The sequence below is a fragment of the Coffea arabica genome, chromosome 8e, assembly GCF_036785885.1.
Source record: "Coffea arabica cultivar ET-39 chromosome 8e, Coffea Arabica ET-39 HiFi, whole genome shotgun sequence".
NCBI classification, from domain to species: domain Eukaryota; kingdom Viridiplantae; phylum Streptophyta; class Magnoliopsida; order Gentianales; family Rubiaceae; genus Coffea; species Coffea arabica.
Window position 1 is genome coordinate 53,210,053 of NC_092324.1, and position 69,903 is coordinate 53,279,955.

Sequence of the window (69,903 nt, forward strand, 5' to 3'; positions counted from 1 at the left end):
GGTGAGCGGCACTTGCGTCCGTAGAGAGCTTCATACGGAGCCATTTGAATTGACGAATGGAAGCTATTGTTGTACGCAAATTCTACCAAGGTCATGTGCTGACCCCAATTGCCTCCAAAGTCCAGAATACAGGTTCGTAGCATGTCCTCAAGAGTCTGAATCGTCCGTTCTGACTGGCCATCCGTCCGAGGGTGATAGGTAGTGCTTAAATTGAGTTTCGTCCCTAAGGTTTCTTGGAACTTCTGCCAAAACCGAGATACGAACCGTGGATCCCGATCAGAGACAATGCTCACCGGCACGCCGTGTAACCTTACAATTTCATCCATGTACAGTCGGGTCAATTTGTCCATTGAATATTTCATGTTCACTGGCAAGAAATGGGCCGACTTGGTTAATCGATCAACGATCACCCAAACGGCATCGTGTCCTCTTTGCGTCCTTGGTAAACCTGAAACGAAGTCCATGGTGATGTTTTCCCACTTCCACTCGGGTATCTCCAAGGGTTGTAACAAACCCGATGGCTTTTGATGCTCCGCCTTCACTTGCTGGCAAATGAGACATTTCTGCACGTACTGCGCGATTTCCCTCTTCATATTGTCCCACCAATAGGTTCCTTTCAGGTCTTGATACATCTTGCTGCTACCCGGATGGATTGTATACTTGGACCTATGAGCTTCCTCCAAAATTTCTGCTTTCAACGATTCCTCCTTTGGTACCACTATTCGATCTCGATATTTCAACATACCCTCAGGACTCAAATTGAAGTCCGTTGTTTCTCCCTTTTCCACTTTCTCTCTCCACTTCCGTACCATCAAATCCTCGCCTTGCGCCTCTTTTATACGTTCCAGTAGAGTGGAGGTCACCCTTACATTGCTAAATATTACCTTATGACTCCCAAGACAGGGTTTCCACTCGCACACGGATTCTAGTAAATCCCACTCCTTAATCATTAGCCCTGCCACTTGCACTTTACGACTCAAGGCATCTGCTACCACATTTGCCTTTCCCGGATGGTAATTGATCGTACAGTCGTAATCTTCCAAGAATTCCATCCATCGCCGTTGTCTCATATTCAGTTCCTTCTGGGAGAAGAGGTACCTAAGACTCTTGTGATCCGAAAACACTTCGAAGGTCACCCCATATAGGTAATGCCTCCACTTTTTCAGTGCAAACACAACTGCAGCTAATTCTAGATCGTGAGTCGGGTAGTTCTGCTCGTGAAGCTTCAATTTCCTAGAGGCAAAAGCAATCACATTCCGGTTCTGCATCAAAACGCATCCCAATCCTTCTCGCGACGCGTCTGCATATACTGCAAACCCGTCCACTCCATTTGGCAAGACCAGTACCGGAGCCATGGTCAATCTTTTCTTTAATTCCTGAAAATTCGTTTCGCATCGGCTGTTCCAGATAAACTGGCCATGCTTATTTGTCAAGTCAGTTAGAGGTCCTGCCAGTTTGGAAAAATCCTTAATGAACCTTCGTTAGTACCCAACTAGCCCTAGAAAGCTACGAATTTCCGTGGTGGTTTCTGGTCTCTTCCAATTTATCACGGCCTCAACCTTCGCCGGGTCCACCGAAATACCTTCGTGGGAGATCAAGTGCCCTAGAAACGCTATTTTCTCCAACCAGAACTCGCATTTGCTAAACTTGGCGTACAGTTGATGTTCCCTCAATGTCTGCAACACCACTCTCAAATGCTCCTCATGCTCCTCGCGTGTCTTAGAGTAGACCAAAATGTCGTCAATGAACACAACGACAAATCGGTCTAGGTAGGGTTTGAAAACCCTATGCATTAGGTCCATGAAGGCGGCGGGAGCATTGGTCAGTCCAAAGGGCATAACGGCGAACTCGTAATGCCCGTATCTTGAATTGAAAGTAGTTTTCGGAATGTCCTCCTTTCTAATCAACAACTGGTAGTATCCCTGTCGGAGATCCAACTTCGAGAAGACCACTGCTCCTTGCAGTTGGTCAAACAACTCGTCAATGTGGGGCAGTGGATACTTATTCTTGATCGTAACGTTGTTCAGCCCCCTATAATCAATACACATCCTCAACGTTCCGTCCTTTTTCTTCACAAATAGGACCGGAGCTCCCCAAGGAGACTCACTCTCGTGAATGAATCCCCGCTCCAAAAGGTCTTGCAATTGCAACTTAAGCTCTTTAAGTTCTGCAGGCGCCATTCGGTAAGGGTTTTTCGAGATAGGTGCGGTTCCAGGTAAAAGATCTATTCGAAATTCTATCTCCCTTTCCGGAGGTAAGGCCACTAATTCATCAGGAAATACATCCGGAAATTCCCTCACTATGGCCACGTCTTCTACTTTTAACTTATCCGTAGGGGTGTTAGTTAAGAAGGCCAAAAATCCTTGCGCCCCTTTACTTATCAGTTTCCTAGCTCGAATGCCCGAAATGAGAGCAGATGAGGCTAACCTACCCCTTATATCTAACCTTAAGGTTGCCTCGCCAGGAATGCGAAATTCAACTATTTTCGTTTTACAGTCCAGTTGGGCGTTATATTTGGCTAACCAGTCCATGCCCAGAATCACGTCGTACCCCTTAATGGACAAGCTAATCAGGTCTCCTAGAAATCTCCTTTCACCTACCCATACATCGCAATCTCTATAAACCATACTAGTCACCAAACGTTGATTCCCCGTAGGTGTACTAATCTCTAAGTCATATGGTAAGCTAGCAGGTTTTATATCGATGCCACACATGAAATCAGGGTTAACAAACGAATGAGTGGCACCAGGATCAATTAAAACTTTGGCAAAGCGGTGGAAAATAGGGATCGTACCTTCCACCACCTCGGAAGACTCTGGGATCTGGTGGGGCTCTAAGGAATATACCCTAGCCGGAACTTTTGGTTTGGATCCGTCTCCCTTGGCCGATCCAGTATTGGTCCTCGACGGTAGTTGGCTCCCCTTTCCGTCTTGTTTCAGGACCGGACATGTAGCCAGCTGATGGTCCGCACTTCCACACCGCAGGCATTTCCCCTGTTTCCTCCAGCAGTTGTCTTCGGTGTGGTTCAGCTTTCCACAGTGCCCACAGGGTCCGCGAGGTGCCGAAGCCGAGCCACTTTGAGCGTTTCCCCTTTGTCCTCGCCCAGCTTGGCCACCCCTGAACGGAGTCCCTCTGCCTGACCCAGAATGACGACCACCTCCAGTTCCTCGTCCAAACTTGGAGGGAGTGCTCTTCTCACCCTGTCCAGAAGTACTCCCAGGAAAGCCATGCTTCTTGGCCTGGAAGTTTCGGACCTGTAACCGTGCACTTTCCACTCCTTGGGCTTTTTCCATTGCCTCGCTAAAAGTAGTGATTTGAGCCGCCGCGAGGTCTTTCTGAATCTCTACGTTCAAACCCTGAATAAAGCGCCTCACGCGTCATTGCTCGGTCATGATTAGTTCAGGCGCGAATTTGGACAGGCGGGTAAACTGACTCTCGTACTCCGCCACAGTCTGAGCCCCTTGCCGGAGTCGGATAAACTCGTCCTCCTTCCTCTCCTGGACTAGAGGAGGGAAAAACTTAGCATTAAATTCTCGGATGAAGTTCCCGCAAGTTCTCGGTGTCTGTTCCCGTTCCCATTTCTGCCTAATCACGTTCCACCAGGAACGGGCAGCTCCCTCGAGTTGAAACACGGCAAATGTCACATGCCGTTCCTCTGGGTAGTGTAAAGCTGCAAATATGTCTACCATCTTCTCCAGCCATTTCTCAGCAACGTCAGGGTCGGGTCCCCCAATAAACTTTGGCGGAGAAAACTTTTGGAAACGTTCTAGCGCCCTATCTTCGCTCTCGATATGATGGCCAGGGTTTCCGGGGTTAGGATTTGGGTTTTGGCCCTGTTGTTGCACTACTTGTGCGAGTAGGTTGGTCATTTGCTGCATAGCAGCAGCTATTTGAACGTTGGGGTCTATCTGGGGTTCAGGATTTGGTCCAGTAGAGGCTTCCCCCGTTTCCCTAACCGATGTGGGTTGCCTACCGCGACCTCGTCCCCGACCACTTCGTGTTCCTTCCATAAGTTCACTCGGTCTAGGCAAAAGTACCAAACCAAAGCAGTAATAAAGCAGGTAAGTAACACATAAACTTTCACATAACACCTATTGATACATTTCACACAGGGTCACAAGCACACATATATACAAGCCAAACATATATATACAAGCAGTCAGTCAAGTACGGCCAAGGCACGTACGTACACAAAAGATCCACCTGAGGATAGGCCTATCAAAAGAAATTTACACGTAGCTAACTCTACATCCAAAACGGTTAGCTAAGGCTCTATCCCTATCCCTATGTACATTCACAACCACCACTATCCAAAAGATAACCTAATAATCATGGCCTAGTCAGTCGCTGAAGTCTGGGACCCAGGCGACGGGGTAGACTCCTCTCCAGCCTCGGCCCCAGCATACGAGGCCTCATCACTAGACTCCTCGAGTCCGTCGTCGCATAGGTTAAGGATCGCCTCAGCACGACCCCTGACCTTGCGAGCTCGCTTAACCTCACGCTCGCGGGCATCTCTCAGTTGGTCGCAGAGATCATCAACTCTGCCCTCGACCTCGAGTACGTCATATTCTAGCTCTTTAATACGCGAGGCTTGCTTCTCATTGGTCGCCCTAACCTGGGCCACCTCGGCCTCCAACTTGGCAACCCCAGCTTCCAGCTTAGTATTCTCCTTAGCGAACTCCTCACGTTCCTTTGCCACCGACAAAACTAGTGCATTTGGGTAGGCATAGTTGCTACGGCACTCGCACTGTCGAACGCGGCTGGCCGGGCTCCAACGCACCACGGCCCCTTTCTGCCTAAGTTGATACTTAATTGGCGGCAGAGCGCTACGAGAACGATCTCCTGCCAGGCGGTCACTCGGGTCACCACTCGCATCCATCCTATAGCAAAGGAAGAAATAACATGAATAACCTTAATAGGTATAAACAAAAGCATCCTCAAGTCAAGCACTTCTATTACACCCAGGCTAATTCAAACCTAGGCTCTGATACCACCTGTGACAGCCCCACCTTCCCCTAAGGCGAACCAAAGGGGTTAGCGGACTGCCTGCCCAGCTCTCGCCAGGACTAACGGTACTGTTTACGTCGGTCTATTACGTTCCGGAACATAATAATGCGCGCAAACAAGTCAAAATCTCAAAATAAAAAAAAACGAAAATTCGAAACCAAAATGAACAGTAAAATACACGTCAGAATCCGGCCGGATTCTCGGCCGGATACAAGGCCGAGAGCAAACTCCAAAATTTCATTTTTTCCCCAGGCAATCCGGCCTGCAATCCGGCCAGTTTCTGGCCAGATTCCTGGCCGGATTCGGCACTGTTCATCTTCGCCAATTTTTTTCCTTTTCTGTTTGAAAGCCGTGGTGATCCGAAATCCGTCCAAACACCAACCAAACATATATATACATTGAAAACCAACATTTACAAGCCAAACGGCCTACCAAAGTATCCATTTAGTTCATACATATACAAGTAGCCATTTACACACCAAACATTGGTGGAAACAAAGCACTTAGGGTTTTCACCCTCAAGGAGCTTATACAAAATACATATACATGAGCTCAACTTGAATCCAACTATCATAACCTTTCCAAAAGTGTTCATTTTCCTGTAAGGAAAACAAATAACACGGAATGAGCTAAAGCCCAGTGGTATACCACTACATAAGCAACCAAAGTCACATAAACATGGCCAATCACTTAAAGTTCATGATAAGCAATGAAGTGCAACGGTAAAAGGATACAGTCGGCACTCAAGAGCCCATTTCCACGCTTGCAATCTTGATCCAACCTCATTGACCCTCCATCAATGTTAAAAGAACCAAACCGTAGACCACCCTTTACTTCCACTTCCTTCCACCCAACATACCCCAACCGGGCCCGCACTCCATTTCAGTAGTTTTGGTAATACTCGAGTTTACCGGAACCAAGGGTCTCATTACCACAAGGTTCCCCAGTACAGTCCCCGTGGCAATTCAATCTTCACGACCAAGCCCTCGCCGGCTCGATCCAATTGACTACCAAACGGGGTTGAGCTCAGTAATGCAGTAAGGCCGTTGAACATCGTCCAAACGACATCAATTCAGTTTCCATGAAATGGAATTTACCAACCAATATATCAAGTTCAGTAATGCAATAAAACGGTAGCCATTCAGTGACAATATCAAAAGAGGTGAGGGCGGTCAAGTACACCCTCACCTTAATCAATTTCAATATCCAAGTAAGCCATCAAGGCATCACATAACATTTAACAAAGCCACATAGTAACAATTTAGTGAGTGGTATACTCACCAAGTGAGAAAGTGGTGTTTCATACACCGTGGTCACCAAGACGTCGTGAGCTACCGTCACGCCCTAGAATCACGCAACAAATGCAATGAGACTCGATAACGAGTCATATAGCAATGCTAAACACAACCCCAATAGGGTTTCATATGCATAAATGTGCATAATAGCAAACCAGAAATTAGAAAATGGCCTTAGTCTTGGCCCCCAAATAGAAAACTGTTTTACACTTATTATGCGGTAATGGCGTCAAATTCTCTACGGTTATCGGATGGGGGTGTAAGACCCACCGTTTCGAAGCTATGAAACAGGGTTACAACAATGTAGAAGGTCACTCAATCCAGTTCCTAGCTTAACTAGGTCGAAAATGCCAAATACCCTACCAGAATTACCAAAACAGGTTTGCAAATCACACAAAACTGTAATTACTATAACTTAGTCTATACAAGTCCAAATACCGATATTCCAAAGGCATAAGTTAGCTAAGTCATCCAGCTACATTTCATCAGAAGACACCAACTCCAAAATCCAAACCAATTCCAGTCAAAATAGCCAATTACTATCGCAGTTTTCGCATTCTGTCCAAAGCAGAACAGCTACAGTAATTTCATCATAACTCATTCTACATTAATGCAAATGACCTGAAATTTTACAGGCACCTCAAACACATCAATACCTACAACTTTCATGTTTTGAGCAAAGTCTAATTCGGCCTCTAACCCAGTGATCTAAAACCGGACAGAATTGGGATTTTAAGAACCCTAGCTTTTCAAATTTCCAACCAAATCCAAAATTGATTGCATTTATCCACATTTCACATCCACTAGAGCCATTATAGTCCATTGCCAATCATCACAAACAACCACACCATCATAATCCAATTAAACCAGAAAAATCATCATAAAATGGAAAACTTCACCAAATCAATTCAAACCAAGATAAAAATCAGAAATTTCAGCACTCTTATCACTAATAAGCACAACATAAGCATCATTAGGTGTAGTAGGATGTTTCAAGCTTCACTTACCAAAAACCAAGAGAGAGGAAGATGTTGTGCACCTTAGTCCTTCAAACAAAGTTCACCAAACAACTTACTAGCACTAGAAGGAAGAATTTTATGGAGTGAAAACTAAGTTAAGCAAGTGGTTTAGTTGATTTGAGCTAGAAGTTTGCTAGAATGTTGAAGAGTTTTGTCTTTCTTCTTGCTTAGAGAGGGCCGGCCATAAGGAGGAGAAAAATGGTGAATTTTGTGCAATTTTTGGATATTTAACCTTTGGTCAAAAAAGTCAAAATTGTGAATAGTAATTCTTAAAAGGCATCCAATAAGAAGGTGACACTTGTCACCTTCATAAATGCATTCTTATCTTTCTTTCCTCTCTCACATCAATCATTTCACACACACTACTTATCTCTTAACACCCGATAAATTTTACACAGTATCCGAAACTTAACCTTATTGGCCGAATTTTTTCGAACTTTTCGCACTAGTGGGTCCCACATCCAATATATATTCTTAATTTTCTAAAAATTCACCAATGCTAGAAAAATCATCTTAAAACTATAATTGCTCATAAAATCCACTAAGAAAATATTTCTAAGCCAGAAAATGCAGAAAACATGCAATTAAGGGGAAATAAACCCTAGGAAAATAATTAGGGTTTTACGGGTTCTCACATGAGCAACCCCTTGAAGACGTCCGAGGCTACTGTGACAACTTCTACAGTAAACACCATACGCAAATCATGCTCGAAATCATAGACCAACAAACAGTTCTTCATTTCTTGTGTTAGCAAAAAGAATCAATTTTCATCAGAGGATACAGTAGCAATCATGTATTAGCCAATAGTTCAATTTCAGTTGTATCAATTGGTTAGGTTTCTTGTTATAGCAGTTAGTTAGATCCTACTAATGGAAGAGAGTATACTAGCCTATAAATAGCCATTGTATGAGGAAGTTGTAATCAGCAACGGAGTGAATGAATGCCCCAATCCTTTTGCATTGAATATTCTTCCATCTCTGTTTCTTTCTTTCATCTTCTTCTTCCTTTCTTCATTCCCTATTATTCTTGCTTCTTGCTTCTTGCTTCTATCTCTTCCTTTCATTCTTTCTACAGTCTATCTAATTATTCTCAATAATGCCCATAGAGATAACTAAAATCCAATTGAAATCTTGACAACTGTGTTCAATTGCATGTCAACCATCCTAAGTATTTAGAGTGCTTCACATGCCCTCAGCTAATGCATGTGCAGGCAACATTTATGCACAAGGTTAGCAGTCTTTATGAGACTAGAATGTCCAAGAACACTAGTTTATTCACGATTGCATCAACTAATTAAGATGTGGTGAACCAACTTAGGGTTATTTCATACTGATAGGAAAAGGAAAAAAAATAAAGTTTTAGTCCCTAGTGTTTCGTACTTTTGTGAATCTAGTCCTCTCCAATGTTTGGCACCAGTGTAATTTTGGTTCCTAACTTTCAGCAAAAATAAATATGGTTCCTAATATTTCCAATTGAAGCAAATTTAGTGTAATTGACGGATTTTCCCTAATTACTAACGAAATCATGTTATTTGCAGTCACATGTTCACTAGATTGAATTAAAAAAAGAGAATAAAAAAGCACCTGACTTTAGACAATAAGAATATTAACTTATGTGATGACACATGACTAATTAATTAACCGCAAAAATGGAAATAAAATAAAGAAATTTGTGAAATTATATACATACAAAAACCTGTAGGGAATCTTTTGCTTAAGGGGGAGTGGGGTTGGAAGAGAGAGTGAAAATGACAGGTGCTAAACATTTAGGACCAAAACTATTATATTTCTTCTGTGGGAAAAAACAACTCTTCCATTGGAAATTTTCTTATTTTCTCGACAGGTGATAGATGAAAAAGTCAATCAATTTTTCTCTTCGGATTTATTCATCTTCAAAACAAAAAAGTTGGTAGAAGTCCCTGAAAGAGACTGACTAGACTTATGGGAATACTTGGGATCGACAGAACAAGTCATCGTATGTTCCTAGAGTGCTCCACACGGCTGATCCCGATCAGCCAAGGAACATAAGTTCATTCACAATTGCAACAGCCAAGACGTGGTAAATCTTAAGGTTATTTTGTTCATCTACTATAATTGCAATTCTTCGTTCATTTGTTTGGTAGTGGTGGTAGTAGGGTACATGCTGGGAAACTAATGGGACAAAAAAAACCATGTTTTCTACTGGCGATTTTTCTATTATCTAGCGAGGTGATAGAGGGAAAAGTCAATCATCTGATCTCTTCTTGACTCCACAATTAAATAGCCATCACAGTCCAAAGTTTCCCGAGTGATGAAGCTTGTTCAAATGATACTTTTCGTGTTGACGGTGTCCTTAAAGCCAGCTATCACACCAGCAGCAACATACCCTCCTATAGCCAAGGATGGCTGCATTGATACCTCTGGAAAAGTAAAGATCCCATGCCCATTTGGCATGACAGAAGATTGTTATCTTGAGTCGAGATTTTCAGTCAATTGTAACAACTCTTTAATCCTTCCATTCTAAGCATATATTTTTTTTATTTTTAAAATTTTTTTCTAGTAGAAGAGGAATGAAATTTAAAAAGCGGGGGAAGAGAGGAGAGATTTGAACCCAAGCCCTCTAAATCTTGGAATCTCAATCTTAGGCCTCCGTTTGATAACTAGATTCAACATAACATATTCAAATGCATTTGATAACAAAAATTAGAACTTTTGAATTAATTGAGTGGAACCAAATATTCTAGACAAAATTTACTCTAAAAAATAATTAATAAACTAACCACATATCAGTTAATATGATATACACTCAAATGCATCAAATATGATATTTAACAATTTAATAATTTAATGAATTTCGCCTTCAGATTTTAAATTTAATATTTTAGTTTTCAAATTTCAATTTTATCAAATACACTCTAAGCAGACTAAAACCTCATCGGCCGATGCATATATCGTAATTACTTTCATGACATACATTACATCCAAAAACACATTTATGATTTTTTTTCTCATATCAAGTGGAAAAAATTTATCGGTTCCCTTATTGTTTTTCACGTAAATAAATGGAAAGAGTAGGGTGGACTTGAATGTCTTCCCTTACTGAGTCTTTATGTCGTTAGCATAAGCAACCCCGTGAAGACGTGGACCCCATCGTCGACAGAGACTAGTGTGAACAAATGCTCCTTTATATCTTGACTGCATTCATTTGAAGTTAACCGTCCTATTTGGGGTCTACAGAAGAAGTTTCAATGGTAAAATGCGTAGGCCTTTTGTGCGTTTACTGGCTAAGTCTTCCCTTTACTTGGAATGCCTATAAAACGTCCCTATTTGGGGTCTACAGAAGAAGCTTCAATCGTAAAATGCGTAGGCCTTCTGTGGGTTTACTAACTAAGTCTTCCCTATCGTAAGTTTAAAGTCCTTAGAAGTGCACAATTAACAATTGCAACTCTCTTCCGTATAAGGAAACTTGCTTCTTTGAAAAACAATTCCAATGGGCTTCAATCGTTTGATTTTACCGATGCTCTTGCATTTGGTAATTGCCTTGATGCTGTCTTCCGCTTCAACTTTGACATCCCCAACATTTTCTATAGCGATGCCCGGCTGCCAAGATCATTGTGGAAATGTAAGCATTCCATTTCCATTCGGTATTACAGAAGGTTGTTACCTTAACGAACAATTCTTTATCAACTGCACCAACTCTTCAACCTCTGTCCCTCAACCAGTTCTGCATAACAGTACAATCAATGTCACAGAAATATCTCTGGAAGGTCAGGTGCACCTTATGCAGGATATAGCATCTGATTGCTATAATAAAAACGGAAGTTTATTGAACAAGAAGTCACCATGGATAGAATTATCCGACCGTTTTACCTTCAGCAGTACAGCTAATAAATTTATTGCCGTTGGCTGTGATGCCGTGGCTATAGTTTATGGTTTTGGTCAAAACCGGAGCTACACAACTGGATGTGTCTCTTTCTGTGATTATAAGGAAGATGTAATTGATGGCTCTTGTTCCGGCATCGGTTGCTGCCAGACAGATATCCCACCAGGGGCATGGAATATTAATGTGAGCTTGGCCAGTGTTAATAACCACACCAAGGTGTGGGGTTTCAATCCTTGCAGCTACGCTTTTGTGGTCGAAGAGAAGGCTTTCAATTTTTCTGCAGATAGCCTCACCAACTTAAGCGATGATTTAAGTCTTCCCGTCGTGGCCGATTGGACCATTGAGGAGGTGTCATGTGACGTTGCCCAAAGAAACACGACCTCTTATGCATGCTCTGGTAAAAACAGTCACTGTTACGAACCTTTCAAGGGGTTGGGATACCGTTGTTCTTGCAATCAAGGATACGAAGGCAACCCATATCTTCCTGATGGTTGCCAAGGCATGTGCGAAAATTTTGTTAAACTCGTCTAATAAACCAGTATGTATATGTGTGTTTCAATTCACATTTCAAATTATGCTTCTGCTTTCTATTTTTTATTGAATTCTACAGATATTAATGAATGCCAAGATCCAACTCTTTACAATTGTACGAAGAATAGTGTTTGTCACAACACATTGGGCAACTACACATGTCCTTGTCTCAAAGGGTATCATGGTGATGGGAGAGGTGGAGATGGCTGCAGTCCTGACCATATAAATTGGTCTATGATTGTTTCAGGTTAGTCTACACTTTGAAATGATTGGAGAAGCAAAGGAGAATTTATCACTATGGATTGAACCATCTCTTAAGTGGTGTGATAAATATGTGCTGTATCATGAGAGTATTAAATTAAGATAAAATGAAGATTTCTTGAAACCCGTTCCATTTGGTTTAAGATGGCAACTAATCATAGTATAAGAGAGAAAGAAACCTAATTCTTTTCTTTACCAGGTAGTGAGAGAACATGAAAGTTGATAATCACTTGCAAAATTAGAGTCTTTAGCTGCAAAGTATCCGATAGATCTCATCATTTGCTAATTTTTCAGTCAAATTTGTCAACAGGTGTTGGCATAGGCACAGCAATTCTACTTTTCTGCTGCTTTTATTTGTGTTTGGAATTGAGGAAAAGAAGGGAAAACAGATTGAAGGAGGAGTTTTTCCGGAAAAATGGTGGATTAATGCTACAGCAACGACTGGCTCAAGAAGGAAGAAACACAAATGTTGCTAGAATTTTCACTCTTGAAGAACTACGAAAGGCAACCAATAATTTCGAGGAAACTCGAATTATTGGTCGTGGAGGATACGGCACAGTTTTCAAAGGAATCTTAGTAGACCATAATTCTTGTACTGTTGCCATTAAGAGGTCCAGAGAAGTTAACGAAAATCAACTTGATCAATTTATTAATGAGGTGATTATGCTTTCCCAAGTTAATAGTAGAAATGTCGTTAAACTTCTAGGATGTTGCTTAGAGACGGAAGTGCCATTACTTGTTTATGAGTTCATCGACAATGGTACTCTCTCCGAGCATTTAAGCAGCACAACAAAATCACATCATCTTTCTTGGAATATCCGATTAAGAATAGCATCAGAAATTGCCGGAGTTCTCTCATATTTGCACTCAGTAGCTTCACCACCGATTATCCATAGAGATATCAAATCGGCAAACATACTTCTAGATCAAAACTACACTGCAAAAGTCACAGACTTTGGAATATCAAAATTGGCTCCTTTAGATGAAAATCAAGTATCTACAATGGTGCAAGGAACATTTGGCTACTTGGACCCCGAGTACATGCTAACAGGTTTGTTGACAGAGAAAAGTGATGTTTACAGCTTTGGGGTAGTTCTTATAGAGCTACTGACAAGTAAGAAGGCATTATCATTGGATAGAGTGGAGGAAGAGAAGTTTCTTGCGAATTATTTCATTTCTTCACTGAAAAGTGGTCACTTGATCCAGGTTCTTGATCGCAACATTATGTGCGATGTAAGTATTGAGCTTTTGAAAGAAGTTGCAATGATTGTTAAATCTTGCTTGAGTGTAAAAGGTGAAGATAGACCGTCTATGAAGAATATAGCAAGAGAACTTGAGGTATTGGAAATAAGAGCAAAGCAATCTCCAATTCAAGTTTCTAAGATTGATTTCACCGACACTGAGGCCTCCTTGCTTGGTATGCAATCAACAAATGCACATGTCGACGGTGGTGATTCTAACTGCATACATACTGAGAGTCATAGCATAATGGAGCATATGATGGTACCAATTGCTGGTGGGAGATGAATGATAGGGTGTTCTGGAGCTGCAATTTTCGACTTTCCAGTTCTGGTGCACTTCTTCATTTATTATTACGAGCTCCTCCTAGAAATGTCAAATGGAGTTGAATTTTCAGCAGTTTTCTCGCAATTAATTTTGATTGTGTGTGAGTAGATTATTTGATCCAAGGCCTCTCAAGTTGAATTGTAGTTCAGTTCTGCTGGGTTATGTAACTCTTACAATATTTAGTGTAAAATGGTATAAATTTGGTCTAAGCATAACATTCGACTGAGTTGGCGTAAAAATCACGATTAAATCAAAACCATATGAGTTTACACTGGAAGTTATAAGAATTAATCAACTGAACCTAACTACAGAGACCTCAACTTGAGGGCACCACTTCAGCAGATAATGATAATTATTTTTACATGACTGATTAAACAAATAAAAAGTGGTACTATTGAGATAAGGAGAATAAAAAGCACCAGCAACCTGTTGGATGCTGCACCTTCTCACTATTAGCCTAAACCTCCATTCCCACTGTACTGATATGACAGCTTTCTCCTTGAAGTTTATTTATTGAAAGCTATTAAAAATATCCAGAAAGCTCTTAACTAAATTAAAACTGATTTATATTGAATGAGTAGTGGAAATTGAGAACAAAAAAAAAAAAAACCCAATTGCAAGAGATAGTGCCCAACCCAGTGAAGGACGTCTGGAGGGAAAAGATGAGGAAATTGCGAACTTTTGAAGTAGAAGAAAAATAAGAGGGTAGATGCTGGGGCTAGTTACGGGAGGCAAAGGACGGGCAGGGGACAAAAAATAGAACTACTGGTACGAGGAAGATGGGCAGCGGGATGCAGGGAAGGTGGCGATTCGTGGCAATGAATTGAGACGTTTCATAATATCATATTCTCAGGAGCACCGTAGCAAAACATTGTGCTAGGGGGTATGCTGCATCCATCCAAAATACTAGCCCAGAGTAATCAAGCAGAAAGTCTTGAACTGTGAAAATATTTTTCTATTACGGGTTTCCTCTTGCCCTGGGCCTTTATTAATTTAGTCCGCGTCGTGTAAAACATTGGGAAGTGGCCACCATATCAATTTGACTATCTATATAGTGATGGCAATGGATGCAGAGTAGTACGAGGGTAACCAAAAAGATGCATTTTCGTGTCCAGACTTTGTTGCAAAGACTTAAAGACTTTTAACCAGCTGCGAGGTTGTACAGTACTAAGAGACGATTCAATTCCATATTACAAGGCCAAAGATTCCACTGGAAAGACAAAGTCGTGGTCATATCTTTGTGGTCATTCGAACTTTCTGCTACTCCTGGAAACCATCGCATCTTGGAAAAACTGGATGATTATGTGTGGCCCATAAGACTCAGCAATTTCATCCGAACTTTATGTATTATTTCTTCCCATCGAATTGTGTTTGATGAATAATATTGATTATAATTGCAACTACTACGTTCCACAAGAATTTTTTCCAGGAAGGAGGAAACCGTTCCTAAATTCCGACCCCTTCAAAGGCTTTCCGCGTTTAATTTTTCTTTTACCTAATAATTTTTTTGGTTGTTTCATAGTTATTTTTTTCTTGTTGTAGTCTAATTACTCATGAATTTGCTTTCCTTTCCCTTTTTAATTGATAAATAATAATAATTTTGTCAGTGAGATTCTTAATGAAATTTAGATAAGAGTTTTGTACAAATTATAATTCCTTGCTGTCAATTATTGGTTTTTAGGTTTTTTAACATATCATATTGTCATCCAAAAGAAGAAAAAAAAGCATTCCATGCACTAGAACGGCCTATATGAAGACTTGTTTGGCCAACACCACATACAAGTTAAAACCTCATTATCCCAAAACTAAGCAGCCATCCCAGTCCAAAGCTTCCCCAGCTATGAAATTTGGTCAGGTTATACTTTTCATATTGATGGTGTCCTTAAAGCCAGCTATCACCCCGGCGGCATCATACCCTCCTTTACGCATAGCGAAGCATGGCTGCAGTGATACCTGCGGAAATATAACGATCCCGTACCCATTTGGCATGACAGAAGATTGTTATCTGGAGTCCAACTTTTCAGTCACTTGTAACCATTCTTATAATCCTCCCAAATTATTTCTACAAGACTCAAACGTTAACGTCACAAAAATATCCCTTGAAGGTCAATTGAACATTCTCAAGTTTGTAGCTCGCAAATGTCCTGATCATCCGGAATCTGATGATGAACCCTCTTTCCGATTTCCCGAATTCACAATCAATAGTACCGTTAACAAATTCACAGCAGTTGGCTGCGACACCTATGGTTTTCTCCAAAGCTTCCACTCTGTCAAGGGGACTACTGTAGATCAAACTATCGGGTGCATCACCATGTGTTTCAACCCGTCTGCCGTGGTTAATGGTTCCTCGTCCGGCCGTGGATGCTGCCAGACATCAATCCCGCAAGGAATGACAAATTTCGAGTTGAAAGCGGAAAGTTATTACAATCATAGATATGTTAAAGAGTTCAGTCCTTGTAGCTTTGCCTTTGTGGTTGAAGAAGGTAAGTTCAACTTTACTTTCGACAACCTTACCAATTTACGGGGGGTAGACAAACTTCCTGTGGTACTTGATTGGGGGATTGGAGATGTTTACCACTATATTGGGGTCGATAAAGGAATGTTCAAGTTGAAATTGTTTCTTCGTCAACCGTTGGAGAGTTCCAAATATACTGTTTCTGCAGTGGTGGATGATGAAACTCTTGATGTAATGTACGATCTTTGGATCGAAAGAGTTTCATACATGGCGGAGATTTATATCGAAAAGGAAGAAATCGTCCAAATGCCTGTAGTTAATAGCATATTCACTGGACCAATAGGTAATGTTGGTCCAATGATGTCGCTTGTACATGCATTCATGGATCAAACAAAGTTTAACTTCGTTTCTAGTTCAGTCGTTCCACAGACTTCATTGGCATCTCACTATATGCATGATGATCGATCTATGGATTCATTAGAACCAAGACTCACATCAGGTTCCATGGGTGCCCAGGAATATTTTCATGGCCTGAATTCGATTCCAAGTTTTGGAGATCCAGGGCCATCATGCCATATTTCTCCACATGGGATCGAGTCTAATTCTGGTCAAGGTTGTCGCAGTTCAGCTGAAGATGATGTATATGCTAGTGGGCATGATAGGCTCCTTGCCTCTGAAGAAGATGATCCGGAAGAAGATGACCCGGAAGTTGATGCTGAAGAGGTTGAAGAGTCGGAGTCGCAAGATGTGTCTGGTAGTGACTCGGATGATGAGCATGAAGGTGGGGGTTTAAGAGTAAACCTCGATACCCAAAAACCCTTTGTTGGGTATCGGGTTGCCAACACAGAATGCAGAGATATCAGCCGTAATAGCACAGCTGGCAGCTCTGCATATGTTTCAAGAGGAATAACATTTTTCTCCGATCTTGGGAGCATAGATGATGATGATATAGAAGAGGAGGATGGATTGGAGCGTATTGTCACATTCAATGAGGAGAATAATAATATACGTCTCCATATGAGATTTGAGAGTAAGCAGCAGCTCAACCGGGCAATTAGGATGTGGTCCATCAATCACAATAGGGAGTTCAGAGTTATTGAGAGTAAGAGTAACACGTGATTTGCTAAATGCAAATCATCAATTGAAAGAACTCCTTCCACTTCGTCATATCCACCATGCAACTGGTATGTTAGAGCCGTAAAGAAAAAGACTCATGGAATGTGACAAATTACAAAATGGGTCAATGACCATAACTGCTTGGGCGACATGATTAGAAATAACAATACAAGCCTGACGGCTTCCGTTATTTCAAGGCACATACTCCGTAGCATTGAAGATGATCCTGGATTAAAGGTCAAGAACATACTAAGTTTCGTTAAAGAAAATATGAAGGTTGATGTGTCTTACAAAAAAACCTGGTATGCCAGACGTAAAACAATTGAGCTTGTGTTTGGATATTGGGAGGCGAATTTTTCCGAACTACCACAGTATCTCGATGCCTTGGTGCAATCCAATCCAGGCACCGTGGTGGAGTGTTCACATCATTCGGATAGTTCGGATCGAGTTAAGACTTTTAAGTATGTATTTTGGGCCTTTGGACCGGCTATTGAAGCATTCCACATGTGCAGGCCGGTTATATGTGTTGATGGTACTCATTTGCTTGGCGAATACAAGGACAAACTCTTTGTTGCAATCACTCAAGATGCGAACAACAAAATTCTGCCAATTACTTATGCCATGGTTGATGAGAAGACGATTTCCAGTTGGTCGTGATTCATGGAACAATTAAGATATAATGTAGCACTTGATCGACATCCTATCTGTGTTATTTTCAATCGCCACAATGGTATCATCTATACCATGACACACTTTGACTATTGGGAGGAACCTTTCGCCTACCATAGGTTTTGCCTGCGACATGTTAGGAGCAATTTGATGACACATTTCAAAGGTTTACACCTTAAAAGATTGTGTTGGGCAATGGGAAGGGCAAGATAATTGCGCAAGTGGCGGATATTCAGAAGAGAACTACGAAACATGTTTCCAGATGCTTGAAATTATCTGTCTGCCATTAGTCCAGAAAAGTGGTGTCTAACACACGACGATGCCATCGTTGGGGTATTCTAACTACCAACATATCCGAAAGTTATAATAATGTCTTGCGCGGTGCACGCCATTTGCCAATTCGTGCATGCATTGACATGACATTCCATCGGACAGTTGCGTTATTTAAGACGAGAAGGGAAGATGTTTCACATTGTCGCAATCCTTTTCCCCCAAAGATATGGCGGCGTTTTAAGAATGCTGAGCAGAAGGCAGGCGCCCACAGAGTCATTGAGTTCGATGGCCCATCGGGCGTATACAAGGTTATCACAGGCCGGCGTGTCGATGATAAAGGAGGCAATACGCAAACCGTCAGGTTTTTTGATAAGGCATGTTCTTGTGGAAAGTGGCAGAATTACAGGCTTCCTTGTTCACACACTTTGGCAGTGTGCAGGAATAGAGGTGACAATCCGAGATTGCTTGTGGATCAGCAGTTTACCAAAACGAGATAGGTCGTGCAGTATTCAGGGAAGTTTAACCCACTGCCGCAGCAAGATATTTGGCTCCATCCTGGATGGGAGCTGCAGGCAAACAAGAGCAAGTTTGTTGCACGTCGGGCAGGGCGAGTTCGAACTAGCAGAATTCGAATGAGATGGATGAAAGAGATCCAGACGAACCAAGAAGATGTCGAAATTGTCATCAGACGGGTCACAATAGGAGAAATTATCCGAATTATAGGTCTTGATTTGATCGAGTTTCTAGAAATTTTGAACTCATGTCAGTGCAGTTCAGTTTGCCTTAGGGTTCATTGTCAGTTCATTTGTATTCGTTTCAGGATTTATTTCAAACAATTACGTTAGTGAATTTCATTGTTCATTTATCAAATGCATGTTGCGTTCTTGACTATGATAAGTATTGAATTAACCAGTTTAAACGTGCAACCCAACAGTTTAATTCATTTATCGCTACATCTCCTATCCATTGATCTGTTGACATATTTATTAAAGGAATGTTCGGATGGTGTGTTATATGTGTTAATACTCTTACATATGTAGGATATGGTATTTTGATATTTGATTGACAGGGAGTTATGACCGCTTTATAGGGGAGACTCTGTCAAATTTTTTTTAAAATTTTTAAAATATGACTACAAATAGATTGCTGCAGTATATGAGTACATAGAGGGATAACAAATGTTTCTAAAAAAAAATAACTGATAGGCATGGAGTTTTAGTCGATTTATAAGGGATATATGGTCAAAATTTTCTCAAAAAAAAGTCTTGAACGCGATTTATATGTCAAAATTGTATACACAAACTTTTGGGAAGTACTTATGCATAATTATTGAATTTAATCGATGCAGATATTTGCTTGGGATTATGGCCTACCAACATATCCCTCCTGACCTACATCCAGGACCATACGTGCACGACATTATATCGGCGGGAACTGTACACCGGACACATTTCATTTTTCACGGACATATTGAGGGCAATCAGTTAGATGTCAGACGGTGTGACAGAGGATTTTGGGAGTATACGTCTATTTCTGATCGGGTTTGTCGTTATATTGTCTTGGCTAGATTTGAGGGGGTGCTTGAGAGTGGATATCAGATGATTGATCATTCTTTGATCACAAGTTTAGTGGAGAGATGGCGGCCCGAGACGCATACATTTCATTTACCGGTTGGAGAGGCTACCGTGATATTATAAGATGTAGAGGTGTTGTGGGGGCTGCATATCGATGGTTCACCGGTTATAGGGATAGACACATACCGCAACATTCAGGAGTGGGGAGCCATTTGTGGGGAGTTCATTGGATTTTCTCCTGCAGTGGATACTTTGATGGACAGAGGCTAAAATTGGGATGTTTAGCAAGGGTTTTAGACTCAGAGTTGCCACCCGATGTTTCAGATGTCGAATGTAGGCAGCGTGCGCCCATCTACCTCTTACTGATATTAGGTGGACATTTATTGTCCGATAAGTCCGGCAACAAAGTCTCTTTATTGGGCAATATAGTTGGGGTAGTGCGTGTTTGGCGACTCTCTATCGGTCACTTTGTGATGCCACGAATCCTGCCAAATCGGCTATTGCCGATCCATTAGTGTTGCTACAGGTACATTGCACCGAATAATGATATATCTTGAGTTTTTTGCATATTATCATTTTACAATTTTAACATTGATTCTAATTTCCTAACAGCTCTGGATTTGGGAACATATACCAACCATACATCCGGACCGAATCGCACCGTTGGAGCATTACCCTGATCCATATGGAGTTAGGTGCGCGTTTCACCCATATTTCAATCCTGCCAATGACATTTGTTATCGAAACTACTTTAATTTGTTCTAAACAGGTGCCTATTTTATTAAATATAGGTGGAATAATGACTTGGACGTACACAGAGTTGTTAGGCATGTTGTGCCCGCATTCCGAGATCAGTTGACAGGCCTGCGTCCTGAAGAGGTATTGTACATATGTCCGGACAATAGAAATATTTGAAAAGTTGTGCCAGTAGTCTTGTCATAATATTTCTTGTCAACTGAAAGCATAAGTTTGTCAGATTGCATTTTGTGAATGGAAATTGAGTTTGCTGGCAGGGAGTTAACCTCCAGTTATAGGGGAGACTCTGCCGAATTTTTTTTAGAAATTCAAAAATTTTTTAATTGACCGGGGACTAGCACTTTTTTCATGAAATTTTTTATGTTGAATATTGGGAAGTTTTATTATTTCTTAATAGAAAAAATGAAACAACTCTGATTTTATATTTTTTTCATTTTATATGGCAGCCATATTCGGAGGACGTTCTCGCTTTTCTTCCTGCGTATTATACTGCAGGTCGGGACATTTGGAGGTCCGTAACGTATCTTATTTGTTGGGATGTAGTTGAGCCGCACCTCCCTCATCGGGTTATGCGGCAGTTTGGATTTCATCAGTCCCTGCCTGATATGAGGTTGACAGATAATCAGATAGCTCTACATTCTCTAGATCGTCGTGGTAGGGCGAATCAAGACTGGAGCACCACGCATAGATAATATATTGATATTTGGACTGATCGACGTGTGCATGTACAAGATGGCACTGTAATTGAAGATACTACATATCCATCGGATGAGTATGTTCAATGTATCGGGAGCAGACGGTGATTTATATTTCAAATCCAAGTCGATTTCCCGCTTTTCCAGAGGACTTTCAGGGTGATAGCGCTAGAGCACAATATCTTGTAAGTTTATTTCCAACCCACTTTTAATAATCACTTTGAGTTTGCACAATATCTTATATTTGTTTCTCCAGAGCGATGCCATGTCTCGCATGTATTTCATGGCACAGGACTCTCTTGCAGTTAGTGATGAACAATACAACAGATATTTTCAAGAGTTGAGGGACTTTGCATACACATCTTTGCATCATGTAGGAGAGTCACGCCGACTTGCATTTCGCCCTCCACACGTACCACAGGAGATTCCACTATATGTTGATCAGTGTCGTGTTCAGCGAGCTCCTAGAAATACCCAAGAAAGTCAGCATGGCGGTGGACGACGTCGTAGACTCTGATCACCAGAACCCGCCATACAAACTGGATTCCATGGAGGTTCGCTGACTATTGAGGACCAAGCTGGCGCATCTACTTTTGTCACACCTCAGACCGAAGTCATGCATGAGAGAGGTGTATCGATTGGGCATTCTAGGTCCCCTGTGACTTTTCCAGAGTTTACGCCCGATAGGAACTCACATCAGCATACTTCTGAGCAATGTGAAGGAGGTGAAGGCACAAACACTCAAATTCAAGATTCTACACTGTTGACACATATTACTCAAATCCATACAGTAGTGCCAAACCAACCACGTCGAAACCAAAGAATACCCAAACCAACAACATGTGGTACTCATGGAAAGCTTGAGCAGTATTGATGGCACACTACTTATATCGTTATTGTATAAATAATCTAACTTATGGATTACATATTTTTTTTGTGACATTTTGTATATATTCTAAAATTTCACGAATATGAGTGGAACAATGCCATCACGCGTATCTTTTTTCTCACTTTATATGATTACTCTTTTAAACAAAACCAAAAAAAGGCTACATATGTAAACCAAAAAAGCAGTGCAACTATACTAACCTCTCCTCTTGTTCATACACGGTAAGTTAATTACATGTCGGAACTTCAAAAAAAATAAAATTAAACATACTATTTATAATATATTTATAAATTGTTATTTTTTACCTTTTGTTATTCATAGTTTCCCCATTAAATATAGGGAACAAACTTTAATATTCTCATATGGGCAAGTTAAAAATAAGATTCCAATTTTGTTCATGAAAATTAAGCCCTAACTTATTAACAGTTTTATTTTATTTTATATTGACCTTGAAAATAAAGAAGCAAGATGTGTAGTTATTTCATTAGTATAGTTGTATTATAATAAAATTATTAGCTCACCACATGGTGGATTGGTTCGAAAGTTTCGACCCATGGGGAGAAAATCGCTCCCTAATGTTCTAAAATGATTCAATTTTTTTGAGTTGAGTCAACGACTATAAACAAAAGCGCTTATTGGGAGGTAACCCAATAATAATATTGTAGTTGTGTTTTTATATGTTTCTTACATTTTGATGTGATTTAATTGACTAATTAGATATATTTCACTTGTTTGCAGGCGGTACCTGAGTTTCATCATTATTTTGGAGGTACAATTGAGGAACAAGTGTAAAAAGGGAGGTTTTCTTATCAAATTGTGCTTTAAATATTTAGAATTCCCAAGCATACATACAATGTTGCATTTTCAGTATATTCAAGTGAGTTTTGGTGATAACATGTTTATACATGATCATGGACTCATTTGATGTGCATGTAATGCCCAAAAGTGTCATTTTTGTGTAAAAATGCAAAAATGATCAAAGAACCTCACCCCTCGATTTGCAATGTAGATGTGTTTGATGTATTTTAAGAGATTGGATATTGTACTTTTGGTATATTACATGTGCGTGGGAGGTTAGAATTGATAAAACGTTTTTCCAAAACGTGTTTTGGAATTGGTCGGAAAAAGGGAGAAAAAATTTGAAAAATTGCAGTTTCTGCAATTAGTGCAAAGAAATACAGATCCGAGCTTGGATCATAAGTGCCCAGACGGATCCAAGAACGGATCCATTGATCCTAGATCGGATCCAAAAATTTTCATAAATATCCAAGGGCTCGTCTGTGCTTCTGGCGGTGCGGATCTGAACCATGTCGGATACGAGGGCTTTCAGTAACGAACCGAGCTCGGATCGGTTCGCGGATATAGCAAAATCGAAGCCTCGTTTCTGCACTTTTCAAAATTTTCTTCCCTCTTTTCACCGAACCCTAACCCTCTCTCTCTAATCTTCCATTTCATCCGTTCATTCCCTAATCTTTCACCTCAAAATCATTTTCCAACATCTTGTGATCATAAACCCTCAAAGATTTCATTTGAAAAACATCAATTTGGGGGATTTCAAGTGTTAAAACCGAAAGGAGGGCCGAACTGAAATCTTCAAATTTGGACCAAATTTGGACTGTTTTCTTCCTCATTTTTGCAACAATATCCTCTTCTATCATCACTCTACACATTTGAGGTAACAATTTGCAACTTCCTTTGAGATTTTATATTTCCTATTTTTGCATTTTTCTAGTTTTTGGGCATATTGTGATAAATGCATATTTGTTGGAATTTCTTGTTATAAATGTGCTACATTGTACTAGAATATGTTGTTATTACTATTTTTATACTTAGTATGGAAAAAGTTGTGGATTTGGTGATATTTTTGGTATATTTTTTTAATTTATTAGGCTTGACCAATTTGGTTCTTTAGGCTTGTGAATGTTGGTTTCCATTGAATATATAAACTTGTTTTGAGGAGTATAAGTCACTGTTGTATCAATTAAAAATGATATGCGATTAATAGAACCAATTCCATTGGGTAAAAGAGTGTGTTTATGATTAAGTTTAGCACATTCAATTTTCTTTTCTTTTTTCTTGAAATCTCTTATCTCTTTGAGTTCAATTGTAATTGTTTTGGTAAATTTGGAGCTCATTCGTATGCACATTATTTAGAATGGGTATAGCCAATTGTGGTGTGATTCGTGGATAAAGTTATGAATATATCAGCATGTTCATTCTTGAAATAATGGTTGAGGTTCAAATGATCGAACTCTTTGATGAGATTCTACCTGAAAATATGCATTTGAGTTTGAAATGAGTTAAGTAGGATCTTTGGTTATTTTTTTGGTACATGTTGGTAGGGAGTTTAGCCCTTTTATAAGGGGAAACTCTGCTGAAATTTTCTTAAATTCTATGTGAGCAAGTTTATATTGTTCTAATGAACGTTCATCTTATTTTTATATAGGACCTATGGTTCGCACAAGGAGGCCTCGTATTCGTACTCCTACACCATCTTCAAGCGAGGAACGCACTCCCTCACATGAAGAGTCGCTTGAGGAAGAATCTCCTTCGCCTGAGCCACCACCTCGGTCTCACCGGAAGACCGCATCCACTAGCCTCGACGAGACGCTTCCAGATTATGACACCACTAGATTCACGTCACTCGAGAATCAACAGTGGTACGAAGCAGGCTTAGATAAGGAAATTATCATTGAAAAGCACCTGGCACCGGAGGTGGATGCGCACTACTACATCTCTACGGCATTCAAGAGACTCGGATGGGAGAATATCCTTCAATTGCCCAAGCACTACTACCCCAACCTGGTCCGGGAGTTCAACGCCAATGTAGAAAACAAACAGAGTCACAGTGGCAACCTCATCGTCTCCTGGGTTCAAGGAAAGAGAGTGGCTCTTAACCGGGATATAGTCGCCAAAATCGCCAAACTCAAAAACGAAGGAGTGGATGTTAAATTGACTAAGGAATTCAAGGCACGCGACCCTTGGCAGGTGGGAGAAGCGGTAGCACGTCTAAATGGTCAATATAGGGAGCGAGAAATTTCAAAGAAGCTCACCGTATATGCCGACTCTTTCGAGCATAGGTACCACTTGATATTCTATCTCTTCGCCTTCAATGTGGTACCCAAGAGGAGCGGAAAACGGGAGCTCCGCAATAGTGACCTCTACTTCTTGGATAAGATGATGCATGGTGTGGGTGGGCAGTTGACTGGTATTCATTTGCCCAGCATCATCATCAGTTACATGCGGACCACAGCTCGCATGAGGGCTGGCGAGACTTGCTTTGGATTCCCTCGACTGCTATCGCTCATTTTTTAGAAGCTCAAAGTTCCTCTTAGAACCGAGCGAGCCATTGTCACTAGGTCTGCCGACGAGGTCAGTGCCTCGATACTCAAATCCTTGAGTATCTCTACAGATTTTGGAGCTGCTCTGGTTCGAGACACTGGAGAAGTTTCGACTTCTGCTCAGCCCCCACCTCACACTCAGCAGGAACCAGAAGCTCAAGAGACAGGGGCACAGCAGACTCTTTCTCCACCCGTTTCACGACCACCACCTCCGCCGCGATCCAAATGGCAAGAGCTCCTCAATGCCATCTGCTGTATGGAGACACGAGTCATCGAGCGCATTGACCAGACCGAGAGGATGATGACAGAGCGACTCGACAGACATGATCGCCGTCTTCGTGCGATCGAGGATCATTTCCATATCCGTCGGTCACCTACTCCGCCGCCTCAGCAGGAGGAGGGGCATATTGGTACATCACAGGGTCCTCATGGAAATGAGGAGGCAGTAGACCCTCGTTCTGAGCAGCCATGAAGATCTTTAGCTGATTACATCTTTTGTTGCTATATTTTTCTTTTATTGTGTTCGGTTTAAACTTTGTAGTTTTCATATTGGATTCTCTTGTGCTACTCATGGTTTTTTGTACTCTTTTGTTTCATTGTGAACAGAATTTGGATGATCGTGAGGATTAATGGCTTCAAATTGAATCACCACTTATTTTGAGGGAAGTTTCGGTTTCTATTACCTTCTTCACAATGAGGACATTGTTAAATTTAAGTGTGGGGGAGGGATTACTTTATCTTATGGGGATTGTGTCTTGAAATGCATGATTTGAGTTGTCTATAGTTTAAAAATATTGGAATTTTATTTGGAAATGTTGTATTGTAGTTAATTTTCTTGAAATTGAGGTTGTTGACAGGGAGTTTTATCCATTTTTATGGGAAAACTCTATAAAAATTTTTAAAAATATTTTCCAATAATTCCAGTTAATGGCCAAAATGTTCAATTCTGTGAATTGTGAGTGGATTAATGAGTGGATTAAATGAGTGATTTAATGCATTAATTTTGTGAAATTGTGAAGGATATCGATATATGAAGTTCATGCACGAGCTGAAAGAAGTGTAAGGATTGTCCAGAGGATAAAGTACACAAGAAATTAGGAGCAAAAATGAAGGAAAAAGGAAAGAAGCGAAAAAACTGGAAATTTAATGGCACGGATCCGAGCTCGGATCCGTGAGAGCAAAGAGAGATCCGATCCCTCGTCTGTACTTCTGGACGAGTGTATCCGAGATCAGAAGATCCGACCCCGGATCCATCATGGGAAGTTCTCGGATCCTAAAGATCCGAGCTCGGATCTTTAGGATCAACCCTCGGATCCGAGACTCGGATCTGTCTCTCTCTTCAGCAAGTGACACAGCCGTTTTCCTTTACCTTTCTCACAACTTTTCCAGCTATTTTGAGGGACAGAAATCGGTGGCACATGCTTCTGCAACAAAAGAGAATACCAAATGAGTTGTAGACAAAAGAAAACATCATATCTTTGGTTCAGCTACTGACTACATTAGAGATAGCACTCAGGGTTTGAGGCTTTTAGTATTCAGGGTTTTAGGGTTTTAGAGATCAAGATTTAGTGTTTTGGGAGAATAGCACTTTCGGGTTTAGGGTTGTAGAATTTTAGTTTGACAATAGTGTGCTTTGATTAGGACTTTGGATTTTTAATTAAAATAGTAATCCTATCGTGCCGCAAAAATATTTTTTAATGGATTTTAATAAACCCAACAACCTTGATTTAATGTTTTAGGGTTTACAAGGATTTGGTTTCTAAGATTTACGATTTAGTGTTTTACGACTTTAGCACTTAGGGTTTTAGGATTTTTGCATGACAATAAATTTGCCTTGATTATCGCTTTATTTTTTTAATCAAAATAGTAATCCTGCCAATAATTGTAAAAGGTAAAACACGCAAGATTTAATCGCTAGATATTTGATTTAATTTTTTTTCTTTTCCTTTTCAACTACCAAACAAATAACATGCACTTCATAAAAATAACTTATATAATTTTTTTAAATAACATTGCGTTATGAAATTTCTAAAATTACAGTTGAAATTGTAACAGATATTAATGACTATTAACTATTAGATTCTTATAACTAATATTCATCGGTGTCAACAAATAAATACGATTCATTAATAACAAAGGAAAATTAGAATTTGATAAAAAAAATTATTTGATAAAAAAGGAAAAAAAGTTAGTATTTTATTCATAAAATATAGTCAACACCTTACATGTTAACAATTTCATTCTATTTTTACATTGATATATGAAATAGAAAGAACTATGCATGTGTACTTTTTCCACCATTTAAATGTATTATAATAAAATAACGCATTTCCAACTGTACAATTACCAATTTTTTTAATATAAAATAAATATGATTTTTTTTAAGGCACATATTTGATGACTTTAGGCACGTGCAAGTTTTAAAATAAAAAAAAATTTATTCCTCTGCTAATTACAGATTTTTAAATAACATTTCTCTAACATTTCTCCGAAATATAAGATTTTAGTAGAGTTTTTAAAATAAGATTTTACTACCGACAGCATTTTAGTAAAGTCAAATTCTACAAAACAAACAACATTTACAGTTAATTTTACATTTTGGTGGGAGCTCGTAAATTTCATTTAAAATTTTTTTTCTAGCAAGTTTGAATTTAATTTTCTGAAAGTCATACTTATAAATGCGAAATCTAACAAAAAAATTAAATACAATTTTTGGAGGTCAAATTTATCAAATGCGAGCTATTTGAAAAATTTTATTTAGGAGCTCGCATTTAGCTCTTACTATTTTCTGGAAAAAATTCTCTAGCTCCCAAAAAAAAAGCAAAAAAATTTAAATTATACTTAGTGGGAGCTCTATTGAGTAGACCTCGCATTCTGTGAATGCGAGCTCTATTGCCCTCCGAAAAAAAAAATTTTTAAGGAATGCGAACGCCAATGCGAGATCTTTAAACATTTTGTTTTAATACAAAAAAATCTCTACCTCCGAAAAAAAAATAAGCACAAAAATTTTACTGGGCTCTGCTGAGCTCGCATTTCGCGAATACGAAGACCCCCCTACGGAATTCCTCACCAAAATCGCCCCTTTTGTAGAATTTTTTAAAAATTCATCACAAAATTGGAAATTTCTCCAAATTCGTCCCATGACACAAACAAAAACCTCAAGGGATTTCCACGCACTTGCTTAGTTACCTTATTATTATAGAAAGGTTTCTATTTTTTCATTTTTGTAAGTCCATGTATCATTGATCAAGATAAGAAAAGAATGGTTATAACTTGGTTGCAACGTTAACTTCCAGCCAATTGGAGCCTATCACAAAATGTACGAAAGGTTTCTATTTTTTCATTTTTGTAAGTCCATGTATCATTGATCAAGATAAGAAAAGAATGGTTACAACTTGGTTGCGACGTTAACTTCCAGCCAATAGGAGCCTATCACAAAATTTACGAAACAGAATATGTAGCTATACAATTATAAAAACAAACTAGGGTTAAGTAGGGTATCACTATTGATGCTCTTGAAAAATAGGGTTAGTTAAAAAATATTCCTCTTAAGGCTTAACTAATTTTGCACTTTATCCCTTAACGTTATTTTTTTCTCACTTTACCTCCTAAATTGTTAGTCAATTCTAATATTGCATAATGGAAATATCAAAAAGATATTGATACTCCTAATGGTTAATTACAATAAATCCCTTTAAGATATGGCCATTTTTGCACATTACCTTCTAATATCATTTTTCTCTTAATTTGTCTATTTGCCCCTAAAACGATTAGTTAATTCTAATATTTTGTACCACTCACGACAATAATGTTTGAAAAAATTAATATCCCTAACATAATTATAATATTATTATATATTTATGAATATTGGTCTTGTTAAATTTTATCCCCATAATTACAAGTTTTTTAGATAAAGAAAAATATTGCACTCATCTCACGTGATAAGGAAAAACATATTATGCAAAACTAAACTATGAAAATATTCTATAGATGGGATTTTCTTGGATTGGAGATTATTTGAAAATTTTTTTAAGAATAGTAGCACTTTTTGCAATTTGATATTTGTAAGACAAAAAAGTGGTTGAAAAAAATAAAATGATTGAAAAACATGTTTAGATATAATTAAAAAAATTAGCAATCCAAATAAATTTTAATAGCATCTAAGCATGGTATATTAAAGAACAACTTTGGAAACTGTGAACTCCAAATCAACTATGTTTCTCTTTTTTAGTATTACCAACCAAAAAAATGTATACTTCCATATAGAAAAAAAAATCTAACTACTAAAAGAAATGTTTAGCTATATTCCCAGAGAAAAAGTGATAATAATAATATTTTTACATTTTAATTTTTAATAACAATTTGTTACAAACCTCGTTGAGGACAACAAGACCTGACATCTAGACAAGCCACCAGATTGTTTTAAGGGCAAGAGGAAACCCGTAATAGAAAAATATTTTCAAAGTTCAAGACTTTCTGCTTGTTTACTTTGGGCTAGTATTTTGGATGGATGCAGCATATACCCCCTAGCACAAGTTTTGCTACGGTGCTCCTGAGAATATGATATCATGAAACGTCTCAATTCATTGCCACAAATCGCCACCTTCCCTGCATCACCACGCTGCCTATCTTCCTCGTCCCCTGCCCCCGTCCTTTCCCTCCCGTAACTAGCCCCAACATCTACCCCGTTAATTTTTCTTCTACTTCAAAAGTTCGCAATTTCCTCATCTTTTCCCTCTAGACGTCCTTCACTGGGTTGGGTTTTTTTGTTCTCAATTTCGACTACTCATTCAACGCAAATCAGTTTTAATTTAGTAAGAGATTTCTGGATATTTTTAAGAGCTTTCAATAAATAAACTCCAAGGAGAAAGCTGTCATAATATCAGTAAAGTGGGAATGGAGGTTTAGGCTAATAGTGAGAAGGTGCAGCATCCAACAGGTTGGTGGTGCTTTTTATTCTCCTTATCTCAATAGTAGCACTTTTTATTTGTTTAATCGGTCATGTAAAAAAAATTATCATTATCTACTGAAGTGGTGCCCTCAAGTTGAGTTCTATGTAGTTAGGTTCAGTTGATTAATTCTTATAACTTCTAGTGTAAACTCATATGGTTTTGATTTAATCGTGATTTTTACGCCAACTCAGCCGAATGTTATGCTTAGACCAAATTTATACCATTTTACGCTAAATATTGTAAGAGTTACATAACCTAGCAGAACTGAACTACAATTCAACTTGAGAGGCCTTGGATCAAATAATCTACTCGCACACAATCAAAATTAGTTGCGATAAAACTGCTGAAAATTCAACTCCATTTGACATTTCTAGGAGGAACTCATAACAATAAATGAAGAAGTGCACTAGAACTCGAAAGTCGAAACTTGCCGCTCCAGGACACCTTATCATTCATCTCCCACCAGCAATTGGAACCACCATATGCTCCATTATGCTATGACTCTCAGTATGTGTGCAGCTAGAATCACCACTGTCGACATGTGCTTTTGTTGATTGCATACCAAACAAGGAGGCATCAGCGTCGGCGAAATCAATCTTAGAAACTTGAATTGGAGATTGCTTTGCTCTTATTTCCAATACCTCAAGTTCTCTTGCTATATTCTTCATAGATGGTCTATCATCACCTTTTATACTCAAGCAAGATTTCGCAATCATTGCAACTTCTTTCAAAAGCTCAATACTTACATCGCACATAATGTTGCGATCAAGAACCTGGACCAAGTGACCACTTTTCAGTGAAGAAATGAAATAATTTGCAAGAAACTTCTCTTCCTCCACTCTATCCAATGATAATGCCTTCTCACTTGTCAGTAGCTCTATAAGAACTACCCCAAAGCTGTAAACATCACTTTTCTCTGTCAACAAACCTGTTAGCATGTACTCGGGGTCCAAGTAGCCAAATGTTCCTTGCACCATTGTAGATACTTGATTTTCATCTAAAGGAGCCAATTTTGATATTCCAAAGTCCGTGACTTTTGCAGTGTAGTTTTGATCTAGAAGTATGTTTGCCGATTTGATATCTCTATGGATAATCGGTGGTGAAGCTACTGAGTGCAAATATGAGAGAACTCCAGCAATTTCTGATGCTATTCTTAATCGGATATTCCAAGAAAGATGATGTGATTTTGTTGTGCTGCTTAAATGCTCGGAGAGAGTACCATTGTCGATGAACTCATAAACAAGTAATGGCACTTCCGTCTCTAAGCAACAACCTAGAAGTTTAACGACATTTCTACTATTAACTTGGGAAAGCATAATCACCTCATTAATAAACTGATCAACTTGATTTTCGTTAACTTCTCTGGACCTCTTAATGGCAACAGTACAAGAATTATGGTCTACTAAGATTCCTTTGAAAACTGTGCCGTATCCTCCACGACCAATAATTCGAGTTTCCTCGAAATTATTGGTTGCCTTTCGTAGTTCTTCAAGAGTGAAAATTCTAGCAACATTTGTGTTTCTTCCTTCTTGAGCCAGTCGTTGCTGTAGCATTAATCCACCATTTTTCTGGAAAAACCCCTCCTTCAATCTGTTTTCCCTTCTTTTCCTCAATTCCAAACACAAATAAAAGCAGCAGAAAAGTAGAATTGCTGTGCCTGTGCCAACACCTGTTGACAAATTTGACTGAAAAATTAGCAAATGAAGAGATCTATCGGATACTTTGCAGCTAAAGACTCTAATTTTGCAAGTGATTTTCAAGTTTCATGTTCTTTCACTACCTGGTAAAGAAAAGAATTAGGTTTCTTTCTCTCTTATACTATGATTAGTTGCCATCTTAAACCAAATGGAACGGGTTTCAAGAAATCTTCTTTTTTTTTTTTTTTTTTTTTTCATGAATACTTTTTTTTATTTATTTATTTTATTATTTTATAAAAATTTCGGCAGAGTTTCCCCTTAAAAAAGGACGAAACTCCCTGCCATCAAACCACAATTTGACAATAAATTTACAAGCTAGTGAAAGTTTAAGCATTTAAAAACTGAAATTAAGATTAAATCTTCATTTTTCCATATCAGGATGTCTTCCAGTGAATCTGAAGGATGATCTTTGAAGATTTTAGCAGTCAATCTTCCTCCCTTGATGTCCTTCTAACCGCCATTTTCACCTTCATTGGCCTTTTCTGCTTCTTATTCCAATTCATGCCAGACACCGTGTACGAAACGTAGGAAATCCTAATCGATCTAATCTAATAGCCCCCCTAACCAATTGCGGCAATTCTGAGAATGTATTAAACACATGACCTGCACTAGAATCAGCACCAAAATTTGCCAAATGATCTGCAGGTGCGTTTGCTTCCCTGTAGCAGTGTGTGATCGATGTGAAATATTGCTTGAACATCATCAACTCATCCAGATCTCTCTGTAAACGCCAAGGACAAGCACTAGTCCCTTGAACAATGTGAACCAGGGTGAGAGAATCCGCCTCTAAGTGTAACTCCAAGCACCCTCGAATCACACAATGTCTAACGCCCCATAGCAACGCTCGAAGTTCCGCCTGCATGCTGGTTATCACCCCGAAGGGCTCCGCGTAGCCGAATACAAAATTTCCTCGACTATCCCGCACAAGCCCACCCCCCCCCCACTCCTTCCTGGGTTCCCCCGAGAACATCCATCTGAATTCAACTTATAGCCTCTACGTGGAGTTACCCAGTAAACTGGCCTAATAACCATCCGCCTTTGATGACTACCTAATTCGAGAAGCAACCCTTCCCATGTAGGGGCAGAAAGCTGCACCCCCGGGAACCGTGACTGAAGGAAATCATGCAGAAACTGAACAATCCGATTCACCGTAGGCCTGATCCTCATCTTCCGACCTTCAAACACCCCTTCATTCCTAGCCTTCCATAAAACCCAGCATACCACCGAAGGAAGTATATTATGCAAAAACTTTACACGATCATTAGTCCCCCTCCTTAACCAACAAGACCACACCATATGACGCACCGTATGCACCCCACTAAACTCACCAGCAGTACTCTCGAAGTGTCGCCAGACCAATCGTGCCCCTTCTCCTGAGCAAAACACATGATTCAAATCCTCCTCCTGGGGATTCTGACAACACAAGCATCTAGATGGGCCACAAACCCCAAACCTCTTTAGGCGATCCATAAGAGGGAGCCTCCCCTGTAGTAGTCGCAGCATAAAGAAAGAAACCTTGACTGGAAGACCCTGCTGCCATATACGACCAAAAAGCCAAGAATTGTCATTGGATTGACGGATCAATGAGTAAGCCGATGCAGTGGAAAAAACACCCGAGTTCGTCAATGCCCATACCATTGTATCATTTCCCCTATCGGTAGGAGGGTCAATCTCCAAAACCTGCGTAACCAATTCTCCATCCAAGAATTGATGGAGCATGTCCACATTCCAAGCCCGCCGATCTACAAAATCAACCACCGAATGATCATGGAAGACCTCAACCTTGTCACAAAGCGCACCTGACCCCATCCAATTATCATGCCAAAAGTCCAAAGCCCCCTCCCGAACTACCCAGCTAATATTATCCTCCCCAAAACGCTGCATTGTAACCATCCTCTGCCAAACTTGGGATCCCGGATGCCCAATATCAGCAAGACAAGGGTGATGACCTGCACAATACTTCTGGGACATAAACTTTGCCCATAATGATTGTTGTTGTCGAAATTTCCACCAGAGTTTAATGGAAAATGAGTCGTAGACCTGTTTCAAACCCCGCAGGCCTACACCCCCTTCATCCTTCGGCCGACACAAATCTGCCCAACGTATCCAATGGAATTTATCCCCGAAATTCGAAGATCCCCACAAGAACTTGGCGAACAATTTCTCTATGACCATCAACATCCCTTTTGGAGGGGACGCGGCTGCCAGCAAGTGAATTGGCATAGAGGATAACACGCTCTGAATCAACACCACCCTGCCTCCTAGCGATAATATCTGGTTTTTCCAACTCAAAATCCGATTCGCCACCGCATTGTATATATCCGTATAGTAAACCTTCTTGCTCCTTCCGGTATACAAGGGACAACCAAGGTACCGTATTGGAAAGTCGCGTTTATTATACCCTAGTATCTGGTTAACAACCGCTGCCCTCTGAGATGGTGCCCGTGGATGAGTAAGGAAACAACTCTTCTGAGGGTTGATTCGCTGACCTGATGCCTCATTATAATCATCCAAAACCCGTTTAATCAGACGTAGGGATGACTTGGCCCCACTGGAAAAGATAATCACGTCATCGGCGAATGCCAAATGCGTAATTATAGAACAATGAGGAGGAACTTTGAATGGAGTAAATCCTCTTTGTGTGGGTAGCGTGTTGAGGGTTCTAGACAGCACCTCAGCTCCGATAACGAATAAGGCTGGTGAAATTGGATCCCCTTGCCGTAAACCCCGTGAAGATCTGAAAAAGCCGTTTGAACCACCATTAACAAGTACCGAGAACCACACATTCGATATTAAGCGCCAAATCATGTCTATCCAGGTCTCACTGAATCCGAAATATCGTAGCACCTGTAGGAGAAAGGGCCATGAGACTTTATCATAAGCCTTCATCATGTCTAACTTGATGACCACATTGCCACCCCGATTTGATTTCCCGATATCGGCTACTAACTCCTGAGCTAACAAGAAATTATCTGTAATCTGCCTCCCTTGGACAAACCCGCTTTGCTGTGGAGATATAATCCGGGGTAATATCATCGCCAACCTTGCCGATAACAGCTTGGAGATGATTTTGTTAGTAAAGTTGCACAGACTGATTGGACGAAAATGCTTAAAATCTTGGGGGTTCTCCACTTTTGGCAGCAACACAATTGAGGTAGCCGTGATACTCCTAGGTAGTTCAGCACCGCAGAAAAAGCTGACAACCGCCCGGTATAAATCCGATGCCACTACCTCCCAAGCAAAGGTAAAGAATTTCCCTGTAAACCCGTCCGGGCCGGCTGCGCTCTCTCCATCCATAGCAAAGACTATGTCTTTAACTTCTGTAAGAGATGGAATGTCCGTTAACCGTGAGTTTTCCTGGTCTGTTATCAGTTTAGGTATGATCTCCAGACCGGTAAGGGAGGGAAGATCCCCCTCTGCCGTGAAAAGATCCTTAAAGAAACCCACCGCTGCCTCCCCAATTTGGCATTCCCCCTCGATCCACTCTCCAGCAGTACCCCTGACTCGATGAATTACTGCCCTACGTCTCCTTTCCGTAACCAAGGAGTGGAAATATTTGGTGTTCCTATCTCCGTCCGAAAGCCACTTAACCCGCGCCTTTTGTCTCCAAAAACCCTCCTCAACTACAAGCGCTCGGCGCAATCGAGCCCGAGCATGATGTAACTCGCTCCGTCGCTGCTCAGTAGGATCGAGGTCGTATGCTGTCTCAGACTCGGTTACCACACGCTCTGCACTACGTACCCCTTCAAAAATATCCCCGAATGTCGTCCTAGACCACTGCTTGAGGGCATTTTTAACATTCCTCAACTTCGATGCCAATACTTGCAAAGGAGAGCCATTGACTGGATGAACCCAACAGTCCTTGATAACCCCCAGAAAATCAGGATGAGTGGTCCAGATGTTTAAGAAACGAAACGGCTTGGGTTTATTGTCTAGCCTCGTATCCACCGATAGCAACAAGGGAGCATGATCCGACGGGTCACGGCCTAAATGTTGCACCATGAATTGGTACGGTAGCTCCATTGCACTCCCACACAGAAGTAAGCGATCCAGACGCTTCCAGATCCGCGCCGTTCCCGAACGATTATTACACCATGTAAACCTTGACCCAGAGAATCCCGCATCACTGACACCAGCTAGCGCCATAAAATTCAGAAAGTCTGATCCCTCCGACAGTCTAAATGGCAATCCACCCCTCTTCTCCTCTGTATTTGTGACCACATTGAAATCCCCCACCAAAAACCAAGGATTGAAGGCGGGTTTATCCTGCAAAAGTGCATTCCACAAATCCTCTCTGTCCTGCTGCGTACACTTCGCGTGTATACAAGACAAAATAATGGAGTCTTGGAAAAGATGAGATTGTACTCTAATAGTTATATGTTGGGGAGACTCCCCTGTAATCTGACACGTAAACAATGACCGGTAGAAAATCCAAACAGAACCCCAATGATTGAACATGCAACAATCCATCCCCAATTTAATTCTAATATCAGTAATTGACTCCACCCTCAACTTAGGTTCAACAACAACCACCAATTGAAGATCATACAATTTAATAAGTTTCCTTAACCGCCTTAAATTAGGAGCACGAGCTACCCCTCTTATATTCCAAAAAAGTAACTTAATCATCAGAAAGGACAGAAAAAGAATTTGTTGAAGAACTAACCATGGAGCGTAGTGTTCTATCTGACGGGAGACCAACCCGGAGACCACGCGACCTTGCATCCATTCGCTCCTTACGAACAACTTCTTCTAGTTCCAGGGTACCCCCCGTGTCTATATGCCCGGTCTCTAGTGATGACTCTTCTTGTCGGATAAGATCCTTGCCCCTAGGGGAGAGGGTACCGACCCTTCGTTGAGTATCTTGTATGTCTTCAACTTGCCCCTCAGCAGAACGTACGACCACCCTCGCGGGCAACCCACTCCCCACATCTTCAGAACGTTCCTCTCCTTTGTCATGTGGCAGCACCACCTCGATACCTTCTACCGCCACCGTCCCATAATCCTCCTCCATTTTCCTCTCCTGCTGCGCTGGTATAGTAGCACAGGACTGCTGCACCTGGTCACCTTGCTCAGCTTCGTGAGGCGTACCACCTATTAACTGATCGTGAGCAACTAGCGCTTTGCCAGTCACAGTCTCATTAACTTCTCCCTTTGCCCCATCAATTACTGCCGCATCTTGTATCAATACCGATGGCCTTTCTCCATTACCCTCCAAAGGGCCATCAGGCATGTCTGTATTCGACGTCTCTGCCAACCGTAGTTGTGTTGTTCCAGTAGTCTTGGTATGGTGACCAGATGCTCCTCGCAACTCGGGCTTTAAAACATGACAAGTCTCCACATCGTGACCTTGGCGGAAACAATGTGAGCAGTACCTTGGAAGGTTCTCCACCACCAGCTCTTGCCAAAAACCAGCATGATTTCCATTGCCAATCCAAACCCGCGACGGTGTCGAACGCAACAAATCCATCTCAACACACACCCGTGCAACACTTGGCCGTGACACTGCAAGGGTAGCCGCATCAACTAGCAAAGGGTTACCTACCATAGACGCAATCTGGAAAATCACCTCCTTATTGAAAAAGTGCAGCGGGAGTTTTGGTAATTGAAGCCAGAGCGGAACCACCGACGACTCCCTGTCAACATGGAAGTCCGTGGTCCATTTGAATACTCTCATGGGGAAGGAAGACACATACCAGATCCTCCTAAACCATACACGATGGAAATCAGCTTCATTGTTCAACTGAATTAACACATGTCTTACGTCCAACAAGCCCACCACCGGGTTCTCACGTAAATCCAGCGATGCAATGAACTTCCTCACCTCCTCCAACTTCGGTCTACGTCTAGAGAATTTCCCAATCAATGCGAAACGAAATGGACTGGCTAGAGCTTCGACCGCTGCCTGTGGGAAAATCAACGCAGGTTCCCCTTTGTGTGTAGCCTCCTGTGCCGCAAAGGATAGCGTCGGCTGCTGTGAATTCTTCGTGAACAACTCTGAAAAGGATTTGCGTTGAAAGGTAGGAGGGGCAGGCTGCCCTCCATCAGGTGGGCAGATGGCAGCCATGGACTGCCGCACCACTACCCAAGCCGTTCCTTGGAAACCTTAGCACAAAATCCTTAAAGAATGTAGAACTTTTTTCTATTGAACCGGAATGGATTTCACCTTTGGCGTAATTACGATATATGCTTCGGCCGATGAGGTTTTAGTCTGCTTAGAGTGTATTTGATAAAATTGAAATTTGAAAACTGAAATATAAAATTTGAAATCTGAAGGCGAAATTTATTAAATTATTAAATTGTTAAAAATCATATTTGATGCATTTGAGTGTATATCATATTAACTGATATGTGGTTAGTTTTTTAATTATTTTTTAGAGTAAATTTTGTCTAGAATATTCGATGCCACTCAATTAATTCAAAAGTTCTAATTTTTGTTATCAAATGCGTTTGAATATATTAAAATCTGAACTTATTTAATTTAAATGTTGAATCTAGTTATCAAACGGAGGCCTAGGATTGAGATTCCAAGATTTAGAGGGCTTGGGTTCAAATCTCTCCTCTCTTCCCCCGCTTTTTAAATTTCATTCCTCTTCTACTATAAAAAAATTTAAAAAATAAAAAAAAATATATGCTTAGAATGGAAGGATTAAAGAGTAGTTACAATTGACTGAAAATCTCGACTCAAGATAACAATCTTCTGTCATGCCAAATGGGTGTGGGATCTTTACTTTTCCAGAGGTATCAATGCAGCCATCCTTGGCTATAGGAGGGTATGTTGCTGCTGGTGTGATAGCTGGCTTTAAGGACACCGTCAACGCGAAAAGTATCATTTGAACAAGCTTCATCACTGGGGAAACTTTGGACTGTGATGGCTATTTAATTGTGGAGTCAAGAAGAGATCAGATGATTGACTTTTCCCTCTATCACCTCGCTAGATAATAGAAAAATCGCCAGTAGAAAACATGGTTTTTTTTGTCCCATTAGTTTCCCAGCATGTACCCTACTACCACCACTACCAAACAAATGAACGAAGAATTGCAATTATAGTAGATGAACAAAATAACCTTAAGATTTACCACGTCTTGGCTGTTGCAATTGTGAATGAACTTATGTTCCTTGGCTGATCGGGATCAGCCGTGTGGAGCACTCTAGGAACATACGATGACTTGTTCTGTCGATCCCAAGTATTCCCATAAGTCTAGTCAGTCTCTTTCAGGGACTTCTACCAACTTTTTTGTTTTGAAGATGAATAAATCCGAAGAGAAAAATTGATTGACTTTTTCATCTATCACCTGTCGAGAAAATAAGAAAATTTCCAATGGAAGAGTTGTTTTTTCCCACAGAAGAAATATAATAGTTTTGGTCCTAAATGTTTAGCACCTGTCATTTTCACTCTCTCTTCCAACCCCACTCCCCCTTAAGCAAAAGATTCCCTACAGGTTTTTGTATGTATATAATTTCACAAATTTCTTTATTTTATTTCCATTTTTGCGGTTAATTAATTAGTCATGTGTCATCACATAAGTTAATATTCTTATTGTCTAAAGTCAGGTGCTTTTTTATTCTCTTTTTTTAATTCAATCTAGTGAACATGTGACTGCAAATAACATGATTTCGTTAGTAATTAGGGAAAATCCGTCAATTACACTAAATTTGCTTCAATTGGAAATATTAGGAACCATATTTATTTTTGCTGAAAGTTAGGAACCAAAATTACACTGGTGCCAAACATTGGAGAGGACTAGATTCACAAAAGTACGAAACACTAGGGACTAAAACTTTATTTTTTTTCCTTTTCCTATCAGTATGAAATAACCCTAAGTTGGTTCACCACATCTTAATTAGTTGATGCAATCGTGAATAAACTAGTGTTCTTGGACATTCTAGTCTCATAAAGACTGCTAACCTTGTGCATAAATGTTGCCTGCACATGCATTAGCTGAGGGCATGTGAAGCACTCTAAATACTTAGGATGGTTGACATGCAATTGAACACAGTTGTCAAGATTTCAATTGGATTTTAGTTATCTCTATGGGCATTATTGAGAATAATTAGATAATGTTAACTAAGGATTTCTAAAGTTAATTGACAGAGTAGAACTTGAATCCAACTGACCTTTAGCCTTGAGAGGAACTGCAAGCTCACAAGATCCCACTGGAAGGTGAAGCTTATCTCTTAGTGTATGTAAATTTGGTTCATAAAGCCACGTATTACCCTCACGTGCAACCAGCTCTTTGCAACTAAAGAGATTAGGTGTTGGGAAACAATCAGTGACCAGAAGGATATGAACTGCATGAGATCCTTTTGCAGTTGCAGCAAGTCCAGCGGCAGCAAGCTGCAAATGCAGACGAGCCACATCCCTTGACCACTCCCCAGATTTGTTGCAGGGAAGCTTCACTGCTATGAAATCAATACGTGGTTTACCAGAAAACTGAATCGTTGGCAGAGTAGGACATGTGGGAACCTCGTATTCTTCTTCTTCATCTATCCATTCAGGATATAATGTATCCCATGTAACATCACTGGTGACACTCTCGAGGTTAAGAAGAACATGCTCAGCATCTGGAAAGAACAGCTTCCATTGACCGATTTCACTTTCATGGAAGTTTAGCAATCCTATTCCCCGGTAGTCATTTCTATCAGTCAGTCTATTAACAACTTTGGACACTTCATCCCAGTTAATAGCTAAAAGAGATACATAGCGTCCATCTGCAGCAGTAATATCTCTTGTCCATCTATTTACCAAATTTGGACTGTTCCAAAAACAAGAAAGTGATTATGATTTGAATAGATGATAACTTTTAGATTAAAATTGAATGGTAAAAAGGGGTATAAAACTGTCCTCTATATGATCAGTAATGTTAAATACAAAAAAAAAGTAAGTTAACCAGTAAATATAGACAAATAGGTCAGAATCACGTCAGCTTAATGAGAAGTAACATAAAAGGTTCAAAAAGAACCAAATGCAGCGGATCATGCATCAAAAACAGCATACCCAGAGCCAGAGGTTGATGCACTTTCTGCTTCATAAATTGTTGGGGAGTGTAAGGTCATCAAAAATGCTCCCAGTATAATAATGCCCAAGACAAGCTTTAAAGTAGTGAATTTACAGTTCAAAACTCTCTCCTGCCTGGGACTATAGAGCACCTTTTCCCCATCTCTGGAACTTTTACTTCTTAATAACTTTTTTTTGTTGGCTTCTTCACTGAAGCAAATAAAAGAGAGTTAATATAAGGTTAGTAACAAGAAAGATGCTAATAGTTAAACATACGAGGAATCTCAAATATGGCATATATTATTTAAACTGAAGCATACAGTTCACTTTACGTAATTATGGGAAAAAGTAACGGTAAACAACTGCACTGCCCCCTCTAGATCCCCAAGAAAACAACTTTGGAATGAAGAAAATAACGGTAAAGCTACACTTCTGGAAATCCATGTTTCAAACATGACTTTTCATTTCAGTTAACCTCATGTACAGCAAATGTTATCACAATGAAGCTAATGAATGGAATAGTGCCTCTCTTCCCCCAGACCAGCTTTCACGGAGAGAGAGAGAGAGAGAGAGAGAGAGAGAGATGTCAAATAAGATTGGTAGTGCTTACTCACTTCTCCTCTCACAGGAAGGAAAAAAATACAATCTTAATCTTGCGCAGAAGTTAAGCTTTCTCACTAATTGTACAAAATCCAACACTTGCATATTACCATATGTGCCTTGTTGGCCAGCAAACTCAATCAAACTAACCATTTACAAGTAATAATTCATTACTAAACACGCAACAGTCCAATCATGTTCAGAAATCCAAAATAACCCCATAATCCTATATAACAACACCATCACAACCATCCTGGCTCCTCAACCAAGAAAACAACAAATCAAAGTTTACCTAACCGATTATGATCCAAATTTAATGGCCGAACTATAGTCCAATCAATTTAATCAAATATTCAACCAATTTTTATGCTTAATCTAAGCCAAATCCAACTTTTGATTTGCACTTCACACCAGTTCCCCCCCAAATAAAAGTACGCTTTACAGCAGTTCCGCTGGGCAGCGGTTTCTGCAAACAGTAATCTGCAAAGAAACTAAATCCATTTTTTCTAATTAAAATATGGCGAAGAGGGTTCAATCTGGAATCCAATGACAATCAAGAATCTCAAGCACTTTCAAAGCAGAAATGATTAGTTCTTCTAATTAAAAAGAATCAAATGGGTTTAATCTACATTGCAAGAAAATCCAGAAGAACCAACAGTTGAAGCTGAAGTTCTTGCTCAAAAAACTAAGCAGCAAAGTGTAAAATCTGATGATGGTCCGTGCACATTTTCTACATAAATACACACACGAGTAAAAGAGGGTTTCTATTTAAAATTCAACAATATAGTACTTTTAGCCAAAAATCAAACAACATGTACTAAAAGCAAAGCAATGAATCTAAACAAAAAACTACAAAAGGGACTAGCAGAAGTAGTAGTAGTAGTTGAAAATGCAGAACAGATTATGGGCTTACCTAGGTGTAGAAACTCTGAGTCTAGGCTCAATTGGATTTGCTGAGGAACCAAGCATTCCTCTCATGTTGTATGTTTCTTGATTCTTTAGCAGCTTGACCCTGGGAAAGGAAACACCTGATCTGGGCACAGGGGGGAAAAGTTAGGGAAAAAAACAAGTAGGGAATCCAAAAAGCTAAAAAGAGCAGAAAAAAATAAAATAAAAATTAAAGTAAAATTCATAATAGGACGAAAATTATCGATATTTACAACTAAGATGTGTTGTTGAATGTTAATTGATTGAAAGGTGACGCAGGCCATGCATCAAAGAGTTAGTTAGCGAGTCCATAATGGACTAGTCAACAAGAGGAGTCGTTCAATCTTTATGTTAATGATTAAAATTATTTAAAAAATAAGGATGATCTACTTAGACTTAAACTACTTTGTTTGATATGATACTTCTGTTAAATTTGTCAAACAGATCCTTTTCATGATTAATTAATAAAAACAAAAATATTACTGAAATATATACTAATAATTTTATAGTTAAACACATGGTTTACTTTTCACCCCCAAAAAGATAAGTCAACTAAGTTTGTTGTCACTTACCATCAACCATTATTTTTATCTATATGTGTTTGGATTGCAATTTTTTGGAAATTTTGTAGAAAATATATTGTAATGATTTGATATGTGTGAAATAAAAAAGTGATTGAAAAATGTGTTCACGGAAAACGTAGAAATTTTTTTAGTAGAAAATTCATTAAATTCGTTTCCAAACAAGGCCACAGTCAACATTATTTTATCTATATGCATGTGTAATTAAAAATTTTAGGATCAGAGCTTCGTATACACTGTGTTTAGGATTAACATTATATGTACTAATAGTGCAATTATTTTTTCACATGAGTAGTTTTGAATGTATGTTACATATGCATAATTTGAATTTTAAAATTTTTAAGTGTATTCCTCCGTATCATCAAATCCATCCCTTTCCTAGTAGAATTTTAAATTTAAATTCATGTTACATGACATGATTTAAACCTGTTAATGTAAAAAAAAAAAAATTATACATTAATGGTATATAAAAAGTTATCCAAAATTATATAATATATATATATATATGTTGCCACAAGGACTAACCTTTTTTTTTTTTGACAAAGTTCAAATAAGCCCGTTTGATAGGGCAATAGACACCACCTTAACAAGTGTGAATATTTGAACAATAAATATGCACATTAAGAGAATAACCTAAAAAAGTATGGTATTAAATTTTACGCCTATCGTGTTTCACAATCAATTTCATTTATTTAATTTCAATTTAAACAGTTCTCCATCATTAATTGTCAACATCAGTCATCACTGTGATTGCCAATGTCCTAATCGAGACACTTATCGGTCATCAGCACAAGTGCATAGTTTAGTGACTTTTTACGCAATTTGCTCTTTTTTTTTTTTTATCTCTTTCTCTGTTTAATTTTTTCTATTTTCCCCCTTTCCTTTGTTGTATTGCTCCTTGAAATGTAACCCTCGTTAAAAATCTCCACGTAGTCAATTACAAGAATTCTTCGTCCAATAATTTCCTCTTTGCTAATTTGAAGTAGCTCTCTAACCACGGAGCGTAATTTAATGCTTCAGATTACAAGGTGAAAATTCGATTAAGGCAGCCTTAATGGGCCTTCAGGACTCCATTAACAATTGTTCTGTTTCTTTCGATAATTGGACCACTAGGCCAGCCCATGTATTTAATATGCCTTTAAGCAGTGAAAATAAGTTGGACCTATTAGTGGGCCCTTGGTAATTGATTCTGCAGGCTTAACGCTGTCTGATTTAGAGATTAGAAGAAGGTTCAGTCCAGTCGATGGAGACAGCATTTAATGATTTAGTACCTGTTTGATAACATAAAAAAGTGCTGAAACTGAATTCATTCAGACATTCAGATGTTGTGGGTGTTTGATAAATAAAAATTCACCTGCTGAACTTATTTTTTTTGTCGAAACGTTAGCTTTATAGAAGTACTCAATAATTACAATATTTGGACGAAGGTCCAGTCATCAGGACAATAGTCCTACCAAAACATTAGTGCCTAGCACCTCAAGTTAGAATTCACTCATTCCTCATCTACAAGGATGTTTAGAGCATGCATGCTCAACTTGATACTTCCTACAAATCCTGATTCAACAAAAGAGAAAGAACACTTTTGGAACAAATTACTAATGTACTGTAAATCCTCCATCAGAGTAGCCATCTGTTGGTTGCTGGTCCTTGTATGTTTTATGCACTCTACCAGCTCCCTATCTTCCAGCTCCACTTTTATACTCGTCCAGCCTTGACTGATTGCATTCAGTAGTACAAGCCTCACCGCACCAGCTTGGTCTTGTTTTGTGTCTCCAGACATTCTTTCTCTTAATGCCCAGATTGCTTGTAGATTACCTGCCAAGTCAGTAGCAGTGATTCCAATCCCCACCATATGTTGCCTTCTGTCTTGGTGAGTGTGGACCTTGATCATCAGCCTGGCTTGGTTCTCTCTCTGGCTTTGATCTTGCTCAACACGTTCCAGTATTTCTGTTCCCTGGGTGTTCTTCCTTGTCTCCTTCCCTCTGTTAGCCTCATCAAATTCCATCCATCCCTTCACCGCCTTTTGTATTACCTTATGAGGTTCCTTTTCCTTGTATTCAAACTCCCTCTCGTTTCTGGCCTTCCAAATCTGCCAGAGAATATTTATGGTGAGGTTCACTTGGTCCTCCCCTCCTCTCTCTTCTTGAACTTCCACGATTGCAGTCCACCATTTGATGAAACAGTTTGATGTATGCTGTATTCCATCCTATTGTACAGGCGATAGCTTCCATACTTTCTTTACTTTGTTGCATTGGAGCAGCAGGTGTTCTATTGTTTCTTCCTCTTCTCCACACGCTGCACATTTAGGAGCTCCTTGCCTTGTTCGTCTGTGAATTTCACCTCTCACTGGGAGACCTCCATGCAGACATTTCCATATAAATACTTTCATTTTTTGGCACACTTTCTGCTTCCATAGTGCTTTCCAAGCTCTCTTGATAGATCCTTCATAGCTTGTCCCAGCATCATCCCTCCTTCTTATACTCTCCAGCTCTTTTTCCTTCATCCATTTCTTATATCCAGATTGAGTAGTATATTGACCATTTTGAGAGTGTACCCAGTAGTGACCATCTTCCTTCTCTGTAAAGCTTATAGGTATCTTCAGTATCCTTTCAGCATCTTGTTGGTTGAAAATTCTGAATATCAAAACAGCATTCCATCTGTTGTTGACGATAAGATCTGACACAAGCTGAAGTTGACACCCCGGTGGCTTTGGTGTAGTTGGTTTCCCACTTTTGCTGTCTGGAATCCAACAGTCTTCCCAGATTCTCTTTGCCTTGCCATTTCCTATCTTCCTCTTGACACCATTCTATACTTCTTTTCTCACATCAGCCAAACTTTGCCAAATTCAGGAAGCATTTTGAGGGACCTTACAGGTGAATAATGATTGCTTGGGGTAGTATTTTTCCTTCAGGACTCTACTGACTAGCAAATTTGGTTGTGTTAATAACTTCCAAACTTTTTTGCCCAATAAAGCTCTATTGAACCCTTGCAAGTCTTTGAATCCCATGCCGCCCTTACTTCTTGATTCTGTCATCTTTCTCCAGCCAATCCAATGCATCATTTTCTTTCCTTCTGTCTCCCCCCACCAATAGTCTGCCATTTTCGCACTAATATCTCTGCACATCTTAGAGCTCAGTTTGAAGCAAGACATGGTGTAGGTTGGCATAGCCATAGCTACTGCTTTAAGCATGACTTCTTTCCCTGTCTGGCTTAGCAGCTTATTTTTCCAGCTCTGCAGTTTCTTATCAATAGCATTCCGTATGTACCCAAACACCTGACCTTTAGATCTTGTTATAATCATAGGGAGGCCGAGGTATTGACCCTGTCTTATCTGCTGACTAGATCCCATTGATTGACAGACTACCTCTCTTACCGCTTGGGTTGTGTTTTTACTGAAGAACACCGAAGATTTATCCATGTTGATAAGCTGACCAGTTGCCTTTTCATACACCTTGAGAATGGTCATTAACTTCCCAGCTTCCTGTCCATTAGCTCTTGCCTTATTTCATACACCTGCTGAACTTATTAAATGGTGTTGAATTTGTATGTATTTTTTTCAGCACAAGAATCATAACTGAATGCTTAATTTGATAAGAATCAAGAGATTTACTTCAACTACTTTATCTTATCTACCAAATATATCCCTGTTTGTTAATTACATTCAAAATCCTTATCTAATTAAGCAACCTAATATTCCCTATTCAAAATCCTTATCTAATTAAACAAAACAACTTGATATTCTCTATTCAAAAATTTTTTTTAACAATAGTATTTTTTTGTAGTAATTTTCATCCACAAACATTTATATTTTGATATATATTTTTTTGTGCAGATAAATATTATTTATGTGATGCAGCTTATCCACACACACGTGGCTTTATGACACCATATCGAAATATTAGATATTGGTTGTCTGATTTTCGAAATGCTTCTCGTCCAAGATCAAAAGCAGAATGCTTTAACCAAGCACATGCAAGATTGAGAAATGTAATTGAACGTGCTTTTGGAGTATTAAAAGGTCATTTTTTCATTCTCAAAACGATGAAACCATACCCTTTTCCTACACAAAGAAACATTGTCATTGTATGCATTGCTCTTCACAATCATTGTCATTTTCATACCTAATAATTTTAAGTTAATTAAATCATAGATTCTATTTTCTTTTTGGATTAAAAGATAGAAGGGCAAAATTGTACAATTTAGCTTATTAAGCATTAAGTTATGAATATTTATCAAACAGTATAAATAGATTCAGCATTAAGATTCAGACATTCATATATCTCTTTTCAGTGCTTAAAATTCAACAAATTAATTATTTCAGTATTCAGAATTCAAAATTCAGAATTCAGATTCAGTGTTATCAAACGGAGCCTTAGAGTCTGTTTGATAACATAAAAAAGTGCTGAATCTGAATTTTTTCATACATTCAGATGTTTTGAGTGTTTGATAAATGAAAATTCATTTGCTGAACTTGTTAAGTAGTGCTAAACTTGTGTGTATTTTTTTCAGTACAAGAATTCCAACTGAATGCTTAATTCTAATAGGAATCAATAGAATTACTTCAATTACCTTATCTTATCTACCAAATCTATCGTTGTTTGTTAATTATGTTCAAAATTCTTATCTAATTAAACAATCTAATATTCTCTATCTAATGATTTTTTTTCTTTTTTCTCCCTTTTGAATGATTTTCACATCTTCTCCATACTCCACATATAATATATTTCATCTTTTATATTAATTTAATTTAAAAATAAATATTATCATTTTCATACCTAACATTTTTAGCTAATTAAATCATAGGTTCTATTTCTTTTTTGGATGAAAAGATATAAGGGCAAATTTGTCAAATTTAATTTATTAAGCATTCAATTATAAATGTTTATCAAACAGTATAAATAGGTTTAACATTAAAATTTAGACATTCATATATTTCTTTTCAGTACTTAAAATTCAACAAATTAATTGTTTCAGTATTCAGAATTCAGAATTCAGACTTCAGAATTCAAATTCAGTTTTATCAAATGGAACCTTACTCTTCCTTTTCTCTTTCTGGGTTCTGAAAGAAGGAAAAACAGATAGCAAATAATGAGAAGAGGGAAATTCACTAATTTGCACTCCATTTTTTATTATTTGCACTTTCATTATTTGTTTTATCATATAATCTAATAAATGAAAATTATATGATTAAAATAATAGCGAAAGCGTGATTAACAAAAATGGGAGTACAAATAACATTTTTCCAAAGAAGAAACTGATATTAGAAAAGAGAAAAAGTGAAACAAAAGGTAGACGTTGGAGAAAAAACAAACTAAAAGTTTCAACCCATAATTGGAGAAAAAAATATGCTTAATGAACTGGAAATATGAAATTTTCCGAAAATCAGCTACAAAAAATCATCTTAAAAATCTACGTAAGAAAACAGTGAATAATACTATCTAACCTCAGCTCAGAGATGCTTCTTGTACGAAGGTCATCTAATTGCAATTTCTTTGTTTTCAATGCTTAGCTATCATAGACTTACTAACGTCCTTAATATCCTCAACAAATCATTCAATCAAACATCCTTCTTATATTGCAGTTTCTTTTATTTCATTTGTTAGTTGTCTTAGATTTACTAATCTCCTTATGAAAATAAGGTAATTCTCCCCAAATCCTTCAATTAGTGTAATATCCACAATTTCATTGTTGCTATAACATTTCCAAGTGCTTTGGATCCTCTCTCCAAACCCTCCCTCCAAAACTGACCTTGTGGCTTTGTAGACTCGGCTTACCTTTTCCTTTCCTTTTTTTTTCTTTTTTTTAATTACACGGTTTAGTTAAAAATATCCAAACACTAATGCTATTTCTTTCTACTGATTTGTTTGTTAATCTCTTATCAAACTTTCATCAACTGAAAGAGAAACATGTCTGTCTATATCGAAATTCACTCTTGTTTTTGTTGCTATTGTTTCCTATATGACATATTTGATTCAACATCATTTATACTCCCCTCTATTCAATTTCTAAAAAACTCCATGCATAAGTTTTAATTTTCAAAAGTTTACGGGTGCAATTGCCCACCCTCATGACAATGTACGTAACTGTGCCACTGGCATTGAGGACGAAAATTTTCAGAATATATTCACATGTCTTCTCTTGTTTCGTATACTGTCCATGCATTCTCCCGAAAATATAACATAGATCGGGCAGTATTGTGCATTCATTAGTAAATTATATCCAAACAAAACTCGCTCTCTAGTTTTGAAGTTTCCATGATTTGTCTTCAATTTGATCAGTCTTTTCAAGAAACAGTTTATTCAAAAGCCAAACAGAAATCCTCTAAATGCTACTACTATGGAACCAGGAAGATATATACAAAAGGACCGGCAATGAATTTAAGAGGACAAGGATGCTTTATAGAGGCATGTTCAGAACTAAAAGATAAATTATGTTAGGAAAGAGATTTAAGGAAGTTTTCATCAGATTCTTTCAGTCACAAAAATTCCCACCAACTTAAATATCCTTACATAGGGGTGACTTTTATAAGATCTCCAAGGATATCTGCATGAATAGAAGGTTTTGCATGGGTTAGCTCCAACTATATATTGAAAACATTCTTTGCCTTGAAGCTCAAAATGTTGGAAAAACATGGAAAATCAGGCCAAGAATTTTTATATGCGTGGTTGGTTTACAAACTACCGCTTAATACATTTTTACACCCAAATTACTTACAATGAGATCCAAATTAAGTGTTAGAAACTAAATAAATCTCAGTTTTGCAAGTATTGATTTGTAAAGATTCTTCAATCTAATGAAATTAAGGAGCATTTGATAAAACTGAAGTTTAAAAACTGAAATTTGAAATCTGAATCTGTCAAGTCATTAAATTGTTAAATACTAAATTTGATACATTGAAGTGTATATCACATTGAGGCCTTATTTGATAACTCAATTCAGTACTTAAACTTAATAGATTCAGATTTTAACATGTTCATACACGTTTGATAACCAAAAATTAAATATCTGAATTAATTAAATGATATTGAATTTCCTAGATAAAACTTGCTCCAATAAGTGATAAACTATTCAGTTATCACTTAATGTGATATGTATTCAAATGTGTCATATTTTAGTACTTAATAATTAAATAAGTTAATTGATTCAGACTTTAGATTTCATATTTCAGTTTTTAGACTTAAATTTTACCAAATGCACCTTAAGTGATAAGTGAATAGTTTATTACGGATTTTTTGGAGCAAGTTTTATCTAAGAAATTCAATGTTACTTAATTAATTCAAATATTCAATTTTTGATTATCAAACGTGTCTAAACATGTTAAAATCTGAATCTATTAAGTTTAAATGTTGAATTGGATTATCAAACAGAGACTAAATCTTAGTTCTTTTTGTGATATAATGAAAGAAAAATAAACAAATCTCATTTATGAATAGGAAAATTAGATGAAGTGAATGTATGAAAAACCCCCCTCTACAATTTGTTAGTCCTTACTTTTATCACGTAATTAATGTTTTTTTGCTATGCTTACATAATTTCTCTATTTTATGTGGTCACATTTCACAATTTAACTGGTTAGCTTTTAGGTTTTTCATATTTGTTAACAATAATTAATCATACTTTTTGAAACATTCACTTATTTTTCAAAAATTTAATTGGTCATTTTTTAGGTGTAGTATTTGAACCAAAATTTTTTGAAATCAATCAATGCCTAAAAAAAGTACTTCTAAGGTTTCCATTATTTTCTGCACATGCAATTCGACTTGGTCATTTGTAGGGATGGCAACGGGGGCGGGTGCCCGCGGGTGCCCGCGGGTGCCCGCCCCGCATGGGGCTCACGGGGCGGGGGGTGGGGCGGGGGCGGGGGGGAATTTTTTCCCCCCGCTTAGAAACGGGGCGGGAGGCGGGGGTATACTCCCCCGCCCCATCTCCCGCAAAAAAAAAAAAAATATATATATATATATATAAATGACTATATATTATATGTAAGTTAATTAGTTATAAACTTATGATAATGATATTATTAGTTAGATGTATTATATAATGTATATTAGTTTATGTAATATAATTGATATTATCAATTATATGAATATACATGTCTACTAATAGAATTTATTAATTAGTTATACTAAATTTACTAATACATTTATACTAAATTTCTAATTACACTTAATAGAATAACACTTTTTTCTCAAAAAAAAAGCACAAACACAATGATGAATTAGTGATTGCATTTGTACTAAAAGTGAAAATTTGACTATTTTAGTTATATTTATTTCATCATATTGGATTGTATTCAAATAACTTCTGTTTGATTGTTTTTATGAGTTTCAATTGTAAAATTACAATGAATAATAATTTGGTGATGTGTTGATATTTTAGTACTTGATTATTTATTAAAATTTAATTATAATAAAATTATATAATAAAATTTTATTAACCCCGCGGGTGCCCCCGCGGGGGAAGCGGGGCAAGGCGGGGCGGGGGGAGCGGGAGGCGGGGGACGGGGCGGGGGACGGGGGGAACTAATAGGCAACGGGGCGGGGGACGGGGGAGGGGTCCCCCGCCCCAACCCCGCCCCGTTGCCATCCCTAGTCATTTGTGCTATAAATTTTAGGAACAATGAATCTTTTTCGTTATTGAATCCCTCAATTTTAGCATATTACTCAAATGGTAATGGTGGCTATGTATGCATATCTTTCTTCCCTCCATTACAATCTTGCTCTTTTCAATACCAATCACTACTAAATATCTTCCTTTCCCTGTTACAACTCTACCATTTCTCAACATCAATCACTACTACATGTACTGTGGTATGTTAATTTATTTAATTGTTTTTACACAAAAATTTGACAAGTTAATTTTGAAGTTTGTTAGTAGCGCTTTTATGTGTTGCTTCTCATTTTCAAGGAGCATATGCACAAGATTGCTGGGATTGGCCCGGTAGTTAGGAAATGACTCTTACGGTCTTTCATGCTGCTACGGGGTTGGAATCCCGTGTCTGGCTGCAATCATAATTCAAGAATCTTTTATATGTAAATGTAAAGCATTAAATCTATTAATAGCGTATTATTTTTTAATATAATATAATTTATGATTTTTAATTTTATCGAATCTTTTACAAAATTATATATAGTCCCATTCAAGAAATGGGTTAAAAACTAGTATATATTATAAAACAATATTTAGTTTCTATGTAAATAAGTAATTGAGATGGACGTATCCATACTCTGCCAAGTAGACGTCCTCTCTTACCACCGCGCATACATATCTAAATATGGTTTGTTTTTTTTAACATCTAATGATCCATTTTTATTCTCCCTTACATTGATATACTTTCTGTATCTAATCTTATTTACACTCCCTTATATTTATTTACTTTTTCTAATTAATTTTACATTTTTATAAATATGACACCTGAAATATATTTGCTTTCTTTCATTTCTTTTTGGGATAATTTCAGAAACCTACCCTGAGGTTTCTAACAATTTCACTGAGCTCCCTTGAGGTTTAAAAAATTACACATACATCCCTTATCATTTAAAATAATAATTTTACCCTTAAATTTTTTAAAGAAATTCATTTATTTGGTATGCTTATACTTAGAATGAGTTTCAAAATTATTTTTTTCATTCTTATTCTTTTTTTTTATTTTTCACCAATAAAATTGTAGAACTGCCACTATTGCCTCTAGTTTTTATTATAACCAAATGTCGAACTAGTGATTTTTTGATGAGTTAATTTTATATAAAATCTAATATTTTTGCTGATCTTTGTTTTCTATTTTTTGGTATTAAAATTAATAAAAAATAAAAAATAAATGGCTGAAAATCACTACTAAATTATAATAATCTCACTACTCGAAAAATTTATAAACTCTAAATGAATTATTTCAACATTTTCTTTTCTATCTTATAAATCTAAATCCATAATAAAATACCATTAAAGGTATCCTATCATAGTGATAAAATTATTATTATAGTTGTTTATCAAATAGTAAGTATGGACATAATATATTTGGCACATTTTCCTTATAATTATACTAGATAATCTTACAATTGTATAGGAAAATAAATTAAAACTCATTACACTAGAACATTTTTGGGTTTTCATTTAAAAAATTGACCAAGTCAATATTATTTTAAGGTTTTATTACTAAAACTATCAAATCAAGGGAGGTAAGTGTAATTTTCCAAACCTCAAGAGAAGTCAGTGAAATTGTCAGAAACCTCAGGGGAGGTTTCTGAAATTATCCCTTTCTTCTTGAAAGCAAAGCCAACAATGCCATCGTGGAGTCATATAACACGATTTCATTAACAACTCTCATTATGTTGGATCGGTCTTGAAGAGCAAGGTAATAAACCGCAAACTGCAAAGAAACAAAAGAACAACCATTTGTAAATAACATCAAAATCAAAATCAGAGTTGATTTGTTTTATAAATTTCTCCCCCAAACTAATTTAAACAGCCGTACCCGAACACCAGAATCTTCAAATCTTCAGATTCTTTTGATAGAATAAAACCACCACATTGAGGAGAGCATTTGCCAAATCTTTTAATCAAAGTAGGACAAATAGCCCTGTATTACAATAAAAAAGACTTAAAAAATACAAAAAAAAAAATCTTGAAAAAAGGAAATTCCTACCGAGAAAAATAGGCCAACTGATTTAACCCTCAAATCTCTCACCATTATCCTTCTATTTCAACCCACAAAATACAACATGCCCAACAAAAGAAAAAAGGGTAGGAGGCTGGTCGAAGAGTGATGAGAAAAGATATTATTTTTTGGCTAATTGTTTCCAATGTGAGTGGAAAAGGAATAAGTTTTTAATATCACTCCCCTTTGAGTAGTATTTTTAAATGTTATCCATAGAGGTATCAAAATGGGTGATTTGGACGGGTTTGAACGGGTTGAAATGGGTAATAGGTATAAGTGAATTAACTAATTTATACTTATTTAATTAGATGGGTATAAATAGGTAAGTCAAAAAATGAATTGAGTAATTCAATTACCCATTTATAACCCATTTTATTTTAATTTTTTGTAAAGTCATTTAAATTCATTTTTTGCAAACTAAGTTATCAATTTATACCACCCTTTGCACCCATTATTAGTTTTAAATATTTACTTATAATGTTTAATAAGTCTAATTACCAATTTTTCCCATCCATGTTCTATGTAACAAAATTACATAGTATTTAATAATTAAACAATAAGAATACAAAAATTTGAACTAAGTACTATGAAAGTTAACATAAAAACTTAATCCAATAACCTTGAACCCCTAGCATTTTTTTAATGTGTAAATTTAAAATTTTATTTTAGAAAGATAGGAAAAGAAATTAAAACTTGTCATAAATTGGTAATGCTGAAAAATGAGCAAATTAACAAACTACGAGAAAATAAAATAGTAAGATAAAACCAACAATTAATAATAATAATGAAACAAAAGTAGTTAATATCATGAAAAAAATGAGAATTCTGAAAAAAAAAATTGAGGATATCTATCTGCATAAAAAATGCATCAAATGTTTGTTAAGGCTGAAAAATAAAATATTCCACTATATACAAGGCTTCAACAATATTAATGCATGAAAGTCTCCAACAATGAGTTCAATAATCAAACGCAGGCCTCAAATTTCTTCTAAATGGGTGGGAAAAGAGAGGAGGTTCGGGGAAAAACAATTCTAAATGGATTAATTAGATTTGGTGGGTTACCCAATAATATCCATTTAAATAAATTGATATTCTTTGGTAACTGATTTATACCATTTGTAAAAATTTAAAATATTCATATCCATCTATTTTTGAGCGGATATAAATAAATTTAGTTAAATGAATTTGTTTGCCACCTATAATTATCCGTGAAAACTGAAAATTTATAAAATACCAAAGAAAAGTCATCAGTTTAAAAGGATAGAAGTAACGGGTCAGAGTTGCGAATCAACTTGAGAAATTTGAATAGGCCAACAAAATGCCACTGGGCCTGTGGTCCAGTGGTCACTGCCCAGCCTTCTAAGGCTTAGTGGTGTTGGGAGGTCAAGGGTTCCAGGAACCTTGTCTCCCTCTTTCCCTTAGATTAGGCTAGTTTAGGTAATAAGAATCCTATCGTTGTGATAAAAAAAAAAAAAAAAAGCCAATAAATGCCGATTGAAATAAAAGCCCGCAAAAGTAGCGGTTGAGTTTAATATTTGCAAGCCATCCATTCTAACCCGGTGACCAGATTGAAATAAAAGTGGCATCAGACCAAATTGCCTTGGAGAATACCAAACAAGCCCCTAGTTTCAAAGTTCAACTGTCAAAAATCCAGCAAATGAATTTGGCGGAGGTTTAATTCTAGTAAATTTTCTTTGCTAAATAAATTGAAGCATTAGTACTGAACTCCATTTTCTTTGTATATTTGCAAGAGGACATGAAAAAAATTGAAAGCCATTAATATTGAGCAATATACCATTGGCCTACTTGGACTGGAATTTTTTTTTTGCAAGAAAATTTTTCTTTACACTAGAAATATGTTTCCTAATCATTTTTTAGTTTTTCTAACCACCTTTTTATTCCATGTACAACACATTCTAAAAAGTATTACATTATTATTTTTAAAAGACTTTATAAATAATTTTCAATCCAAATAGACACATTTCATGCTCAATGACTTGCATGGGCGCTAGGCAAGAGGGTTCTTCGTTGATTGCTTGTTAACAGAAATTGCTGATATTACTACTTCCAATTTAAAACAGAGCCATTTGGATTGTTATTTTCTAGAGTTTTTATAAAAAAAAAAATGTACAATAGCAATTTGAAGTATATGAGATAAAAAAAAAGATGATTAAAAGATGTGTTCACAGAAAACGTAAAAATTTTTTGGAGAAAAGTGACGATCCAAATATCTTAGACACTCATAGATGCATTACAACCAATATTAAATTTATGCATGTACTTAAACCATAGTTATTAAATCTGGCCCGGGAAGGAATCCGATGAAGGAGGTCGATCAACGGGTCACTGGTTCAACCAATGCGTGAGTGGTTGAACCAGTGGGTCGCTAAATATATTTAAATATTATGTTTCGTAATTTTTTATATAAGATATATGATATAAATTGTAATAAACAATGCCATAGCAAATGCTCATTTAATTTAATTCACTATAGAATATTTAATTCATATAAGAATCAATAAAACATAAATTTATTTAGTAATCCACCAAACTTCAAGTGTAAAATTTTATCTGTATTTAGTGTAATTATCTAGCTTATTTATGAATATTAATGCAAAAAGTTATTAAAAATAATATTTGTCTTTAAAATGAATTATGTAATATGTTATTTTTGAAATCTATTTTATAATTTATAGAGTTTGGGGCCATAAATTTTTATTAAAAGATTCCAAATAAATTTGTTTTAGAGAAAAAAAAGATAGAATTGACAAAACATTCACATATTATAAGAAAGTTATTCAAAACATTCATATATTATAAGAAAGTTATTCTACTAACATATTGCAAGTGGCTTGGTGGTATGTATATTATAGTTATATGCTTAAAGTCCCAAGTTCAAATCTTAACAAAAACTAATTAAAATTTTTTCACAAAACTAGCCGGGTTCCCGGTTTAATCAGGTTGAATCGCTAGTTATTGACCAGTCAATGGTTCCTATGCTTAAACGGGTTAATTAGAAACTCAATCTGGCCCAATGATTGATTCATCGAATTGACCGGTTTAACCGTCGGGCCGAGTTTAATAACTATGATTTAAACACACTTTACAGCTTGTCTTCATTCCAAGTATTATTTTTTCAAAGGAATGAGAATATATGATATTCAGTATGACCTATCCTAGCATGGGTATATGATATATGATATAGAGTGGATAATGTGGGAAGCTCTTGAGCTATTATCATTGTGCACTTTTCGCCTCTAATCTAAATTTGGTTTTGGACCAAAGCCTAAACAATTAAAAGTGCATAGTTTAAAGATTTCTGCCCATTTTAGACATAAGTCCACCTAGAACTGAAGGTCATTTTTGTCCAACCTTAATCGAAAGCATTGAAAACTTAATCAAAAGCATTGACAGCAGTAGTAGAAATCCAAAGAAAAGAAAATCCTTTATTTTCCTTAAACTCAGCCATCAAATTTCGTCACAAATCTTTGATTTTTTTTCTTTCTTTCTTTCATTTTTTTGGTGTGAATTATTGCTTAATTGCTGTAAATTTAGCTGAATTGGATAGAGAACATCTTTGTAGCATTCAGAAGTTTGACCTAAACCTCGTTAACTAGCTAGAAAGTAGTCGAGAAAAAGAAAAAAAACAAAAGCTTGACAAAGCATATGGTTGAAGAAGTAGGTTTCTTTTTGTTGATCTTGTTGAGGATGGAAATAGTTTGCTTCAAGAAAGCTCCAATTTGCTGAATTTTTGTTTGGAAGGGTTAATGAGTAGCCTTTTTGAATTCAGTGTTTCTGATTTATTTGTTTTTTTTATACTCTCTCCGACCCACTTTGATAGTCATGTTACTTTTTTCATACAGTTTAAGAAAAAGCAGTTAATTTTGTTGGAAAAGTAAATTTAGATTGCTATTTTCTTAAAATACACTCACATTAAATATGGTACAACTTTTATAGAAACTTGAATTAATGGTAAAAATAGAATTAACTCTCATTAAATGGGGTAGGTTTATAGTAACAACTACTTACATTGAATAAGGGTATTTTAGGAAAATTAAAATACAACTACATTCTTCAATTGGAAAGTGGACTACAATTTGGGACAGATGAAAAAGGAATATAGGACTATCAAAGTGGGAAAGAGGGAGTCGTAATTTTTTTGGTAAGAATTCTTTGAGTTTGGAGTAGTAGTTTCAGAAGCCGATGCGACAATGCATGTATCCTTGTGCTTAGTTTTGCATGCATATGCATCTGAGATTTCTAGCAATGCCGAGTTTGTTGGTTTTGTTATCAGGGAGATCCTTTAGGCTAAAAAATGAGAGGGGATCTCTTCAGCTAACCTGTCAAAGACAAATTTTTTGGGCAGAATTTTTCGATATTATTGAGGTAGAATGTAAAATAAAAATAAAAACCCCAGAACCTATCAAGTGCTAAAAAAAAAAGTTAAAAATTAAAAATTAAAAAAATCCCAGAAACCTAGTGTACTATCAAGAGATTGCACTTTGAAAATAAAACTAAGAAAACTGAGGCTTACCTGGTCATTGATGTTATACTACGTGGTGAGAATTTCACACTATATCTTAGGAACGAAATCCTCGTAAAATCTGCTAGTTCAAAAGATAAATAAATGAAGAAGGATACGCTCTGGTGCTCCAACATGATCATAATTGTGAGTTTCATATGCATCTGTGCACATTTTAGTACATTTTCATCTATCATGTCCAAATGACTTGCGAAAAAAAAAATTGCCAAGCACAATCCATAAACAAAAAGATTGAATTTATAAAGGAGTATATGAAGTGTACATATATAGCTAACATTTTTGGCCTTCTAACATCAAACCAATGAGTGGATCAAATTTAGCATTGCTCATTCACATCTGGTTTTGAAAAGCTATTCTAACCGTAGAATAAGTAAATTTTAAGAGTAGGTGATTACTTGCAATTTTTGCATCATCTTCGCTTTCGCTTGTGAGTGGAATGTTTTGCCTTTTGTCCCTTTGTAGCAACAACAATTGGATCACAAACATCAAAATCACTCCTCTTTATGGACTCATCCATCATATTATCCTTTTTTTTCAGCTTTATGCACTATAGGCGAGCATCATTCACCCAAAGATTTTTGAAACGAGATGCTGAATTTATAATGCACTCTCTAGCTTCATCATATCCTTGTTGTGTCTTAACTGCATAAAAACACATTTGATTACTTAATGCACATAAAGCACCAAATCGAGCTGTGTTGAATTGCTGAATTTTCAAGTTGAATGGAATATATGTTTTTTTCGGCTGGCTTTGCTTGTTGAGTCCATCTAAACAGAATGCATGATTTAGGAATCTCGTCCATATCCTCATGCCAAGAGCAAATTTGATGCAAGTACTTAGTGAATGTATATAACTTCACCTTATCTTGATCAACAACTGAAACAAGGCAGAGTGAGGCTTCAGCAGAAATTTCATCATGAATCTTTAAAAAAATCTTCCTCGTGAAAATGCTTGCAGCATTTCCTTCCAATTCTCTCAAATGAGTAATTAGAACAGGAGATGACTGATTTGTGATACACTCTTCCTTGTGTTCATTCTGTCTAACTTTTGATAAAAATATCTCAAATCGTTGAACAAAAGGATAAAGTAGCATTTTGAATTGAAGGTACTTGTGCGCCTTAGCATTCAGTTGTTCTGATCTTTGCGTTGATTTCATTCCAGCAAAAAAGTGTCCCCTCAAAAATGTAGCAGCCCATTTTTCCTTTTTTTTTTTGTAGCAGCCCATTTCATGGCTGCAAATCATGTCCATAGCCACATCAAAATCATGAACGAACCCCTTATTTGTATCGGTAACCACATTTTTTTTAAATGCCAAGCACATAATCGGTGATGGGCACAAGGAATAACTGCCTTATTGCATTTCTCATTGCAACATCTCCATCAGTAACAACTGAGATAGGTGCTTTTTTTCCATGGCCTCCAGAAATGTTTCCAATACCCACTTATATGTGTCCTTAGTCTCATCAGCAATCAATGCATAACCAAATATTGTAGTAACATAGTGATGGTTTACGCTGACCAAAATTACTAGTGGCTTCCTATAAGCATTAGTGCGGTATGTGGAATCAAAGACAAGAACATCGCCAAAATATTGGTAATCCAAACGAGATTGAGAATCTGTCCAAAAGAGTCGTATCAATCACTTCTCCAGGTCAACAGTATACTTGTAAAAGAAATTCGCCTCACCATTTGCTCGACCATCCAAATATGCCAACACCTGAGAGGCATCACCAACTTCAAGTGCATTCCTATGGAATTGGTCAACAACATTTCGTAGATCCTTTTCTGTGTATCTCATCTTGTTGTAACCCCCAGCTTGGTAAGCTTGAAGATTCACTATTTGAGGAATTCGAATACCAACTCTATGCATCAAAATAGCATGCTCCAAGTCTCCTGTGTTGACACTTCTATGTGATTGAAGAAATTGTACAAATTCTTCATTTGCCAATTGGTGATTGTGATCCATATTAAACAGCTTAATTGTAAACTTCTAAATATCCTTGTTCCATTGCACAATTATAGTTTCCAGACAACCAACTCTCGTAAGACGTTTTGCCTCTTTCTTACGGTTAACTAAATTTAACAATTTGCTATTTCTAAAGCCCTGTCTGTTGCATACCCATCGTTTGTATGTCACAATACCTTTTTGATCTTTCTTTTCATCACGTTCTCTAATACCAAAACCGACCATTTTGCTATGACATAAGTAAAATTCTCTGGCATCTTCAATGGAATCAAATGTTAATTGTTGAATTTCATCAGAAGATAATTTGTCAAGCCGATCAACAATGGTTCTCCAACTTATACCACCACCAAGCTTGGCCGATTTGTTAGATAACTTTACTAGATCATCTACATGAACTGTCATTTCTTCCATTTTCAGCATGACGCTAGAAGCTATCATGTCAATCAAAGAAACTATCATGTCAATGTATGTGTTGATGTATGTTTTCTAAGATTTTTACTTAAATTCTTTGTAGCACATATAAAATATTGCAACTTTGGACTCCTACGCAATCCATACTCAAGTTGATCATATCCAAAGATTGGAATCCTACGCAACCCATACCCAAAGATTGGAATCCTACACAATCCATACCCAAAGATTGCTGAAAGTTATGTCAAATTGCATAATTACTTTGGAACGACTAAAATTTAAGAGGGGAATGAGAAAAATACTATCTAGATTTGGCAATTAAAACTTTTAATTTTCTCACCCACACAGAGTAGCAATCATAACATACAAATTTCTCTTTGACATTTCGCCGAACATCTTTTATGCATTCCCAAATTAATCACATTTAACTTAAACGTCTAGTCTCAAGTCCTTTCTTAGATGTTTCATATGGCTATTAAGCATATTTTACCCGTAGACAATCAAAACTACAACCATTTCCTAGATGTTTCAATGGACATTTTCAGCCCCAAAATTGCAATAAAATCTTCAAATTCTTAGCCCTGATTTCGCAAGAAAATCTTGACAAACAAAATAAATGAAATATAAATAAATTACAGCAATATAATCAAACGATTTCAAGAGAACATAATGGTCTAACCTCGTCACTGCTATTTTTCATATGCTCTTTGGTTGGCTATCACCGTTGCTAACCCTTTTGTTGTGTCTGCATATGGCAGCACCCAAAACCAACCGATCGATGAGGAAGGATAGAGTGAAATCAAAACAAAAACATTCAGTGGAATACTCAATTTTCAGTGGAATAACAGAAAAACAAATCATTTTGTTTGCGAATATACCTTGCTGGAAGGACCTTTAAACGACATCCAGTGGGAGTCAGAATCTTCCTTCTCAAATCCGTCCGGTGATTCTCGATCAGGACTGTTGTAATCTTGCCAGGAAAATTTTGCATTATATCGTGAGGTAAGAAGAAAAAAAAGAAGGAAGGCAACTTTAGAGAGATGTGATAACCAAAACCTTTTTCAGAAACTGATGATTTTTTTACTTTAATATGTAAATTTTTTACTTTTAGTATTAGTAAGTTTAAATTAAACAAAAGTAACTTTTGTCAAATAATAAGTAAATTAAATTACTCAAAGGGTAAATTTCTATTTCTAACTCAAACTTATCTTTCAATCATATAATTACTAGTTTTAATTAAAAACTTACTAAAGTTAATATTAATTATTTTAATATAATATTTAAAAAGTTGCTAAAAAATTTGATCTGTCACTAAAGATAATAGAAACCTATAATAATAGGTTTCCCTAATATCGTTACCATAACTATAGGCACTGTAGCATTGTCACATGCTCAGAACCACTCCAAGTTAACTGTCCAAGCTCGTAAAACCTTATGACCGTGAATTTTACTTTCATGATCAAATATTTAAAGAAACTAACAAAAAAACAAACAAAATAAGCAAAACAGGAGGAAATCAACCAAGAGATCAACCAAAAAATGAACAGTAAGGGAAAGAAACAGGCCATCTAACAAGCTTTGGTTTGGTAGATTAAATCTTGTACATAAATTGGAACCAGCAAGAAGAGGACTAAGAGTTACCTCACCACCTTATAGAATTGAAATCGCAATGGAAATCTGTAGGAAGATGAGCAAGCTCCACCAAGCATGGAAACCCAGGTTGCAGCTTTCAAGGATGACGAAGACAGCAGGTTTGGTCCCGAATTCGATGATGTTGTAGCAGCTTTTTCCAAACATTTTCAGCAACAACTTCCTCCTTGATCATCACAGAGACCACGAGACTCTACAGAGATCAAAAGATGGCCATGAAAACCCCCAACCGTCAACCTCGGCTCAAGTTCTTGTCCAAAATTTTCTGCACTTTTTCCTCCTTCTTTTTCTGTGTTTTCTCTCATTTTTGCTCTATTTTTCTCTCTTCCGCCGCCTCTCCTCTGTTCTCTCTCTCTCCCCCCCTAATGGCTGCATTTGGAGCTTTTTATAGGCACCAAAACCCCCTCCAACCCTAGAAATGATGGTGCAGATTTTGCTGCCGTTCTTGGCCAATTTTGGGCCATTAGATTAGCTTTAATCCGGATTTTTCTTGATGTTTTAGATCAATGTCAAGTGGTTTGGTACTGGAGTGATCGAATGGAGGGGAAAAAATGAAGAAAAATGAGTGGAAAATGGCCAAGAAATGCTGCTGTAATTTGTACTGATATTCCATGGTTTCTTAGTACGAAGAAGTAACTGATTTTGATTTTTGTTTTCTATTCTTTTCTTTCTTTTTCTTTCCTTTTCTTTTTCGATTTTTCTCAAGAGATAGAAAATGAAACAAAAATAAATTAAGATAAAATTAAAAATTGACTAAAAATGAACAAAAATAAGAATAAAATGAAGAAAAATAAAATGGTAAAAATTTGGTGTCTACAATGGTGATAGGTGAAAATATTGTAGAATTTTTTTTTTAATTTTTACATATATTTGTAAGTTGTTTTTGATATATTGAATGAATGAGATGTTTTTTGAGTTATTTTTATTTGTGTATTACTATATTATTTTATTTGAAAAACTAATCTTCAAAAAATAGGCCAATCCAAACATAATTCTCAATTTGTTTGGACTGTGGTTTTTCGGAGAAAAATTTTTACGTTTTCCGTGAACGCATTTTCTAATCACCTTTTTACGTCACATATATCAAATCATTACAGTGTATTTTTTTTTTATAAAAACTTCTAAAAATAGCAATCCAAACAAGAGTAGACTTTTTTTTTTTTGCTATGCCCTTACGATTTCTTAATTATATCAGGTTGAAGGAGATGAGTTTGGTATCCTCCAAAAGGTGGTGTAGGGTTGGGGGGAGGGGAAGATTCACTATCTAGTGCATGTAATGGCAACATTTACCTTTTGGTTTAACACTGAAAGATCGACCCTAGAAAAATTACAACAAAATCATCACTATGTTGTATATTCATATTATTATAGTCATATAACAAAAATTAAAATAGTATACTATACATCATTATTATTATTATCATAAGTACATGATAATAGTATACACTAACTATTATTACTATCATTTACCTAAATAATATATAATATTTTAGTAGTATATACTAATATTATATAGCGTTTACTAATATATTATATAATTTTATAGTAATTTGGTATTTAATGCGGTAATACAATACCTATTTCGTTTTATCGAATTTGAATTTGAAATCGGTTATTATTAATTTAATAATTTTATACCTATTTCATACCACATTAAAATTCAGTGAATTTGATAAATATCAATTTTGTACTAAATTATGAAATATCTGATTTCAAATTAAATTTAAAATCAGGTACGAATTTGATATGTACCAAATTTGCTCACCCCTGCCACCAAATACAGCCTACTATTTCTTTTTTCTGTTTCTCTTTTGTGGGTTAATCAGTCAAATCAAAATCCAAAAAAAAAAAAAAAACCACTTAAGGCATACGATGACGACTTTCTCAGTCAAAAGTATTTATCGTTGGATTTTTTCACACACTCACGCACTATTACCGTCTCTCTTCACACTCACAGCAGATTACACCAATTAACGAACAAAACCCTCCCAACTGTACTCTTTTTCTTTCTCGCACCACCGGCAGCAGCCGCCGCCACTGCCACCTCCGCTTTCAGTCTCTTCGAGTTTCTCTTCTCGCTATCACCTCCCAAAGATGTAAGCTTTATCCTAACCTGTCTACATATAAGCAATACGTTTTTTGGAATACTTTCTGAAAATTAGGGTTTTTATTTCTTTCTCTTTTTGGTGTGAATTGTTGCTTATTTGCTGTAATTTTAGTTAAATTGGATAGAGAGCTGCGGAAGTTTGACCTAAACCTCGTTAATTAGCTAGAGATTAGTCGAGAAAAAGATAAAAGATAAAAGCTTGAGAAAGCACAGGGTTGAAGAAGCGGGTTTCTTTTTGTTGAATTTGCTGAGGATGAAAATAGTTTGGTTCAAGAAAGCGCCAATTTATGGAATTTTCTTTCGGAAGTGTTAATGAGTTAGTGCTTTAGGCTTTTAAATTCTAGCAGGGCCGCAGTTCTAGCAGGGTTAATTTTTTTCTTAATGTGATTCTTGATAAGCTCAATGTAATTCTTGGTAATCTTGAATATTGCCAATGATTTTGCAATGCATCTTGTGTTTTTAGATTAACTCTAAACATGTTGAAGTTCAATGTTATTCCGAAAAACCCAAAAAGACGTGATACAGAGCCAACAAATACCCCATTTGCCTGCAGTTGCTGTAACCAGAAGTATAAGATCTCTTTGATTGAGGCAGTAGAACACACCAAGAAATGTAAAAATGTGAGAAAACAATAGTAAGAATCAATTGCTAAGGAATTATTGTCCTTTTAATGATAAGAAAAAGCGGCTGCAGCTGCAGAGCAACAGCAGCAGGAAGAAGCTCGTGGGCATGGGGGGCAGGAACGAGCTCGTGGGCGTAGAGGGCAGCAGCAACAGGCCCCGGCCATGTGACAACAGCAGCAGCAAGCAGCTAATGTGGAGACAAGCATGACATTGTTTCACTTATCTTTTATTACTCCTAGCAGTAGTTTTGACAAGCAGCACTCATTTTCCAACTATTATGTTACCTAAGGAGAATTGGATGCACCTTATGCAATCATTCTTCTGGTTGTGCATACAGTGATCCAGCTTATTCTCAGTTTGGATCTTTACCAGGAACTATTAATTTGATGAAATATTTTCTTTTCTTTTCTTTTCTTCTTTTTTTTCTAGGAATGAGGATCTCTTATGTAGAAAGTCACGTACAATGGAAAAGGCAAAACAATGCCTGAGCCTACTGCCAATGCCACTTCCTAACAAATAGTTTTGTGAAAGATAAGTAAAAAAAGAGAGGAAACTGAATTGTTAATTAGTGATATAAATTGTTAAATTTTTTTCACTTGTTATCAGATCATGCTGCAAAGCATAGGAAACTGAAGCTTGTCGCGCCCTATTTTTCGCGATGGAAAAATAAAAGGATGTTTATAAAAGATTTGATTTTATAAATGAAAAATGAAAAAAGACCTAAAATGGGACTTTCTAAAAGGATTTTTAAGAAAAATTAGGAGTCGCCCCTAGGTATCGAGTTTGGGTATACCAAGTCACCCAAAAAGTGTTTTTAAATAAAGTAAAATAAAATCTTTTACGACAACTCCAGGTCTTTGAAAACAGAGAAAATGAGTTCAGGAGTCATGGTTGAAGAAAGGAAAGGCAAATGTTCGATTATCTCAAACCTAAGGCATCCTTTCAACCTAGTCTAAACTAGTTGCGTGGTTTAGTGAAAATTTTCTTAATCTAACCCTTAAATTTATCACATTTGGATGTTTCCTACATGGATGCAAATAAAAATATCGAGAGGGGTAAAATGTCCATTCAAGGGTTTAATTGATACCAATCGCATTAATTGCGAATGCCAAAATAATTCCTTGAAGGGGTCACGAATATGTGAATAATAAAATTAAAAGAAAATAAAAGAAAATTAAATTATATACATAGATATAAGTGATCAAAGAAAAAGGAATGCAACATAATGGGTACGGGAGGCAAAAACTCGTGACATAATAATTTTTATACAGGAATTAATGGGGTATTTAAACTAAAGAGTTATAATCACCCATTTCCCATGTTCAAAGAATAATTTTCCTAACATGAACAAGCAAATGAACTAGCTTAAATGAGATGCAATTCTAAATGTTATGATTAATACATATAGATGGTAGGGGATAATATAATAGGAAATATCATGCAAATGAGAAAAGATCCTAAAAATGAAAATATGTATGAAAATGTAATGAATATCACACAAAAATGAATCTAATCGTACGAATGATCTAATCGTACGAATGATCTAAGGATCTAGCGTTGGACTAACCCATTTCTAAAAATCCTTACTAGCGTTGGACTAGCAAGCAAGCGGAGGGGGAAAAGCCACAACTAGCATTAGACTAGTGACTAGTGTGGTGACGTCATACATTTTAAATACAGTGCAACTAAGGGCCTGTTTGGAAGTGAGTTTTTTGCCCAAGTTTTTTAGCTACAAATTTTTTAACAACTTTAGCTACAGGAATCCAAAAAAATTTATCAAATTTTTTAACCCACACACTTCAAAATATCTAATACACAAAAAAACTTCTATCTTTCTTCTTCTTTCTCCCCCACCCCATCCACCATACTTTCATCGCCGGCCACCACCTCCGCCGCCGTTTCTAGCGCCGGCCACCTATTTCGGCGTCAGCGTTCCAAAATTTTTTTTCCTTCCTTTCTCCCTTCCTCTCTCCTTCGCTCCCCTCTCCCCCTCCCCTCCCTAGCCAAACAGCCCAGAACTATGCAGCAGCAGTAGTTACTTTCCTACGCTATGGCTGACGGGGAAATGGGGGAACAAGGAAGGGGGGGTGGCGGGGAACGGGAAATGGGAAGGGAAACAAGGGAGGGGGAAACTGGAGGGGGGTGGCGGGGCAGAGGGGGGTGGCGTGCAGATGGGAGGGGGAAGGGGCAGGGAGGTGGTGGGGGGAGGGGGTGGCCGGGCAGCGAGGGAAGGGGCACAGGGGAAGGGGAAGAGGCAGGACAGAGGGGCTAGCGGGGAAAGGGCTGGCGGGGGGAAGGGGGTGGCGGGGCAGAGGGGGTGGCATGCAGAGGGGAGAGGGAAGGGGTAGACGGGGGTGGCGCGGCAGTAGGGGAAGGGGGTGGCGTGGCAGCGGGGGAAAGGGCTGGCAGGGGGGAGGGGGGTGGCGGGGCAGAGGGGATGGGGAAGGGGCAGAGGGATTGGCAGCGGGGGAAGGGCTGGCGAGGGGAGGGGTGGTGTAGGGCAGAGGGGAGGGGGAAAGGGAGAGGGACTGGCGGGGGAAGGGGCAGAGGGACTGGCAGCGGGGGAAGGGCGGGCGGGGGGGAGGGGGTGGCGGGGCAGAGAGGATGGCGTACAGAGAGGAGGGGGAAGGGGGCTGGCGGGGGAAATGCAGAGAAGAGGAGAAGGGGAAAGGGAGGAGAGGGGTGGCGGAAGGGGGAAGGAAGAAGAAGAAAAAGAAAGAGAGGAAAGAAAAGAAAAAGGGAAAAAAAAAGAAAGAGAGAGAAAAAAAGAAAGAAAGAAAAAAAAGAAAAGGAAAAAAAAAATTCACCCTACAAAAATTTTTACAAAATTTTTATCTTACAAAAACTTCTACAAAAAAGTTTTTCACCTTACAAAAACTTCTACAAAATTTTTTCAAAAACTTCTACAGTGCACTACAGTAAAGTTTTAGACAAACTCCCAAAAAACTTAGGTTCCAAACAGGCCCTAAATCTCGTGCATGGGCTTCTCCTTTTGTCACTAGTTGTGCATAATCGCACGCACTTTTTATTGTGTGAATAGTTTTTCTTGAAAAATCAAGTCATCAACCAAATTATCTTTGCAGCAAGCATAAATGATCCTCGGGCAAGAAGTTCCCACGAAACAGCGAGTTTGTTTGGACAAAGATAATTTGATTTGCAAAATTTATTCTCACAAATCCCAATCACCTTTTTATCTTTCCAATCACTTTTTTATCTCACATACATCACATCATAAAAAGTGCTACAGTAAATATCTCAAATAAATCATCCAAATAAACTCTTATCCAAACAAACTCAGCGTTTTTTCGTTTCTTTTTCTCAAACTGTTTTTTCAATTTCAAAACTTTTATGAATAACAATCTTTTGGTCAAAAACTCTATAAACAGCCCGAGCTTGTATATAAAAGGAAAAAAAAATGAAATTCCAAATTCCTTATTTATAAAAGGAAAACTTTGGTTATGTTATAGAAAAGCCTCTCGAATATTGCACAGGAAACTTTTTTATATGGACCTGGTCCATATGCCTGAGCTTGTGAGCTTAAAGAGCCGCATCTTGTGTCCCGCACCTCTTTAGGACAAAATTTGCATGCAAAGCCCTTAAAGAATATTGCTTTATGAAAAATTATTAGCAATTGCATTAATCCACAGCCCCACTTAACTTTAGATAACAAAGGCGTGATTACAGGAAAAAAGAAGTCACAGTAACCCTGCAGTCGAGCCACACACTTGCCACACCCTCGAAAACCATTTGTATGCGTCAGTTAGTTGTTATTTGATAGTAAGAAAATTAAAAAGAATTAACATATAATTTTTGTGAAGAAAAAATAATAATATAATAAAAAATGGAATAGGGTAGAACAGAATCATATTGGAAACAAAAAATGTAATAAAGAAAAACCAAAGTTTTCTACTGTAATCGAACATTTGAACTTATCCGGATCCGTTAGTTGTGTCCTAAAACAAAAGAATGTGAACGCAACTTCATCTTACCAACCCCTCCATGCAGATCGACGTGCATATAAACCCATGCTCATCTCCCAAACTTCTCATCACCAAAACCACAAACATGGCTCGAGAAGGTCAAAGGCCATTTCCTTCCGTTAACATCTTCATCATCCTCTCCTTCTTCTCCTTAACCCTCAGTCCTTTTTCACCTCAAGTTGTCTCTGCTTCAGTTTTCAAGAGGCTTCAACTCTTCTCAACAGAAAAAACTCAGCCTAGCTCAACCTCCTCCGTCTTGTCACTCTCCCTACATCCTCATTCCTCCATCATAAAGCCGCCATACGACAACTACTCCGACCTCGTACTCTCCCGACTCGCGATGTGACCGAGCCCGAGCCAAGGTCATCAACTCCAGTGGCGGAGTTAGGAATTGCAATTAGGGGGGCGAGTCTCTGTTATTTGGACTTGGTCCAAATAACTTTAAAATATTATTGTTTGAGTCCTTGAGAGGGGGCAAAGTGAAATTTTTTATCAATATTCTGGGGGGGGCAAACAATATAATAAAAATTATTTTACTTAGAATTTTTTTTATAACAATTGGAGGGGGGGCAAAGTGAAAATTTTTATCAATATTTGGGGGGCAAAACAATATAATAAAAATTTTTTTACTTAGAATTTTTTTTTTAACAATTGGAGAGGGGGCGGTTGCCCCCCCTGGCCCCCCCTTCCCTCCGCCTTATTTTTGCTAATTTTTTTTATTATTTTATTTATCATATTTTTTTACAATTTTTAAAATATTAAATGTTTCAAAAATTTGCGTCTCGCTGAGATTGCAACCGATACGTCGAGATCGATGTGAAACGGGTTGCAGCCACGACCATGACTACGACCGCAACTTTGAACTATGGTTTCATGGTTGCTTTCATGGTATTTCGACTAACTAG

At 37.6% G+C, this 69,903-nt stretch overlaps 6 protein-coding genes across 6 annotated transcripts; 2 read left to right on the plus strand and 4 right to left on the minus strand.

Moving 5' to 3' along the window:
- Nucleotides 1-10,646: 10,646 nt before the first annotated feature.
- On the plus strand, nucleotides 10,647-13,757 carry LOC140012866 (wall-associated receptor kinase 5-like). The gene is made up of 3 exons (XM_072061234.1): nucleotides 10,647-11,681; nucleotides 11,793-11,924; nucleotides 12,234-13,757. Exons 1-3 carry the CDS (start codon nucleotides 10,790-10,792, stop codon nucleotides 13,499-13,501), a joined length of 2,292 nt encoding a protein of 763 aa, XP_071917335.1. The 5' UTR covers nucleotides 10,647-10,789; the 3' UTR covers nucleotides 13,502-13,757.
- Nucleotides 13,758-17,261: 3,504 nt separating this feature from the next.
- LOC113711281 (uncharacterized) lies at nucleotides 17,262-17,768 on the plus strand. Its single transcript, XM_027234445.1, has one exon. The coding sequence runs from the start codon at nucleotides 17,262-17,264 to the stop codon at nucleotides 17,766-17,768; it is 507 nt and encodes a 168-aa protein (XP_027090246.1).
- Nucleotides 17,769-30,530: 12,762 nt separating this feature from the next.
- LOC140013116 (wall-associated receptor kinase 5-like) lies at nucleotides 30,531-32,169 on the minus strand. Its single transcript, XM_072062215.1, has one exon. It carries the CDS (start codon nucleotides 31,811-31,813, stop codon nucleotides 30,713-30,715), a length of 1,101 nt encoding a protein of 366 aa, XP_071918316.1. The 5' UTR covers nucleotides 31,814-32,169; the 3' UTR covers nucleotides 30,531-30,712.
- On the minus strand, nucleotides 31,870-38,118 carry LOC140012847 (uncharacterized). Its single transcript, XM_072061188.1, has 4 exons — nucleotides 36,624-38,118; nucleotides 32,966-36,268; nucleotides 32,523-32,678; nucleotides 31,870-31,929 (listed from the first exon to the last, which is right to left on the minus strand). The coding sequence occupies exons 1-4, from the start codon at nucleotides 38,022-38,024 to the stop codon at nucleotides 31,870-31,872; spliced, it is 4,920 nt and encodes a 1,639-aa protein (XP_071917289.1). The 5' UTR covers nucleotides 38,025-38,118.
- Nucleotides 38,119-40,025: 1,907 nt separating this feature from the next.
- On the minus strand, nucleotides 40,026-42,701 carry LOC140012848 (putative UDP-glucuronate:xylan alpha-glucuronosyltransferase 3). The gene is made up of 3 exons (XM_072061189.1): nucleotides 42,469-42,701; nucleotides 40,956-41,165; nucleotides 40,026-40,713 (listed from the first exon to the last, which is right to left on the minus strand). The coding sequence occupies exons 1-3, from the start codon at nucleotides 42,531-42,533 to the stop codon at nucleotides 40,026-40,028; spliced, it is 963 nt and encodes a 320-aa protein (XP_071917290.1). The 5' UTR covers nucleotides 42,534-42,701.
- A 16,923-nt stretch (nucleotides 42,702-59,624) lies between these two features.
- LOC140012849 (protein FAR1-RELATED SEQUENCE 5-like) lies at nucleotides 59,625-60,227 on the minus strand. Its single transcript, XM_072061190.1, has 2 exons — nucleotides 59,948-60,227; nucleotides 59,625-59,878 (listed from the first exon to the last, which is right to left on the minus strand). The coding sequence occupies exons 1-2, from the start codon at nucleotides 60,225-60,227 to the stop codon at nucleotides 59,625-59,627; spliced, it is 534 nt and encodes a 177-aa protein (XP_071917291.1).
- Between the last annotated feature and the right edge of the window lie 9,676 nt (nucleotides 60,228-69,903).

Excerpts from the sequence above, each read along its gene's own strand:
- LOC113711281 (XM_027234445.1), top strand. The coding sequence starts at position 17,262 with ATGATTAGAAATAACAATACAAGCCTGACGGCTTCCGTTATTTCAAGG.
- LOC140012847 (XM_072061188.1), bottom strand. The coding sequence starts at position 38,024 with ATGGCTGCCATCTGCCCACCTGATGGAGGGCAGCCTGCCCCTCCTACC. Across the intron at positions 36,269-36,623 it reads ATAGAACACTACGCTCCATG|TGTACGCAGCAGGACAGAGA; the intron begins GTTAGTTCTTCA and ends ATACACGCGAAG. Across the intron at positions 31,930-32,522 it reads TCTCAGAATTGCCGCAATTG|GTGTTGGCACAGGCACAGCA; the intron begins GTTAGGGGGGCT and ends ATTTGTCAACAG.
- LOC140012849 (XM_072061190.1), bottom strand. The coding sequence starts at position 60,227 with ATGGATCACAATCACCAATTGGCAAATGAAGAATTTGTACAATTTCTT. Across the intron at positions 59,879-59,947 it reads TTTGGATGGTCGAGCAAATG|ATTCTCAATCTCGTTTGGAT; the intron begins GTGAGGCGAATT and ends TCTTTTGGACAG.
- LOC140012848 (XM_072061189.1), bottom strand. The coding sequence starts at position 42,533 with ATGAGAGGAATGCTTGGTTCCTCAGCAAATCCAATTGAGCCTAGACTC. Across the intron at positions 41,166-42,468 it reads CTCAGAGTTTCTACACCTAG|TGAAGAAGCCAACAAAAAAA; the intron begins GTAAGCCCATAA and ends TATTTGCTTCAG. Across the intron at positions 40,714-40,955 it reads GCATCAACCTCTGGCTCTGG|TCCAAATTTGGTAAATAGAT; the intron begins GTATGCTGTTTT and ends TTTTTGGAACAG.
- LOC140012866 (XM_072061234.1), top strand. The coding sequence starts at position 10,790 with ATGGGCTTCAATCGTTTGATTTTACCGATGCTCTTGCATTTGGTAATT. Across the intron at positions 11,682-11,792 it reads TCTTCCTGATGGTTGCCAAG|ATATTAATGAATGCCAAGAT; the intron begins GCATGTGCGAAA and ends TGAATTCTACAG. Across the intron at positions 11,925-12,233 it reads GAGAGGTGGAGATGGCTGCA|TATCCGATAGATCTCATCAT; the intron begins GTCCTGACCATA and ends TTAGCTGCAAAG.
- LOC140013116 (XM_072062215.1), bottom strand. The coding sequence starts at position 31,813 with ATGCTACAGCAACGACTGGCTCAAGAAGGAAGAAACACAAATGTTGCT.